The following is a 72,089-nucleotide window of genomic DNA, read 5'->3' on the forward strand; positions in this document are numbered from 1 at the left end:
CATATTTTGGATATTTTTCTATGTTAGTACATACAGTTTAAACTCCTCCTTAACTAGAATTTCACAGTAAGGCTATTTCACCATGTCCATTTTGATGGTCCATAAAGTGAGAGAAACTAAGGTCTTATTTGCATAAGCAAAGCAAGCAAAAAAACCCACCTCAACTCTGGACCTAACAAACAGACATCTTTTTTTTTCATATTTATTTATTTTTGTTGAAGTATAGTTGATTTGAAATGTGTTAATTTCTGGTGTACAGCACAGTGATTCAGTTTTATATATATATATATATATTTCCTTTTTCACTATAGTTTATCATAAAATATTGAACATAGCTCCCTGTGATATATGATCTTGTTTTTATCTACTTTATATATAGTAGTTTGTATCTGCTAATCCCAAACTTCTAATTTATCCCTCCGCCACACTTTTCCTCTTTGGTAACCATAAGTTTGTTTTCTATGTCTGTGAGTCTGTTTTTTAAATAAGTTCATTTGTATAATATCTTAGATATATAAGGGATATCATGTGATATTTATCTTTGTCTGATTTACTTCACTCAGTATGATAATCTCTAGGTCCAGCCATGTTGCTGTGAATGGCATTATTTCATTCTTTTTATGGCTGAGTAGTATTCTATTGTATACATAATATACTACATCTTCTTTATCCATGTCTCTCAAACAGATATCTTATTTTAAACTCTCACTTAAAGCTCCTCACCCAATTCCCTTGAACTCTACCCTGGAAAGAGAGACACAAACAATCTTTGCAACCTCCAAACCTGTCCAGAGTTCTGTCTGAAAACTGCAAACTTTCTTCTCTACTCCAAGAAATTTTACTCTTCGTGGGGGAAGTAGATCTTCCATCTCCTGAATCCACCCCAGTCTATGGACTTTGCTCTCCCACATGTCCAGTTTCCTTGATTTTTGATATCCAAAGCAAGTATATCCACTAAAATACAAACAAAACAAGTTTACAAAACAAAAATTTTTACCTGAACAGTAGCTCCTACAACTGTATTTTGACTTTCAATCTCAGCATGAATTGGTAAAAACTCAGGTCCTCTTTTAAGTCTCTGAGATTCTAGCTGGCCTTCTCTAAGGCAAGTGCATTGATATCTCAATGGTGGCATGAAAGGGAACAGGACAAGGAAGCCCAGATGATATCTCAAATATGATCTACTAGAACTTGAACATTTTCCCAAATTAAGTATATTTTATAAGCATCATTTTAATGGTTGCCAAGTATTCTAACCAACAAATATAATTTACTATTCTCTTATTTAAAAAAATATATTATAGATGATCTATTATGGTTATCTTATGACATATTTCCTCTCACCCTGAATTTGTGTAATTTACACAATCGTCAGTCAGTCAGTTCAGTTGCTCAGTCACGTCCAGCTCTTTGCGACCCCATGGACTCCAGCATGCCAGGCTTCCCTGTCCATCAACAACTCCCAAAGCTTGCTCAAACTCATGTCCATCGAGTTGGTGATGCCATCCAACCATCTCATTCTCTGTTGTCTCCTTCTCCTCCTGCCTTCAATCTTTCCAAGCATCAGGGTCTTTTCAAATGAGACTGTTCTTTGCATCAGGTGGCCAAAGAATTGGAGTTTCAGCTTCAATATCAGTCCTTCCAATGAATATTCAGGACTGATTTCCTTTAGAATGGACTGGTTGGATTTCCTTGAAGTCCAAGGGACTCTCAAGAGTCTTCTCCAACACCACAGTTGAAAAGCACCAATTCTTCAGCGCTTAGCTTTCTTTATAGTCCAACTCTCACATCCATACATGACTCCTGGAAAAACCATAGCTTTGACTAGATGGACCTTTGTTAGTGAAGTAATGTCTCTGCTTTTTAATACGCTCTCTAGGTTGGTCATAGCTTTTCTTCCAAGGAGCAAGCGTCATTTAACTTCATGGCTGCTGTCACCATTTGCAGTGATTTTGGAGTCCAAGGAAAGAAAGTCTGTCACTGTTTCCATTGTTTCCGTATCTATTTGCCATGAAGTGATGGGACTGGATGCCATGATCTTCGTTTTTTGAATGTTGAGTTTCAAGCCAGCGTTTTCACTTTCCTCTTTCACTTTCATCAAGAGGCTCTTTAGTTCTTCACTTTCTGCCATAAGGGTGCTGTCGTCTGCATGTCTGAGGTTATTGATATTTTTTCTCCCTGCAATCTTGATACCAGCTTGTTTCATCCAGCCTGGCATTTCGCATGATGTACTCTGCATATAAGTTAAATAAGCAGAGTGACAATATACAGCTTGACATACTCCTTCCCTGATTTGGAACCAGTCCATTGTTCCATGTCTGGTTCTAACTGTTGGTTCTTGACCTGCATACAGATTTCTCAGGAGGCAGTTAAGGTGGTCTGGTATTCTTATCTCTTCAAGAATCTCCACAGGCTGTTGTGATCCACACAGTCAAAGTCTTTGGCGTAGTCAATAAAGCAGAAGTAGATGTTTTTCTGGAACTCTCTTGCTTTTTCAGTGATCCAATGGATGTTGGCAATTTGATCTCTGGTTCCTCTGACTTTCCAAAACCAGCTTGAACATCTACAAGTTAACGGTTCATGTACTGTTGAAGCCTGCTGGGAGAATTTTGAGCACTGCTTTGCTGGCGTGTGAGATGAGTGCAATTGTGCAGTAGTTTGAGCATTCTTTGGCATTGCCTTTCTTTGGTATTGGAATGAAAACTGACCTTTTCCAGTCCTGTGGCCACAGCAGAGTTTTCCAAATTTGCTGGCATATTGAATGCACTTTCACAGCATCATCTTTTAGGATTTGAAATAGCTCCACTGGAATTCCATCACCTCCACTAGCTTTGTTCATAGTGATGCTTCCTCAGGCTCACTTGACTTGGCACTCCAGGATGTCTGGCTCTAGGTAAGTGATCACACCATCATGGTTATCTGGGTCACGAAGATCTTTTTTTACAGTTCTTCTTTGTATTCTTGCCACCTCTTCTTAATATCGTCAGCTTCTGTTAGGTCCATACCGTTTCTGTCCTTTATTGAGCCCACCTTTGCATGAAATGTTCCCTTGGTATCTCTCATTTTCTTGAAGGGATCTCTAGTCTTTCCCATTCTATCATTTTCTTCTATTTCTTTGCATTGATCACTGAGGAAGGCTTTCTTATCTCTCCTTGCTATTCTTTGGAACTCTGCATTCAAATAGGTTTATCTTTCCTTTTCTCCTTTGCCTTTAGCTTTAGCTTCACCTATCCTATTTGCTTCAAATGCCAAATGACAGTAGAATGATTGACATTGAGTTCTTTGACAACTTCTCCTGTAGCTATAAGAGGATTATCTTTGATGACTGCTCTCAACTGGTCAGTTGTTAACTTCAGGTGGCTGGCCACTATGCTTCCCCATTTTGACATTTCCGAGTTGTTGTAACGGCCAGGCTATTTGTCTGTCTTTCTACCAGTCACTTCCTTCTGCATAGCGACCTTGTTTTAGGCACAGCAAGTCCAGTTCCTGGAATAGGCAAAGGCCACCACACTCACCCTTTAAAGCCTCAATATTCCCCTGGGCATCAAGATTTTGCCCTGCCTTCCCCTGATGGAAACCCACTCCAGTATTCTTGCCTGGAAAATCCCATGAACGGAAGAGCCCGGTAGGCTACAGTCCATGAGGTCGCAAGGAGTCGGACACGACTGAGCGACTTCACTTCACTTCACTTCCCCTGATAAGGCCTTCCAAGGCTTAGCAACCATGTGTAGGAGGGCGGGGCCAGGCGCCGTGGCCCCACCCACTGTGTGCGGCGCTAATAGGGGGCGTGGCCACGGCCGTTCGCGATCCTCAACCCCGCCCCCCTCCCCAGGGCTTCTGCGCTTGCGTGCTGGTGACAACCGTTGCGGGGCGCCCGGGGCCCCGAGGAAGGACGGTCGTCCCGCCAACCCCCTCCCCTTTCGGACTGAGGTACCCGGCCTGGTGGCCCCAGGACGTTCCCAACGCATGGCGGAGTGCTGTGGATGATGCCCATGAAGTTCTTAGTCCTTCTAGTTGCGCTGCTGCTATGGCCTTCGTCCCTGCCAGCGTATCGAAGTGAGTGGCCAGAGGCGGCTGCCACTCCAGGGGACACTTGTGGGGGAACCTCCCAGGGTTCCCGGGCCCGCCTAAGACCCAGCTCTTCCTTTTCTGGGTCCTACATGCCTCCCAAACCCCATTCTCCAGGGGCTTGGCCTCAGGTGCCGAGTTGTGTCCCAGTTCTGGTCCGCCCCACCTGCGCGTGGTGAGGCAGTGATCCAGGCTTTGGGTCCCAAGCGTGGCTGGGGTGAGCCGGACTGGGCACCTGGGACACCTTGGGCAGAGACAACCCTTGTTCACCTGGCCTCGTTTACCGGAGAGTCGCTGCAGGTGTGGTAAAGCAGGGTGGGAGCACCTGCGGCCAGGAGGCCGGGGCGGCCGGGTTTTGGATGGCTGCCTGGCTGGCTGGGGGGCATGGTTTTTACATTGTTCACTACCTTTTTCGCTGTAAATGTAATCTTTCGTAACATATGCAAAAGTATGAAATTCCAGTTTCATTGTTCGTCAAGTTTTGTTGAAACGCAGCAGTCCAGGTTGCTTTCCCGCCTTTTAATAGCAGAGTTCAGTAGTTGCCCCGGAGACAGGATGGGCTGCAAAGCCTGAACTGTTCTCTTTCTGGCCCTTGACAGAAAGACTTTGAGCCCATGTTTAGACAGGGAGAGTGTGTGGATTGTGGACAGCTGTCTAGGACTCTCGCTGACCTATGCACGCCCACTGAGCATCCTCAGGTGCACAGAATTCAAAACCTTAGTAGAGCAGAATTATGACTTAACTACTTGTCCCTCCCCAGTGGCTGAAAACTAAGGTCATATTCAGGGGTGCTGAGACTGCTATATTAATATCACATGAACACCTTGAGGTATTTAAGTGTCTGATATCTGGTATTCCAGATAGACCATGAGGCCTATTCATCTAGACTAACTCTAGTTCACTGTAGTATCTAGTGATGTTGGGGTTTGGTTTAACTATCTAAATAAAATTTAACAGGTAGGTGTGAAAAAAGTACTAAAGTGCATGCTAGTTATGCAGAGCTATATTTCAGACTTGTTAAAAGCTCTTAGTTAACAATTAAATTTCAAAAATGAAAACACAGAACAACCAAAGTCATAAATAGTAGTGGTTAAAGTTCTGAATAAAGTGCCCTAGGTAACTAAAGTCAGCCCTTTCAGTACTAGCACTTAATGATTGTTAGTTGTTTTAAACAAAAGTCTTTGCAAAAATTTTTGCTGTAAAGAACTGAGCACTGAAGAATTGATGCTTTTGAACTGTGGTGTTGGAGAAGACTCTTGAGAGTCCCTTGGACTGCAAGGAGATCCAACCAGTCCATTCTAAAGATCAGTCCTGGGTATTCTTTGGAAGGAATGATGCTAAAGCTGAAACTCCAATACTTTGGCCACCTCATGCGAAGAGTTGACTCATTGGAAAAGACTGTGATGCTGGGAGGGATTGGGGGCAGGAGGAGAAGGGGATGACAGAGGATGAGATGGCTGGATGGCACCACCGACTCGATGGACCTGAGTGTGAGTGAACTCCGGGAGTTGGTGATGGACAGGGAGGCCTGGCGTGCTGCGATTCATGGGGTCGCAAAGAGTCGGACACGACTGAGCGACTGAACTGAACTGAGCAGAGCATACTGAAGATGATAATTGTCTTTTCTGGCTGTTACTAGTGGTCATTATTACTAACACCAGAGATTGAATTTTGGTAGTTGTAGAGCAGTAGGTCACAACTGACTAATATATATGCAGACTTCAGCTGAAGTGAAATACTGTCAGACAGTATTCTCTGAGACTGCTTGAAAGCAATACCTGGTTACTCAACTCAGTTCGATCTCTTGTCTAACTCCAAAACTCCATGGCCTGTGCTCTTCCTTTGTACCCTCTTAACCTAAATTTTCTTAAGTAGAAAATGAAAAGATACTTCTCAGAAAAAGGAATGATTTTGTGTTGAATATACAGATGGTACAAGAGAAAAGGAAATATATATACAGGTCATAGATCACGAAGATCTCTTAGAAAATGTAATTTACATCTTTTCCATAGAAGTAGATTAAGGGATATGAAGGGCAGTGCTAACATGGCTACTTTTCCTGTGAAACTTATCACTGTGTTCAATTTAAATCGGGTATGTATTCTTTGATTTGTATGTCTGCTCTTCCAACAGTATTGTCAAGAGAACCATATAAAACACTCCTCTCTCATGCCAAATAAAAGACACATTGGTTTTTTTAAGGAAAAGTGCATCTTTAACAATTTTTTTAGAATACTAGATAGCTTTGAGGTTATCTTAAGCAAACATCACAGGAATTATTATACTTGTTGAAAATATCAGTACTTCTTTGGCATCTGTCTTTGTCTTTAGGAAGACTTTAGTCTTAATGGACCACAAAAGGCAAGGGAAGTAGTAAGGCAATAAATATTCATATCTATTGGCAACTGATTGGAATTGAAAGGGAAAGCAGATTGCTTTTATTTCAAGAACACTGAGAAATTCATTTGGTTCTGGTGCTGCAAGTTCATTTTTCACTATTTCAAGGCTCAAGGCCATGGCATTTGGGAGAGTCTTTCAAACCTGTGAATGGAATGTTATGACACACTTCATTAATGTTTTGGATAATGAGGAGTGTGTCTTCTAATGCAGATGTCAAAGGGTGGCCTTTGGGGATATAGTAGTTTCATTAGCCTATTAATATTTTATGGGAAAAATTCTGTCTTTCTGTTCTTTGGAGCTCTTGTCCGTGTTCTTTTGATAGGGTTTCATGTTTTTTAAGACTTCTTATTTTCTGACAGTAACCAGTTGTACCAAGACCACTTTGTATATTCTGTGTTCTGAATGGGATTAGCCATCCTTCTGAGAAGACAAAATAGTACATGGTGTTAGAGAGCCGAGTACTTGGGATATATATCAATGCTGAGGTAATATTATTATTTAGGTCATTTTACTCAACAGAACTAGAAGAGATATATTTCATGGTCATGAATTTGTTTGGGTTCTGATTAAATTTTAACATTACTCATAAGATAACTTTCTGATTTTTGACTCTTCACCTTAACTAAATGTGTATTCCTTTTTCAAAATAAATTTAGTATAGTTATTTTGGTTTTCTGTTGCAGCATAAAAGACCACCCTCAAATGTTATCATTTCTCACGATTCTGTGGGTTGTCTGCACTCAGCTGAGCCGTTCTGCTTCATGTGGTGGAACTGAAGAATGAAGAAGCTCAGTTTGGATGAGAACATCCAGCATGGCTGCTCATCTTTCAGGGTCTTTCTCTACATCACTTCTCATTTCTCAGTAATCTAGCCCAAGTGTCTTTATATCATGGGAGCTTGCTTCCCAGACAGAACTTTATAAGCCCTCAATATGCAAGTTTTTATAAAGCCTATGCCACTTCAGATTTGCTAGTGTCCTGTAATAGGCCAAGACAGTCACACAAGGAGAAACTATATTCAGCGTGGGAAGAGACACATTAACCCAAAACATAAATACCAAGAAGAGTAAAGCCATAAAGTTATGTTTCTTCTTTTTTCAGCTTCATTGAGGCACAATTGATTAATAAAATTATAATATATTTAAAGTGTACAATATGATAATTTGACATATGTATTAATATATATATATTAACTCCCACCATGGAATTAATTAACACATGTCACCTCACATCTTTACCTTTTTGTGTGTATCATCAACTATTTTCACCATATTATACATTAGATCCTCAGACTTTATTTTTCTTATAACTGAAAGTTTGTATTTTTTTTTTTTACCAGACTTTCTCCCCATTTCCCCTATCCCTGACCCTGAAGTTGTTTCCTTAACATGAACGCTTAATTAATATAACATAATTACTTGTTTGTTTTACCTGCTAGCAAAAGTTAAAATTTGAATTAATAAATTCAAATTTTGAATTAACAAATTCAGGAAAACTGCTGCATGAATAACAAGATGCGACATTTTCTTTTCTGGTCATTCTTTGAGTATACCCTACTAATGAAGCATAGTTATTACAGCTTTGAATTGGAAGTACTTCAGCTCAGTTATTCAAGTTTCTTATAATTTGAAGGTGTTGGTGTTTTAGCTGGAAGTTCTTACATGCTGACAGCTTTCAGGTATTCTTACTTCCAACACTTCTGTAGAGTATGGGAAGTCTGTTCTTTATGAGCTCATTTCATGATTTGGATGGAAAATACAAGCAATTTGTTCTCTAGAGCTAAGACATTCAGGCAGAGTCTGGCCCATTTATAAATGATTCAGTGCGTGGGTATATGTTAAGCTTTATATACATGAATTCTTTGTTGACAAAGCCACTCACTCTTGTGGTAATACAAATCCTAGTTATATTTGAATCTTTTAAAAGATGAGCATCCACGATTCTTGTTTTAAATTGGGTGCAATCACCAAGTACTATGTTAAGATTACAGTAAAAACATATGAGTTCTAAAGCACAATGACCAATCATATTCTGTTGAACTTTAACTTCTTTTGTCTGTATCTGAAAAGTTTAAAAATTTATCTTTCCTTCTTTACCGAGCTACTATGTTTCCCCCAGTTATATTGAACATTTTGTTGTTACCTTTAACTTACCTGGTATTTATTGTTATGCCAATTTTTTTTGGTTTAAATCAATAATATTATTGGGCTTTAAGGCCTTAGTTTTTAAAAACATAAATTACATTTTAAGCACATGATCAGATAGCACTCATCTTATTTTGTTGTTCAGTCGCCAAGTCGTGTCTGACTCTTTGTGACCCTGTGGACTGCAGCACGCTAGGCCTCCCTGTCCCTCATCATCTCCCAGAGTTTGCCCAAGTTCATGTCCACTGAATCGGTGATACATCCAACCATCTCATCCTCTGTTGCCCTTTTCTCCTTCTGCCTTCAATCTTTCCCAGCATTGGGGTCTTTTCCAGTGCATCAGGTGGCCAAACTATTGGAGTTTCAACTTGAGCATTAGTCCTTCCAATGAATATACGGGGTTGATTTCCTTTAGGATTGACAGGTTTGATCTCCTTGCTGTCCAAAGGACTCTCAAGAGTCTTCTCTAGCACCATAGTTTGAAAGCATCAATTCTTCAGCACTCAGCCTTCTTTATGGTCCAACTCTCACATCCATATGTGACTACTGGAAAGACCATAGCTTTAACCATACGGACCTTTGTCAGCAAAGTGATGTCTTTGCTTTTTATACGCTGTCTAGGTTTGTCATAGCTTTCCTTCCAAGAAGTAGTCATCTTCGAATTTCATGGCTGAAGTTACCATCTGTAGTAATTTTAGAAGAGGCAGTCTGTCATTGCTTCCACCTTTTCCCCATCTGTTTGCCAGGAAGTGATGGGACCAGATGCCATGATCTTAGTTTTTTTAGTATTGAGTTTTAAGTCAGCTTTTTCACACTCTTGTTTTACCCTCATCAAGAAGCTCTTTAGTTCTCTGCTTTCTGCCATTGGAGTGGTGTTATCTGCATATCTGAGATTATTGATATTTCTCCTGGCTGTCTTGATTCCAGCTTATAACTCATCCAGCCCAGCATTTCACATGATGTACTCTGCATATAAGTTAAATAAATGAGGTGACAATATACAACCTTGTCATACTCCTTTCTCAATTGTGAACCAGTCAGCTTTTCCATATAAGGTTCTTGACCTGCATACAGGTGTGTCTTCTGCATACCTCAGAAGACAGGCAAGATGGTCAGATATTCCCATCTCTTTGAGAGTTTTCCACAGTTTGTTATGATCCACACACTCAAAAGCTTTAGCATCATCAATGAGATAGAAGTAGATGTTTTTCTGGAATTCCCTTGCTTTCTCTATGATCCAGCAAATGTTGGCAGTTTGGTCTCTAGTTCCTTTGCCTTTTCTAAACCCACTTTGTACATCTGGAAGTTCTTGATTCAAGTACTATGGAAGCCTGGCTTGAAGAATTTTGAGCATAACCTTACTAGCATGGCAAGTGAGCACAATTGTCTGATAGTTTGAACATTCTTTAGTACTGCCATTCTTGGGAATTGGGTGAAGAATGACCTTTTCTAGTCCTGTGGCCACTGCTGAGTTTTCCAAATTTGCTGACATTTAGAGTGCAGTACTTTAATAGCATCATCTTTTTTTTTTTTTTTTAAGATTTTAAGTAGCTCTGCTGGAATTTTATCACCTGCACTAGCTTTATTGGCAGCAGCGCTTCCTAAGGCCCACTTGACTTCACACTCCAGGATGTCTGGCTCTAAGTGAGTGATCACACCATCATCGTTATCTGGGTCATTAAGATCTTTTTCCATACAGTTCTTCTCTGTATTCTTGCCATCTCTTCTTGATCTCTTCTGCTTCAATTAGGTCTTTGCCCTTTCTGTCCTTTATTGTGCCCGTCTTTGCGTGAAATGTTACTTTGATGTCTCCAGTTTTCTTAAAGAGATCTCTAGTCTCTTCCCTTTTGTTGTTTCACTCTTTCTTTTCATTGTTCATTGAAGAAGGCCTTCTTGCCTCTCCTTGCTATTCTCTGGAACTCTGCATTGTTAGGTATACCTTTCTCTTTCTCCCTTGCTTTTTACTTCTCTTCTTTTCTCAGCTATTTGTAAGGCCTCCTCAGACAACCACTTTGCCTTCTTGCATTTCTTTTATCTTTGGGATGGTTTTGGTCAGTGCCTCCTGTACAGTATTACAAATCTCTGTCCATAGTTCTTCAGGCACTCTGTTTACCAAATCTAATCCCTTGAATCTATTCATCACATCCACTGTATAATCATAGGGGATTTGATTTAGGTCGTACCTGAACTGCCTAGTGGTTTTCCTAGTTTTCTTTAGTTAAGCCTGAATTTTGCTAAAAGAAGCTGATGTTCTGAGCCATAGTCAGCTTACAGTCTTGTTTTTGCTGACTGTATAGAGCTTCTCCATCTTCGGATGCAAAGAATGCATAATCAGTCTGATTTCAGTATTGACCACTTGGTGATATCCACGTGTAAAGTCATCCCTTGTGTTGTTGGAAAAGGGTGTTTGCTATGATCAGTGTGTTCTTTTGGCAGAATTTTGTTAGCCTTTGCCTTGCTTCATTTTGTACGTCAAGGCCAAACTTGCCTGTTACTCCAGGTATTTCTTGACTTCCTACATTTGAATTTCAATTCCCTATGATGAATAGAACATTTTTTGTTGATAGTAGTTCTATAAGGTCTTTTAGGTCCTCATAGAACTGGTTGACTTCAGCTTCTTTGGCATCAGTGGTGATGTTGATGTGATGTTGAATGGTTTGCCTTAGAAACGAACTGAGATCATTCTGTTTTTGAGATTGCATCCAAGTACTGCATTGGGGCTCTTTTGTTGATTATGAGGGCTACTCCATTTCTTCTATGGGGTTGCAGGGGAACTCATCTTACATTGATAGAGAGATGTTTTTTTAGGATTTAGGGTTTTTTAGGATTCTATCTTGTAGTGTTTTTGAGCATATTTCTTTGTACTGCCTGGGTATTACATTATGTATACATAACTTATTACAGTCTATTGGTATCAGCATTTTGCTAGTTTCAGTGAAATGTAGAAACCTAACCTCCCTTTATGTTCTTTTACCCTCTCTCATTCATACTGTTAATTGTCATATATATTTCTTTAGCATACATAGAGAACCACATCAGATAGTATTATAATTTTACTTCAGCTGTCAATCATAGTTTGAAAAACTCAAGAGGAAAAGAAAAGTTCACTGAATTTTCCCATATTTTTGCTCCTTCTGTTACTCTTTCTTCCTTGCCAATGTTCAGGATACCTTCTTTTATGATTTCCTTTTTTTTAATGTTGTTTTATCCCATGGATGGAGGAGCCTGGCAGGATAGTCCATGGGGTTGCAAAGAGTCGGACCCAACTGAGCCACTTCACTTGTTTAGTTACTAAGTTGTGTCTGACTGTTTTGTGATCCTCTGGACTATAGCCCACCAGGCTCTTCTGTCCATGGGATTTTCCAGGCAAGGATACTGGAGTGGATTGCCGTTTCCTTCTCCATGGAATCTTCCTGACCTAGGAACTGGACCTGCGTCTCCTGCATTGCAGGCAGATTCTTTACTGCTGACCCACTAAGGATGCCCTCCTTTCTGTTTAATGAGCTTAATTTAGTTATTCTTTTAGAATAGGTCTTATGGCAACAACTTATCTTAATTTCCCTTCATCTGAGAGGTATTGATTATCCTTTCATTGCTAAAGGATATTTTCCCTTGATAAAGAATTCTGGATTGATAGTCCTTTCCTTTTATCACTTGAAAAATATTATGCCTTTTACTTCTGACATTCATGATTTCTCTTGAGAATTCAAATTGTAACTTAACCTGCTTCTTTCAAGATTTTTTTCTTTATCTTTAGAGTTTTTCTTTGTCTAAGATGACCATGATACATCTTAACATGGATTTCTTTGGGTTTATTCTGTTTTGAGATTCAGATTCTTGAATCTGTAAATTCATGTCTTTTGCCACATTTGGGAAATTTTCAGTCATTATGTTTTTGAATACCTTTTCTGTTTATCCTTTTTCTTTTCTCTTTCCAAGGCTCAGGTGACATGAATGTTAGATCTTTTTGTTACAGTCTCACAAGACCCTGAGGCTCTTTTCATTTGTTTGCATTTCATTTTTTCTCTTTTATTCAGATTGGGTAATTGCTGTTATTCTATCTTCCAGTTCACTGCTTATTTCCTCTTTCCTCTCCATTCTGCTGTTGAATCTATCTACTGAGTTTTTCAGTTCAGTTATTGTGTTACTCAATTCTAAAACTTAATTAATCCTTATATATTCTATTTCTTTGCTGAGATTTTCTACTTATTTATTAAGACTTTTTATTTTTCATTTGTTTCAAGAAATCCATAATTGCTTGTTGAAGCATTTTTATGATGGCTACTTCTAAATCCCTGTCAGATAATTCTGACATCTGCATCATCTCAGTGTTGGCATCTGTTGGGTTTCTTTTCTTAATCAAATTGAGATTTTTCCTGGTTCTTGTAATGACCACTAGCCTTTGATTCAAACCTGGATATTTTGGGTATTATGTTGTAAGACTCTGGACCTCATTTAACTCTTTTGCTACAGATTTAAATAGGTCTTTGACACCACTTTAATGGTGGATGTGGGGTGTTGCCTTGTTACCACAGGAAGGAGCTGAAAGTCCTAGCTCCTTACTTGGCCTTCTCTACTTGAAAAGAGGAGGTATTCATATTTGTTGCAGCACTTCGTGGGATAAGGGCAGAGGAATTGGGGAAGCTTAATGAAACTTGATGAGGGTGAAAGTCTATGTTTTCCACTCAGCCTCTGCTGATGGGGGTAGGATTGCAAGGTTTTCTGTGCTTTTGGCTTTTTTTTTTTTTAATTAAAGGATAATTGCTTTACAGAATTTTGTTGTTTTCTGTCAAACCTCAACATGAATCAGCCATAAGTATACATATATCCCCTCCCTTTTCTGTCTTGCCAGTTTACTCTTTTCCTGGTCCTTTGGCCATGAAGAAAGCAGTCTTTCTCTTTGAGCCTTTTTGGTCTGTGTCCATTGGTGTTTTTGGATTGCCAGCATCTCCAGTTCCCAGTCTAGGATATATATGGCAAAAAGAAAACCCAGGGAACTCACTGCTGTGTCGTTACTCAGGTCCTGAAGTCCCTAGTTGGTCTACCTTCATCGCTCTGCCTTTCAGAGTCTTTTCATCTCATGCTTGTCTTACATATAATGTTGAAGATTTTTAACTGTTAGTAGGAAGGATAGAGGGAAAATACATATTGTCTATCTTTTTGGAAGTAGAAGTCCAAATACATTGTTTTAAAACATTTTATTTGGGGCTTATGGAAGAGGCATTATGTTTTACAAGTAAACAAGATTACCTAAGTAGAACACACATAGGAATTGTGTGATGACCTGTTTTTAATTTTGGTCAAAATATGTTGGAATTAAGTTTACAGTTGTCTATGTTATTTTCCAGTTTGTGTATAAGGTATGTCGACTTAAAAAAAATGCACAATGTGAGTGTTGTGAGTTAAGTTTTATTTGGGAAAAAATGAGTGTAGCCCAGGAGACAACACCTCAGATTTTGGAGGAATTGCTCCAAAGAGGCAGGGGGGAAGGTCAGTATATATGTGATTTTGGTTAAGGAGGAATACATGCAACCAGACACATATTTTTCCAGAAAGCTTCTGCTAGTCTTGTGAAGCTTTCTGCCTGTCATGAGGATCATTCATCACCATGCAGGATTTTAGTGCTTTTTAAAATATGAGTAGATACAAGAATTGGGCTCATAAAATCGGCTCCTGAAAACATCTAACTATCTGAAGACCTGTCCTGCCAGTTTTTCCCTGAGTAGGGTGCCTCATTTCTGTTCACCCTGAACTCTTTTTGAGGGGGGCAGGTATTGAAAATCAGCAGCTGCAGTAGCACATGATTTAATCCTTGTAGAGGTGGATGGCAAGTGCCAGTGGCAAATGCCAATTTGTAGTTGATAGGTACTAGTTATTGGAAAGAAGAGAGAAGTCTTAATTGACTATCAGATATCTAAGTTATATAGATACAATTTTATCTGAGTAGTGATTCATAGTACTCTAAATTAGAAAGAGACTATAAATAAACTCAGTATTTTGAGAGTTTATTTAAAATTGTCCTTTAATTTTTTATTATTATAAGCAATTAACCAGTATACTTTATTTTACTAGCAAAAGTAAAATTGTTTTTACTTTAAAATGTTTGATACCAAACCTCAAGTTTTTGTCTTTTAAAAGCCTTTAGATTAATACATATGCTATTAATTTAAAATTGTTTTAGTTTGCAGGTTCATATGTCAGGAATGTCAGGAATTATAACCAAGTTAATGTCAAAATAAAATGCAATTCATATTAAATGTTGTCAGAGAATTATAGCAGTTAAAGACTATACATAGAATATTTTAATGGAAAAATTTTATTGGTCCTTATGATTTTACAGTATTGTATAAGTTTTATAATAACCAGTTTTTGAGATTCCAAGTGTTTGGTTTGTAATACATTTCAAGTGAAATCCCATATTTACATTTTATGTATGTGTTGTTTGATACTGTTCTTGAAAAGTTTAGCTATATGGACTTCAAGTTCAAAAATCCAAATTCTGCATAGATTTGGATGTGTCCTTACTTTCCAGTTTTGTATTCTGCGATAACTACACAATCACCACATAAATAAAACACAGAAAAATACGTTTTTAAAAGTAAAATTTTTTAAAAGTCTTAAGATTTACCACTTTTCTTTTGAGATTTTAAATTGTTACATTAAATAAGGAACTTACCAAAGAAACATTAAAATTACCTAGTTTTCTTACAGTCCTACTTTTTATTACCCTTTGAAGTAAAGATTTCTCATATTAAAGCTTCCAAATTTGAGGGTATACATCTTTTAAAAATTGTAGCTCCTTTCCTTTTTTTTTAACCAAAAAGCTGGAGTTTTTAGTTTAGTTTTTCTTTTTATTCAGCTTAGAAGCTATTGGTTCTTTGATCAAGATTTAGGGTGACATTTTTTTTTTCTTTTTTTTTGTTGTTTATTTTTTTTTAATTTAATTTTATTTTTAAACCTTACAATATTGTATTAGTTTTGCCAAATATCAAAATGAATCTGCCACAGGTATACCCGCGTTCCCCATCCTGAACCCTCCACCCTCCTCCCTCCCCTACCCTCCCTCTGGGTCGTCCCAGTGCACCAGCCCCAAGCATCCAGTACTGTGCATCGAACCTGGACTGGTGACTCGTTTCATACATGATATTATACAGGTTTCAATGCTATTCTTAACACTTTAGTCTCAAAGGAACTAAGTAGGAATCTTTCTAATAAGCTTTTTAATGTTAGCATTAGTGTCATTGCTTTTTATTGTTATTTTTGGCATGTAGTCATCTCACACGCTAGTAAAGTAATGCTCAAAATTCTCCAGGCCAGGCTTCAGCAATACGTGAACCATGAACTTCCAGATGTTCAAGCTGGTTTTAGAAAAGGCAGAGGAACCAGAGATCAAATTGCCAGCATCCGCTGGACCATCAAAAAAGCAAGAGAGTTTCAGAAAAACATCTATTTCTGCTTTATTGACTATGCCAAAGCCTTTGACTGTGTAGATCACAATAAACTGTGGACAATTCTGAAAGAGATGGGATTGGCAGACCACCTGACCTGCCTCTTGAGAAACCTATATGCAGGTCAGGAAGCAACAGTTAGAACTGGACATGGAATAACAGACTGGTTCCAAATAGGGAAAGGAGTACGTCAAGGCTGTATACTGTCACCCTGTTTATTTAACTTATATGCAGAGTATATCTGGAGAAGGAAATGGCAACCCACTCCAGTGTTCTTGCCTGGAGAATCTCAGGGATGGGGGAGCCTGGTGGGCTGCCGTCTATGGAGTCACACAGAGTCCGACACAACTGAAGTGATTTAGCAGCAGCAGCAGCAGCAGAGTACATCATGAGAAACACTGGGCTGGAAGAAGCACAAGCTGGAATCAAGATTTCTGGGAGAAATATCAATAACCTCAGATATGCAGATGATACTACCCTTATGGCAGAAAGTGAAGAGGAACTAAATAGCCTCTTGAGGTTAAAGAGGAGTTAAAGAGGAGAGTGGAAAAAGTTGGCTTAAAGCTCAACATTCAGAAAACGAAGATCATGGCATCTGGTCCCATCACTTCATGGGAAATAGTTGGGAAAACAGTGGAAACAGTGTCAGACTTTATTTTTCTGGGCTCCAAAATCACTGCAGATGGTGATTGCAGCCATGAAATTAAAAGATGCTTACTCCTTGGAAGGAAAGTTATGACCAACCTAGATAGCATATTAAAAAGCAGAGACATTACTTTGCCAACAAAGGTCCATCTAGTCAAGGCTATGGTTTTTCCAGTGGTCATGTATGGATGTGAGAGTTGGACTGTGAAGAAAGCTGAACACCGAAGAATTGATGCTTTTGAACTGTGGTGTTGGAGAAGACTCTTGAGAGTCCCTTGGACTGCAAGGAGATCCAACCAGTCCATTCTAAAGGAGATGGGTCCTGGGTGTTCTTTGGAAGGAATGATACTAAGGCTGAAACTCCAGTACTTTGGCCACCTCGTGCGAAGAGTTGACTCATTGGAAAAGACTTTGATGCTGGGAGGGATTGGGGGCAGGAGGAGAAGGGGACAACAGAGGATGAGATGGCTGGATGGCATCACCGACTCGATGGACGTGAGTCTGGGTGAACTCCGGGAGTTGGTGATGGACAGGGAGGCCTGGCATGCAGCAGTTCATGGGGTCGCAAAGAGTTGAACACGACTGAACTGACTGAACTGAGTCACTTTTTAGTTGCATAGAAACTCATGCCCCACCCCACTTTTTAGTGTAAGTTTTCTGGAAAAAATTGTTAGTTAGAACAGTTAATGTACTTTGCTGCTGCTGCTAAGTTGCTTCAGTTGTGTCCGACTCCTAGTGACCCGATGGACTGCAGCCCACCAGGCTCCTCCGTCCATGGAATTTTCAAGGCAAGAGTACTGGAGTGGGGTGCCATTGCCTTCTCCATAATGTACTTTAGTTTTACTAATTAGAAAAATCTCTCCAGAAACAGATAAAGGTATAACTGTTGAGGTTTTTACAAAACAATACATTTATATATTTTCATTCTTTTAAATGGATATTGTGAAAGAAATTATTTTTACACCTATTACGAATTGAAGTTTTTATTCATGCAATTTTATATTAGCTTCCTCATGCTTTAAAATAGTAAAATTTGGCATATGTTATGGCATAATGATCCACTCCAGTGTTCTTGCCTGGAGAATGCCAGGGACGGGGGAGCCTGGTGGGCTGCCGTCTACGGGGTTCCACAGAGTCAGACACGACTGAAGTGACTTAGCAGCAGCAGCAGCAGCAGCAGCAGCATCGCATAATGGCATAATGAAAAGATATAGCATAATGAAACTGATAAATAAAACACTTGGTTTATGCATGACTTCAGTTAGAAAGATGGTAATGATAACCCTGTATGCGAGACAGCAAAAGAGACACAGATGTATAGAACAGTCTTTTGGTCTCTGTGGGAGAGGGAGAGGGTGGGATGATTTGGGAGAATGGCATTGAAATATGTATAATATCATATATGAAACAAATTGCCAGTCCAGGTTCGATGCATGATACTGGATGCTTGGGGCTGGTGCACTGGGACGACCCAGAGGGATGGTACGAGGAGGGAGGAAGGAGGGGGGTTCAGGATGGGGAACACATGTACACCTGTGGCAGATTCATGTTGATGTATGGCAAAACCAATACAATATTGTAAAGTAACCTCCAATTAAAATAAATAAATTTATATATAAAAAATGAAAATAACTTCTATTGATAAAATTAAATTTTATTAATTCTAGCTCTTTTAAAATGATTTTTAAAATCTTTGTGTTAATGTCCAGTAAGTGTAATGCAAACCAGTTACCAATATGAGATTTTAAATATATAATATACATAGAATAAGGTGCACAGTCTAATGTATAGTTTAATCAATTTTTATAGTTAATGCTTCTGGGTAACCAATGCATAAACAAAGAAACAAAATATTTCCAGCTAGTTTAGTTTGCAAGCATTATATTTTAATGTATAGAAATAGTTGAAATCTTACATAGAAATTTATTTTTTATTTTTTAAAATTTATTTTAATTGGAGGCTAATTGCTTTACATTACTGTAGTGGTTTTGTCATACATTGACATGAGTCAGCCATGGGTGTACATGTGTTCCCCATCCTGAACCCCCTCCTACTTCCCTCCCAATCCCATCCCTCTGGGTCATCCCAGTGCACCAGCCCTGAGAACCCTGTCTCATGCATCGAACCTGGACTGGCAATCTGTTTCACATATGATAATATACATGTTTCAATGCTATTCTCTCAAATCATTCCACCCTCGCCTTCTCCCACAGAGTCCAAAAAGACTGTTCTATACACCTGTGTCTCTTTTGCTGTCTTGCATGTAGGGTTATCGTTACCATTTTTCTAAATTCCATATATATTGCCAGGAGAAATATCAATAACCTCAGATATCCAGATGACACCACCCTTATGGCAGAAAGTGAAGAGGCACTAAAAAGCCTCTTAATGAAAGTGAAAGAGGAGAGTGAAAAAAGTTGGCTTAAAGCTCAACATTCAGAAAACTAAGATCATGGCATCCAGTCCCATCACTTCATGGCAAATAGATGGGGAAACAGTGGAAACAGAGGCTGACTTTATTTTTCTGGGCTCCAAAATCACTGCAGATGGTGATTGCAGCCATGAAATTAAAAGACACTTGCTCCTTGGAAGGAAAGTTATGACCAACCTAGACAGCATATTAAAAAGCAGAGACATTACTTTGCCAACGAAGGTCCATCTAGTCAAGGCTATGGTTTTTCCAGTGGTCATGTATGGATGTGAGTTGGACTATAAACAAAGCTGAGCTCAGAATTTATGCTTTTGAACTGTGGTGTTGGAGAAGACTCTGGAGAGTCCCTTGGACTGCAAGGAGATCTAACCAGTCCATCTTAAAGGAGATCAGTCCTGGGTGTTCATTGGAGGGACTGATATTGAAGCTGAAACTCCAATACTTTGGCCACCTGATGCAGAGAGCTGACTCATTTGAAAAGACCCTGATGCTGGGAAAGATTGAGGGGCAGGAGGAGAAGGGGACGACAGAAGATGAGATGGTTGGATGGCATCACCGACACAATGGACATGGGTTTGGGTGGACCCTGGGAGTTGGTGATGGACAGGGAGGCCTGGTGTACTGCGGTTCATGGGGTTACAAAGAGTCAGACACGACTGAGCGACTGAACTGCACTGAATTGATACTGTATTGGTGTTTTTCTTTCTGGCTTACTTCACTCTGTATAAAAGGCTCCAGTTTTATCCACCTCATTAGAACTGATTCCAATGTATTCTTTTTAATGGCTGAGTAATATTCCATTGTGTATATGTACCACAGCTTTCTCATCCATTCATCTGCTGATGGACATCTAGGTTGCTTCCATGTCCTGGCTATTATAAACAGTGCTGCGATGAACATTGGGGTACATGTGTCTCTTTCAATTCTGGTTTCCTCAGTGTGTATGCCCAGCAGTGGGATTGCTGGGTCATAAGGCAGTTCTATTTCCAGTTTTTTAAGGAATCTCCACACTGTTCTCCATAGTGGCTGTACTAGTTTGCATTCCCACCAACAGTGTAAGAGGGTTCCCTTTTCTCCACACCCTCTCCAGCATTTATTGCGTGTAGACTTTTGGATAGCAGCCATTCTGACTGGCATGAAATGGTACCTCATTTTGGTTTTGATTTGCATTTCTCTGATAATGAGTGATGTTGAGCATCTTTTCATGTGTTTGTTAGCCATCTGTATGTCTTCTTTGGAGAAATATCTGTTTAGTTCTTTGGCCCATTTTTTGATTGGGTCGTTTATTTTTCTGGAATTGAGCTGCAGGAGTTGCCTGTATATTTTTGAGATTAATTCTTTGTCAGTTGCTTCATTTGCTATTATTTTCTCCCATTCTGAAGGCTGTCTTTTCTCCTTGCTTATAGTTTCCTTCGTTGTGCAAAAGCTTTTAAGTTTAATTAGGTCCCATTTGTTTATTTTTGCTTTTATTTCCAATATTCTGGGAGGTGGGTCATAGAGGATCCTGCTGTGATGTATGTCAGAGAGTGTTTTGCCTATGTTTTCCTCTAGGAGTTTTATAGTTTCTGGTCTTACGTTTAGAGCTTTAATCCCTTTTGAGTTTATTTTTGTGTATGGTGTTAGAAGTGTTCTAGTTTCATTCTTTTACAAGTGGTTGACCAGTTTCCCCTGCACCACTTGTTAAAGAGATTGTCTTTTCTCCATTGTATATTCTTGCCTCCTTTGTCAAAGATAAGATGTCCATAGGTGCGTGGATTTATCTCTGGGCTTTCTATTTTGTTCCATTGATATATATTTCTTTGTGCCAGTACCATAGTGTCTTGATGACTGTATCTTTGTAGTATAGCTTGAAGGTTGATTCCTCCAATTCCATTCTTCTTTCTCAAGATTGCTTTGGCTATTTGAGTTTTTTTGTATTTCCATACAAATTGTGAGTGGAATTTGATTCCTCCAATTCCATTCTTCTTTCTCAAGATTGCTTTGGCTATTTGAGTTTTTTTTGTATTTCCATACAAATTGTGAAATTATTTGTTCTAGCTCTGTGAAAAATACTGTTGGTAGCTTAATAGGGATTGCATTGAATCTATAGATTGCTTTGTGTAGTATACTCATTTTCACTATATTGATTCTTCCAGTCCATGCACATGGTATATTTCTCCATCTATTTGTGTCCTCTTTGATTTCTTTCATCAGTGTTTTATAGTTTTCTATATATAGGTCTTTTGTTTCTTTAGGTACATATATTTCTAAGTATTTTATTCTTTTTGTTGCAATGGTGAATGGAATTGTTTTCTTAATTTCTGTTTCTGATTTCTCAGTGTATAGGAATGCAAGGGATTTCTGTGTGTTAATTTTATATCCTGCAACTTTACTATATTCATTGATTAGCTCTAGTAATTTTCTGGTGGAGTCTTTAGGGTTTTCTATGTAGAGGATCATGTCATCTGCAAACAGAGTTTTACTTCTTTTCCAATCTAGGTTCCTTTTATTTCTTTTTATGCTCTGATTGCTGTGGCCAAAAATTCCAAAACTATGTTGAATAGTAGTGGTGAAAGTGTGCACCCTTGTCTTGTTCCTGACTTTGGGGGAAATGCTTACAATTTTTCACCATTGAGGATAATGTTTGCTGTGGGTTTGTCATATATAGCTTTTATTATGTTGAGGTATGTTCCTTCTATTCCTGCTTTCTGGAGGGTTTTTTTTTTTATCATAAATGGATGTTGAATTTTGTCAAAGGCTTTCTCTGTATCTATTGAGATAATCATATGGTTTTTATCTTTCAATTTGTTAATGTGGTGTATTACCTTGATTGATTTGTGAATATTGAAGAATCCTTGCATCCCTGGGATAAAGCCCACTTGGTTATGGTGTATGATCTTTTTAATGTGTTGTTGGATTCTGTTTGCTATAATTTTGTTAAGGATTTTTGCATCTATGTTCATTAGTGATATTGGCCTATAGTTTTCTTTTTTGTGTGGCATCTTTGTCTGGTTTTGGTATTAGGATAATGGTGGCCTCATAGAATGAGTTTGGAAGTTTACCTTCTTCTGCAATTTTCTGGAAGAGTTTGAGTAAGATAGGTGTTAGCACTTCTCTAAATTTTTGGTAGAATTCAGCTGTGAAGCCATCTGGACCTGGGCTTTTGTTTGCTGGAAGATTTCTGATTACAGTTTCAATTTCCATGCTTGTGATGGGTCTGTTAAGATTTTCTATTTCTTCCTGGTTCAGTTTTGGAAAGTTGTACTTTTCTAAGAATTTGTCCATTTCTTCCACGTTGCCCATTTTATTGGCATATAGTTGCTGATAGTAGTCTCTTATGATCCTTTGTATTTCTGTTGTCTGTTGTGATCTCTCCATTTACATTTCTAATTTTGTTGATTTGATTCTTCTCCCTTTGTTTCTTGATGAGTCTGGCTAATGGTTTGTCAATTTTATTTATCTTCTCAACGAACAGCTTTTGGCTTTGTTAATTTTTGCTATGGTCTCTTTTGTTTCTTTTGCATTTATTTCTGCCCTAATTTTTAAGAATTCCTTCCTTCTACTAACCCTTGGGTTTTTCATTTCTTCCTTTTCTATTTGCTTTAGGTGTAGAGTTAGGTTATTTATTTGACTTTTTCTTGTTTCTTGAAGTACCGCCTGTATTGCAATGAACCTTCCCCTTAGCACTGCTTTTACAGTGTCCCATAGGTTTTGGGTTGTTGTGTTTTCATTTTCATTTGTTACTAAGCATATTTTGATTTCTTTTTAAATTTCTTCTGTGATTTGTTGGTTATTCAGCAGCGTGTTGTTCAGCCTCCATATGTTGGAATTTTTAATAGTTTTTCTCCTGTAATTGATATCTAATCTTACTGCATTGTGGTCAGAAAAGATGCTTGAAATGATTTCAATTTTTTTGAATTTACGAAGGCTAGATTTATGGCCCAGGATGTGGTCTATTCTGAAGAAGGTTCCATGTGCACTTGAGAAAAAGGTGAAATTCATTGTTTTGGGGTGAAATGTACTATAGATATCAATTAGGTCTAACTGGTCTATTGTATCATTTAAAGTTTGTGTTTCCTTGTTAATTTTCTCTTTAGTTGATCTATCCATTGGTATGAGTTGGGTATTAAAGTCTCCCACTATTATTGTGTTATTGTTAATTTCCCCTTTCATACTTGTTAGCATTTGTCTTACATATTGCGGTGCTCCTATGTTGGGTGCATATATATTTATAATTGTTATATCTTCTTCTTGGATTGATCCTCTGATCATGATATAGTGTCCTTCTTTGTCTCTTTTTATAGCCTTTATTTTAAAGTCTGTTTTCTGATATAAGTATTGCTACTCCTGCTTTCTTTTGGTCTCTATTTGTGTGGAATATCTTTTTCTAGCCCTTCACTTTCAGTCTGTATGTGTCCCTTGTTTCGAGGTGGGTCTTTTGTGGATAACATATACAGGGGTCTTGTTTTTGTATCCATTCAGCCAGTCTTTGTCTTTTGGTTGAGCCATTCAACCCATTTACATTTAAGGTAATTATTGATATGTATGATCCCATTGCCATTTACTTTGTGGTCTTGGGTTCGAGTTTATACACCCTTTCTGTGTTTCCTGTCTAGAGAAGATCCTTTAGCATTTGTTGGAGAGCTGGTTTGGTGGTGCTGAATTCTCTCAGCTTTTGCTTGTCTGTAAAGCTTTGATTTCTCCTTCATATTTGAATGAGATCCTTGCTGAGTACAGTAATCTGGGATGTAGGTTTTTCTCTTTCATCACTTTAAGTATGACCTGCCATTCCCTTCTGGCCTGAAGAGTTTCTATTGAAAGATCAGCCATTATCCTTATGGAAATCCCCTTGTGTGTTATTTGTTGTTTTTTCCCTTGCTGCTTTTAATATTTGTTCTTTGTGTTTGATCTTTGTTAATTTGATTAATATGTGTCTTGGGGTGTTTTGCCTTGGGTTTATCCTGTTTTGGACTCTCTGGGTTTCTTGGACTTGGATGACTATTTCCTTCCCCATTTTAGGGAAGTTTTCAGCTATTATCTCCTCAAGTATTTTCTCTTGGTCTTTCTTTTTGTCTTCTTCTTCTGGGACTCATATGATTCGAATGTTGGGGCATTTAACATTGTCCCAGAGGTCTCTGAGGTTGTCCTCATTTCTTTTCATTCTTTTTTCCTCTTTGCTTCTTTTATTTCTACCATCCTGTCTTCTACCTCACTTATCCTATCTTCTGCTTCCATTATTCTACTGTTGGTTCCCTCCAGAGTGTTTTTGATCTCATTTATTGCATTATTCATTATATATTGACTCTTTTTTTATTTCATCTAGGTCCTTGTTAAACATTTCTTGCATCTTCTCAATCCTTGTCTCCAGGCTATTTATCTGTAACTCTATTTTGTTTTCAAGATTTTGGATCATTTTCACTATCGTTATTCTGAATTCTTTTTCAGGTAGATTCCCTATCTCTTCCTCTTTGGTTTGGTTTGGTGGGCATTTATCCTGTTCCTTTATTGCTGAGTATTTCTCTGCCTTTTCATCTTGTTTATATTGCTGTGTTTGGGGTGGCCTTTCCATATTCTGGCAGTTTGTAGTTCTTCTTTATTGTGGAGGTTCCTCACTGTAGGTGGGGTTGGACATGTGGCTTGTCAAGGTTTCCTGGTTAGAGAAGCTTGTGTCAGTGTTCTGGTGTGTGGAGCTGGATTTCTTCTCTCTGGAGTGCAATGAAGTGTGCAGTAGTGAGTTTTGAGATGTCAGTGGGTTTGGTGTGACTTTGGGCAGCCTGTATATTGAAGCTCGGGGTTATGTTCCTGTGTTGATGGAGAATTTGCATGGTATGTCTTGCTCTGGAACTTGTTGGCCCTTGGGTGGTGCTTGGTTTCAGTGTAGGTATGGAGGCTTTTGATGAGCTCTTATCAATTAATGTTCCCTGGAGTCAGGAGTTCTCTGGTGTTCTCAGGTTTTGGACTTAAGCCTCCTACCTCTGGTTTTCAGTCTTACTCTTACAGTAGCCTCAAGACTTCTCCATCTCCTTTAGAAGACAATGGGCTGCCTTTCTGGGTGCCTGATGTCTTCTGCCAACATTCAGATGTTGTTTTGTGGAATTTGCTCAGCGTTCAAATGTTCTTTCGATGAATTTGTAGGGGAGAAAGTGGTCTCCCCGTCCCATTTCTCCACCATCTTAGGACCGCCTCCTAAAGTGTTTTCAAATAACCAGTATTTTTAAGTCTATGAGATAAAGGGCAGATTTAGTATCTTAATTTTATAGTTAAGTAAATATTCAGAGAAATTTAGTAGGTAGTAATTTAATAGTAGAGAAATTTAGTAGTAGAGAAATAAGGTCATGATGCTAGAAAGTGGTAGAACCAGAACCAGAATGAAAGATATTTTTTCACTGCACTAGGTCACAAGTTAATTTTCCTTAGTATTTTCCTTCAGAAAAACCTCTAGATTCAGGACAATGCATTTTATAAATATTTGCTTTTGTTTAGTCACCAGGTCGGGTTCGACTTTGCTACCCCATGGACTGCGGCACACTAGGCTCCTCTGTCCTACACTGTCTCCTGGAATTTGCTCAAACTCATGACAATTGAGTTAGTGATGCGTTTCAACCGTCTCATCCTCTGTCATCCTCTTCTCCTCCTACCCTCAATCTTTCCCAGCATCAGGGTCTTTCCCATTGCGTCAGCTGTTTGCATCAGGTGGTCTAGGTATTGGAGCTTCAGCTTTAGCATCAGTCCTTCCAATAAATACTCAGAGTTGATTTTCTTTAGGATTGATGACTAGTTTGATCTCCCTGCAGTCCAAGGGACTCTCAAGAGTCTTCTCCAGCACCACAATTTGAAAACATCAATTCTTCACCACTCAGCCTGCTTTATGGTCCAACTCTCACATCCATCCATGACTACTGGGAAAACTATAGCTTTGACTAGATGGACCTTTGTCTGCAAAGTGAGGTCTTTGATTTTTAATATACTGTCTAGATTTTTCTTAGCTTGCCTTCCAAGAAACAAGTATCTTTTAATTTCATGGTGCAGTCACCATGCAGTGATTTCATCCCCAAGAAATTAAAATCTGTTAGTGCTTCCACTTCCCCCTTCTATTTGACATAAAGTGATGGGATCCGCAGCTATGATCTTAGGTTTTTGAATGTCAAGTTTCAAGCCAGCTTTTTCACTCTCCTCTTTCACCCTTATCAAGATACTCTCTAATTCCTCTTTACTTTCTGCCATTAGAGTGATATCATCTACATGTATGAAGTTTTTGATATTTCTATGGGCAGTCTTGATTACAGCTTGTGATTCATCCAGTCTGGCATTTCACATGATGTATTTTGCATTTAAGTTAGATAAGCAGGATGATAATATACAGCCTTGTCATACTCCTTTCCCAATTTTGAACCAGTCAATTGTTCCGTGTCCAGTTCTAACTGTTTGCTTCTTGACCTACAAACAGGTCTCTCAGGAGTCAGGTAAGGTGGTCTGGTATTACTCTTTAAGAATTTTCCACAGTTTGTTGTGATTCACAATGTCAAAGGCTTTACCCTAGTCAGTGAAGCACAGGTAGATTTTTTTTTGCCTGGAATCCCCTTGCTTTCTCTGATACAATGAATGTTGGCAGTTTGATCTCTGATTCCTCTGCCTTTTCTAAACCCAGAAATTTTCCAGTTATTTCCAGTTGTATATCTGGAAATTCTTGGTTCACACACTGCTCCAGCCTGACTTGAAGAATTTTGAATATAACCTTACTAGCATGTGAAATGAGCACAATTGTATGGTAGTTTGAACATTCTTTGCTATTGCTCTTCTTTGGGATTGGAATGAAAACTGATCTTTTCCAGTCCTGGGGCCATGGCTCAGTTTTCCAAATTTGCTGGCATATTGAGTGCAGTACTTTAACAGCATCATCTTTTAGGATTTTAAAATAGCTTAGCTGGAATTCCATCACCTCTGCCAGCTTTGTTGGTAGTAATACTTCCTAAGGCCCATTTGACTTCACACTTCAGGATGTCTGGCTCTAGGTGAGTGTCCATACCATTGTGGTTATCTGAGTCATTAAGGTCTTTTTTTTTTTTTTTTTTTGTATAATTCTTCTATGTATTCTTGCCACCTCTTCTTAATCTCTTCTTTTTCTGTTAGATCCTTACCGTTTCTGTCCTTTATTGTGCCCATCCTTGCATGAAATATTCCCTTGATAGCTCCAGTTTTCTTGAAGAGTTCTTTAGTCTTTCCTATTCTGTTGTTTTCCTCTATTTCTTTTCATTGTTCATTGAAAAAGCCCTTGTTATCTCTCCTTGCTATTCTTTGGAACTCTGCATTCAGTTGGATATATCTTTCCCTTTGTCCTTTGCCTTTTGCTTCTCTTCTTTCCTTAGCTATTTGTAAAGGTTCCTCAGACAACCACTTTGCCTTCTTGCATTTCTTTTTCTTTGGAATGATTTTGGTCACTGCCTCCTGTATAATGTTACTAACCTCCATCCATAGTTCTTCTGGCATTCTGTCTACTGGACCTAATTTAATTTATACACATAAGAATATGTAAATAAGTATTTTCTTTTTAAAATATGGCCTTTAATTGTTTACTGTGTTAAATGATTGGGTGTGTGTGCTTAGAGAGTAAAAGTTAAGACCCCTTTAATGTCCAACTTCAGTCCCATTCTCTCTCCTCAAGGGCAAATGCTCACATAAATTTGATAATGATATCCTTCTAATCAGTAAAAAAAAAAATCTCAATTCCCAGACAAATGTATGATGCTATATCATTTATTCATAAAAAATTATGAGGATAATATACAAATAAATCTACATTCTCTGTCTTTTTTCACATATCATCAAATGGATCTTGAAGTATGCCAGACTTTTCTAAACATGACATAAAATGCAGAGTCTGCTTTTAGAATCTAGATCTCTAGTAGACATGTCTAGTATCTTTCTACTATCACATTGCCTATTAAACTTCTGATTAAGACTTTTTTATTTTTTTTTTTTTTTTTTTTTTTTTTTTTTAATTCTTCCAATTTTATTTTATTTTTAAACTTTACATAATTGTATTAGTTTTGCCAAATATCAAAATGAATCCACCACAGGTATACATGTGTTCCCCATCCCGAACCCTCCTCCCTCCTCCCTCCCCATACCATCCCTCTGGGCCGTCCCAGTGCACCAGCCCCAAGCATCCAGCATCGTGCATCGAACCTGGACTGGCAACTCGTTTCCTACATGATATTTTACATGTTTCATTGCCATTCTCCCAAATCTTCCCACCCTCTCCCCCTCCCACAGAGTCCATAAGACTGTTCTATACATCAGTGTCTCTTTTGCTGTCTCGTACACCGGGTTATTGTTACCATCTTTCTAAATTCCATATATATGCGTTAGTATACTGTATTTATGTTTTTCCTTCTGGCTTACTTCACTCTGTATAATAGGCTCCAGTTTCATCCACCTCATTAGAACTGATTCAAATGTATTCTTTTTAATGGCTGAGTAATACTCCATTGTGTATATGTACCACAGCTTTCTTATCCATTCATCTGCTGATGGACATCTAGGTTGCTTCCATGTCTTGGCTATTATAAACAGTGCTGCACACCAGTCAGAATGGCTGCGATCCAAAAGTCTACAAGCAATAAATGCTGGAGAGGGTGTGGAGAAAAGGGAACCCTCTTACACTGTTGGTGGGAATGCAAACTAGTACAGCCACTATGGAGAACAGTGTGGAGATTCCTTAAAAAACTGGAAATAGAACTGCCTTATGATCCAGCAACCCCACTGCTGGGCATACACACTGAGGAAACCAGAAGGGAAAGAGACACGTGTACCCCAATGTTCATCGCAGCACTGTTTATAATAGCCAAGACATGATTAAGACTTTTTTAAAATTTAGAAATGTGCTTTCAAGTTTGATTAAAATTCCATCTGGTCTAAATTTAACAGATGAGTTAAGAAAGAGAGGAGGAAAAGCATTTGGGGACTTCTTTGTGCTTGCTAAAGAGCTGAATAAAAGTGCCTCCTGGGCAGAAAGTTTGTTATTCCATTTTGCCTGCAGAGGGAATGTTCAGTTAGAACTTATTCACTAGTGTTTGGGGAAAAGTAACTTACCTCCTTGAATTAAATCAATTTCTATCCATCAGAGTAGGGGAGTTGAATAGAATTTCAGAGTATATTATTCAGTAATCTTTTCTGTTTTCCACATTGGAAATGAGAAGATGCAACAAAATACCAGTATAAATAGAACTGCCATTTTATTGTAAGAGTTAAGTGTTGATGATTTAAACGAGAAATCAGTAAACTTTTTCTGTAAAGGCCCAGATAGTTTTCTAGGCCATAAAGTCTCTGTTCCAACTATTCAGCTCTACTGAACAGCCAAAAGTAGCCCTATACAATACATAAACAAAGGAGCAAGACTGAGTGGGAAAAAAAAAAAAAAAACCACTTTATTTATAAAAACATTTGGGTGGATATGACCCACAGGCTGTAGTTAGATCTTTTCTGGGTTGAAAGGAGTGGTGATGGTCTAGTTGCTAAGTTGTGTCTGACTGATATACTGATAAATATTTAACAACTGGCTTTTCTGAGAGATGAGTACACCCTGACTTATAGCATTTGCCCATTTACATGGTATAAATACTCTCACCATGGTCGATTTCAAACTACCTACTTGACATCACTCAACAGGGAGGTGAAAGAGATAAACAGAGGCATACCATTATATAGGATTTATAATGTACTAGAAGGCAATGGCAACCCACTCCAGTACTCTTGCCTGGAAAACCCCATGGACGGAGGAGCATGATAGGCTGCAGTCCATGGGGTTGCGAAGAGTTGGACACGACTGAGCGACTTCACTTTCACTTTCACGCATTGGAGAAGGAAATGGCAACCCACTCCAGTGTTCTTGCCTGGAGAATCCCAGGGACGGGGGAGCCTGGTGGGCTGCTGTCTATGGGGTCTCGCAGAGTTGGACACAACTGAAGCGACTTAGCAGCAGCAGCATAATGTACTAGATACAAATTTTCCAGACAAGAATACTGGAGCAGGTTGCTATTTCCTACTCCAGGGTATCTTCCTGATCCACGGATTGAACCCACGTTTCCTACGTTGGCAAGCAAATTCTTTACCACTAAGTGACCTGGGAAGCCAACCACTACATAGCATTTATAACATACTAGATATAAATAACCTCAAGAGCAGAAATAATAATAAGATGAAATAAAATAATAAGAAAGGGTGAGTTTTGAGTATTTATTACCTTGTTTTGAATATATTTACTTAATTGTAAATACAGAATTTAATTTTTAATGTCTGTGTTTACCATCTGGCTCATGATGTTCATTAAAATTTAATAGTTGGCTTTAATGAGCCACTATGAGTCTACTATAGCACACCCCTGTGTTAGAGAACATAACCAAGAATTTTGTTTTAATAAGCTACCTGCTGAATCATAGGTTATATGGGAAAGTAAAAGCAAAGAGAAATAGAGAATTGTGTTAATATGCAACTTTTACAGTAATCTTGCTCATGTATTTTAATAAGAATCTGAAAAAATAATTTTGTTTATTTAGGTGAGAGTTGACTGTGTCAGGTGCTTTATTTCTTGGTTCTTTATCGCAACTTTTAAGTGATAGCATGTGAAGTAAACTTAGGCGAGTAAATACTGTCAATATGTCATATATAATAATAAATTTACTTTTTCTTTTTTCCTTAAGGAGTAACTGTGACGCCTGATGAAGAACAAAACTTGAATCATTACGTACAAGTTTTACAGAACCTAATACTAAGTGTTCCCACTAAGGAGCCAGGTCGTCAGAAAAAATCAAAGTCTCCAAATAATGCTAATTTCATAGGACCGAGAGTATCAAGAGTTAAGGAGCTAAAATATACACATGATGTAGGTCCGGGTGACAATGATGTTTTAATCAATCCTGTCAGTGAAGAAACTACAACTTTCCCTACTAGGGGCTTCACACTGGAAATAGACAAGAAAAAACGTACTAAAAGCACAGCATTCTGGTCGATTAAACCAAGTAATGTTTCTGTTGTTTTACATGCAAAAGAACCTTTTATTGAGAAAGACGAGCCAGAGCCAGAGCCAGAGCCAGAGCCAGAGCCAGAGCCAGTTGAACATCGCACTGGGGCACCAACGCAAGTGCCAAGTGTTACTGAACCGAGTCAAGATGTCACCTCTTTAAGTGGGAGCACTGACTTGGGTACCGCCACGGAAGAAGAAGATGTTCCTCAGCTCTCAGGTGACAATGAAATGGATTATCTTGAATCACATGACATGTATAATGAAGACGTTTTGAAAAGAATTGCAGATATTAATTCACAGTTGCATCACGTCCCTCTTCCTGAGAGCTACAAGCCAGAATATAGAGCGGACATTCGAGCTTCTAAAGAACACCTAAAACGAAGCCTTGCTCTAGCCATAGCAGCAGAACATAAATTAGAAAAAATGTATAAATCCCAGATGTTACCACAAGGACGAAGCAGTGGTGGAGTTTATGACATTATAACTGTTATTAACATGCTGTATAATTCTAGATATAAATTATCTGAATATTTAGATATAAAATATGTTCCATTAGAGATGAGAGGAAAAGCTACTGTAGTAGTCCATACATTGAAAAGAATACTATGTGTTGGTCATGGAGAAGAAACTCACAACCTCCTTAAGCAGTTATTAAATAATAATATAAGAATTTTACACATACTTGATACTCATGACAAAGATGATTCAAGCTAACTGCATTCATTCATGGGAGAAATATGCATACTAGTGATTCAAAAATTGTATGAAAATATTTTCTATTGTAGTTCACTGTGTTAACATCTTTATATGTCACATGTTATGAAAAATTTTCATATGCACTGAAACCTAACAATTTAAAATAAAATTTTGGTTCAGGAGTTTGTATTTTCTCTCATTAATTTTAAAAGTTATGAATATCTAATCTTTAAATCTTTAAATCTTTAAAGTTTAAGCTTTGATTTTACTTGATAGGTTAGTAAATTCTCCCATTTTATAAGACTTAAGAGACTGTGCAGTCCACTATATATGTAGTAGTGGTAGTGGTAGTCGCTCAGTCATGTCCAACTCTTTGCAACCCCTTGCGCTGTAGCCCACCAGGTATCTGTCCATGGGATTCTCCAGGCATGAAAACTGGAGTGGGTTGCCATTCCCTTCTCCAGAGTAGCTGGTTTTAAATAATTGCATATAAATGTAAAATTTTAGGATATGTTATCTTATTACTCTTTTAGAGGATCTGAGTATTCTATCCAAATAACATAATTGGAGCTTGTATCAAAACTTTTATCTGAATATATATGTGCCACCTTTGAAAGGTAGATGATATATTAAGATACATCCCTATTCCTTTGTTGTTAAATACTTCTGGAGTATCAGTGAAGGACTGTAACCTGGATTTGTAATGAGATCATTCTCACTTATTGTCTCTTTTTGTTTGTTTATACACATATACATGGAAGCCTTCCAAATTTTGTATTTGGGAGTATGAGTAACATGGTCTTCCCTGGTGGCTCAATGGTAAAGAATCCAACCAGCAGTTCAGGAGTTTCAGGAGATGCAGTTCCGATCCCTGGGTCAGGAAGATCCCCTGGAGGAGGGCATGGCAATCCACTCAAGTATTCTTGCCTGGAGAATATCATGGACAGAGGAGTCTGGCAGGCTGTATAGTTCATAGAGTTGCACAGAGTCAGACACAGCTGAAGTGACTTCACATGCACACAGACACGACTAACACCATTAAGGTTAACTGTAATTTTGTAATTATGGTACAGGTAATTCTGTTTCACGATTTGTGGTGGTTTTGTCATTAAGTCATGTCTGACTCTTGTGACCTCGTGGATTGTAGCCTGCTAGGTTCCTCTGTCCATGGGATTCTCCAGACAAGAATACTGGAGTGGGTTGCCATTTCCTTCTCCAGGTGATCTTCCTGACCCAAGAACCGAACTCAGGTCTCCTGCATTGCAGGAAGATTCTTTACCGACTGAGCTATGAAGTATTTATTTATTCATTTATCAGGCCAGTCATTTATAGTTTAATAAACATTTATTGACCTTGTGCAGGACAAAATGCTAGATTTTGGGAATGCAATAGTAGGGTTTAGTTCCTTCTCTCTTTGAAATTATAGCATCAAAGAGACATAACTTCAACAGTTTTAAACTTCAATTTTGATAAGTTGTTACAAAAGTTTGAGAAATTTGACCTCACCAAGACCAAGAATAATGGGAAAGCTACCCGGAGAAAGTAGCATTTAAAGTGAGATCTGTAGGATAAGGTTGTATGTAAGGAAGAGGGCATTCCAGGTAGAGGGAAGAGCACGTGTAAATGCTGTGAGGTGAGAATGAGTAATGGCAAGTTCAAGAAGCAGCCGGAGTATAGAAAGGTAGGGGAGAGTTAAATAAATGAAATAAAAAAAAAGAAAGGTAAGGGAGAGCACCTCCAGATGGAGCTGGTAAGGTACACAGGGCTGGACTAGATCTTGCAAATCCTCAAATTGCACAGTGAATAATTTTAGCCTTCATCTGATAGTTAAGTGTGAAGTTGTCAGTAGATTCTAAGCAAAGGCTAGATATGATCAAATTTGTGTTCTTAAAAAACCCCAGTCTGGTTACAGTTTTGAAAGTAGGCAGAAGTAGAAGTGTACTGTGCACAGGTCAAATTTAGCTTGGACTAGATGGGAGGAAGTGACAGTTCAGAGGTAGAATCAACAGGATTTGGTGATTGAATGGATACGGTGACTGAGGGAGTAGCAGGGATCAAAAATAACTCCCACACAGGTAGCTGTATTATAAAAAGGAGTATAAAAGTTTTGTTTCAAAACACTTTTACTGTTTACTACTGTTGCTTATTTTATTTTATAAAATCATTGATTTATTTATTACTCTGGACTATGCTGGCTTTTCGTTGCTGGGTGAGGGCTTTCTCGAGTAGTGACTGGCCGGGACTACTCTCGTTGCAGGGCACGAGCTTCTCGTTGCAGTGGCTTCTCTTGCTGTGGAGGACAGGCTCCGGAGTGGGTTTCAGTAGTTGCAGCATGTGGGCTTAGTAGTCGTGGTGTGTGAGCCCTGGAGTGCAAGGGCTTTGTTTCTCCATGGCCTGTGGGGTCTGCCTGGACCAGGGATTGAACCTGTGTCCTCTGCACTGGCAGGTGATTTCTTTACCACTGGACCACCACGGAAGTCCACTGTTGCTTATTTTTAAAAAATAATTTTGCTATGGAAAATTTTAAACATGTGCAAAAGTAAACAGATTAATAAACCCATGTACCCAGCATCCAGTGTCAACAATTATCTACTAATGACAAATTTTATTTCACCTAACCCCCTTTTCTCTTTCCTATTTTTGTGTTGGATTAAGTACTAGGTACTTTTTCATTTTATTTGTAAATATGATAGTGTGAAGCTCTATTAGCTTAAAAAAAAAAAAAAAAAACACTACCAAAAATGCCACACATAAAAGTTTAATAATTCTTTAAATCATCAAATCTACTCAATGTTCAAATTTCTGACTGTGGAATAATTTTAAAATTTTATCAGCCTGGACTTTGGTGGTGCAGTGGATAAGAATCCGCCTGCCAATGCAGGGGACATGGATTTGATCCTTGGTCCGGGAAAATCCCACATGCCCCTGAGCAACTAAGCCTGTGTGCCCCAACTGCTGAGCCCCTGCTGTAGTGCCCATGAGCTGCACATACTGAGCCTGTGTGCCCCAGCTACTAAAGCAAAGCCCTCGTGCCTTAGAGCCCCGTGCCACAGCTGTTGAGCCTGTGTGCTGCACTAGTGAAACCTGCGTGCCTAGAGCCCATTGGCAGCAAGAGAAGCCGGCACAGTGAGAAGTCCAGCACGACAACCAGAGAGTAGCCCCTGCTTGTCACAAATAGAGAACCCCTGTGCAAAGCAACGAAGATCAAGCACAGCCAAAAATAAATAATAAATAAAATTATAATAAAAAATTTAGTTTGAATGAAACTAAATAGATCCAAATAACATTTACATATTGAGGTTAGTTTATTTAAATCTCGTTTAATCTATACCTCTTCTTTTTCCCCTTTTTGAAATTTGTCAAAGAAATTGGTCATTGGACCTATGGTTTTACACAGCATGGATTTTGCTGATTATATCACCCCATAGTACCATTTAGTATGGTTTTGGTAAGTTGGTAGTTAGATCTAGAGAGGCTTTGTCAGACTCAGGTGGATTGTTTTGTTTTTTGTCAAGATGTGCTGTCAATCTGGTATGTCTGTTTTTATATTGTTAGCAGCCTTTGATGATTATTACATGGGTAGATTAATTGATCAGGTGTTAAAAAAGGGGATGTCATTCCTTCCTTTATTAGCTGAGATATGTCTTATAAAGAGAAAGTGCCTCCCATATGTTGTTTGAGTCCCCAGTGGTCCAGTGTGTTGGAAAGGCATCGCGTGCTTGAATCTTTCTCTATGTTTAATAATTTTCAGAACAGCTAGTTCATAGAATCCTCCAATGGGACCAGTTTTTAAAAATCAGATCTTTATTCTGTTAGAGCACTCGTAGGCATGCAAAAAAATTTAAAAGGAATACAAAGTTCGAACGTACCTTGCTCTCCTCCCCCAAAATCTCCCCTGTTATTTATAGCTTATGTTAGTTTGGTACATTTGTTACAACTGATGAACCACTGTTGATACATTATTATTACTGAAGTCCATAGTACCTTAAGCTTCACTCTTTGTGTTGTACATTCTTTCAGTTTTGCCAAATGTAAAATGCCATGTATTCACCATTACAATATCATACACAATGGTTTCACTATCTTAAAAAATGCCTTGTGCATCACCTACTCATCTCTCCTTCTCCCAACCTTCCATCTGTTGTTCGGTAGCATTGGAGAAGGAAATGGCAACCCACTCCAGTGTTCTTGCCTGGAGAATCCCAGGGACAGGGGAGCCTGATGGGCTGCCGTCTATGGGGTTGCACAGAGTCGGACACGACTGAAGTGACTCAGCAGCAGCAGCAGCAGCTAAGTTGTGTCTGACTCTTAGCAACACTATGGACTACAGCATGCCAGACTCCTCTGTCCTTCACTATTCCAGAGTTTGCTCAGATTCATGTGGGTGATACTATCTGACTATCTCATCCTCTGCCTCCCTCTTCTCCTTTTGCCTTCAATCTTTCCCAGCTTCAGGGTCTTTTTCAATGAGTTGGCTCTTCGCATCAAGTGGCCAAAATATTGGAGCTTAGCATTGGTCCTTCCAATGAATATTCATGGTTGATTTCCTTTAGGATTGAGTAATCTGATCTCCTTGCAGTCCAAGGGACTCTCAAGAGTCTTCTTCAGCACCACAATTCGAAAGCATCAATTCTTGAGTGTTCAACTTTCTCTGTGGTCCAGCTCTCACATCCCTACATGACTACATAGCTTTGACTACACGGACCTTTGCTGGCAAAGTGATATCTCTGATCCAGCCCATGGAAGTACTGGTATCTTTATTGTATATTTTAGCCTCTTCCAGAATATCATATAATTAGAATCATATAGTACATAACCATTTCAGATTGGCTTTTTTCACTTAGCAATATGCATTTAAGTCCCCTCCATGTCTTTGTGGCTTGACAGCTCATTTCTTCCAGTACTGTATAGTATTCCATTGTACGGATGTACCACAGTTTATCCATTCACCTATTGAAGGGATATCTTGGCTGTTTCCAAGATGTGGCAGTTATGAATAAAGCTGCTGTAAACATCTGTGTGCATGTTTTTGTGTAGACATGCACTTTCAGTTGTGCCAGTTTTTTCACACCTTTGAAAGTGAGATACTTGATCAAACTTTTACATTTGTCCAATCTGATAAGTGAAAAAAATGCCAGCTAGTAATTATTATAATGTATATTTCTTAGTTATGAGTTGAACATTTTTTCATATTTATATTTTATCTGTGGAAATAGTCTGTTCATGTCTATTTCTCTATGGTTTGCTCTTTCTTAGTGATGCATACAACCTTTTATATAATAAGGAAAATAGAATTTTGTGTCATAGTTTTACAAATATTTTTTCAGGCGTATTGTTTGTATTTTGATTTTTCCATGTAGAAATTTAAAACACTTATAAAACCAATTTATACATTTTTTTCTTTGAGAGTCTTTATGCTTTGTGTCTTGCCCTTCCCACTCTGAGATTTGGAATATCAAAAGTAGAAACAAAAAAATGTAACTCTGTAAACCCGTGACCCAAAGAGAATCACTTAGTGACAAATTAGTATGTTTTTTACTTAATATATCTTGAACATTTTCTTGTCAGTAAGTGTTCTTAAAAGCATAATTTTTAGATAATTCCATTGTATGTATGTACTATATGTAAATTGTAAAATCATTCCCAATTGTTAAACGTGGGCTTGTTTCCAAGTTTTTCTATTGCAAACAAAGCTGGGGTGAGCATTACTGGTTGTACATCTTTGACGACATTTTTATTTTTCTTCAGATGGATACTTGAATTTGGGTTACTAGGTCAAAATTTAGAAACGTTTTTTACAGTTAACACTAGCAAATATACGTACTCCAAGGAATATACAAGAGCAATTTTTCATGCAACTTAGTCATCTTTGGATATAATTTTTTTAATTTAGGGTTTTTTTTGCCAATTTCATAGAAAGACGATTATACCTTATTAAAGTTTTAATTTGTATTCCTTTGAATGCTGATAAAATTTTTTTTTCCAAATTCTAATAGCAATTTTATTTTTTTTTTTAATTATATATACACATCTATTTCCCTATCATACTGGAAGAATTTTACTATTTTAATTATTAATTTACTAAAGCTTTTAAAAAAGATTTTTACTAAAACTTTTAAAAATGTTTATTTTAAAGCTTTTTGTAAAATGATTTTGTTATCCTATGCCATATATGCTTGCTACAGATATTTTCCCCAGTTTATTACTTCTCTTTTTTTTTAACTGCAATTTTTAGTTTGAGATACTTGTATATTCACAGTAGTTGTAAGAAATAGTGCAGAGAAATTCTGTACAGCCTACACCAGTTCCCACAATGGTAAGATCTTACAAAATTATAGTAAAATATCATAACTAGGATATTAACATTGGTACAGTTGATATACAGAACATTTCTATCAGCACAAAGATCCTTCATGTTGGCTTTTTTATAGCCACACTTTTCTCCAGCCCCCAGTCCTTCATTAACCCCTGACACAATGATTGTGTTCTACATTTCTATAATTTTGTCTTTTAAGAATTTTGTATAAGTGGAATTGTGTAATTGTAAATGTTTGACATTGCCTAATTTCACTAAGCACAATTATCTGTAGACTCACCCCAGTTGCTGTATCAATACCTCCCTCCTTTTCATTGCTGGGTAGTATTTCACGAAACAGGTGTACCAGGGTTTAACCATTCCACCCATTCTAGGACATGGGAGTTATTCCCAGTTTTTGGCTATCACAAATAAAGCTGTATAAGAATTCTTATATAGCTTTCTATGTAAACATAAGTCTTAATTTCTCTGGGATAAATACTCAGGAGTGCAATAACTAGATTGTATGGAAACTGTGTGTTTAGTTTTCAAAGAAACTGTCTTAACTCTTTTCCATAGAGGTCATACCATCTAACATTCCCACCAGGAATATGTAAATGATTGTTATGATTGTTTCTCTTTATCCTTGTCAGCATTGGTGCTGTTATCCTTTTTTTTTTTAAAGAAATTCTAATGTGTATGTATTGTAGATTATGGTGGGTTTAATTTGCATTTTCATAATGGTTATTCATAGTATTCGTGTGCCTATCTGCCATCACTATGTTCTCTTTGGTGAAATGTCACTTCGTGTATTTTGTCTTCTCATTGGATTCTTTCTTATTTCCTTTTCCTTTTGTTTCCCTGTTGAATTTTGAGAGCTCTTTATGCATACCAGTTGCTAGTCTTTTGTTACATATGTGGTTTGCAAATACTTTGTCCCCATCTGTAGCTTGTCGTTTCATAGTTTTAACATAGTCTTTTGTAGGGCACAAGTTTTATTTTGATGAAGTCGGTTAATCCTTTTATGAGTAATGACTTTGGTGTCAAGACTAAGAGCTCTGGTTAGCCTTGTACCTGGAAGATTTTCTCCTATGTTTTTATCTTAAAGTTTTATAGTTTTAAATTTTACTTATAAGTCTATGATCCATTTTGAGTTAATTTTTACATAAGCTGTGAAGCTAAGCTTGAGGGTTTGTTTGTTTTTAATCTATGAATGTTCAGTTGCACAAGCACCATATTTTGAGAAGTCTATCTTTCTGCCATTGAATTGCTTTTGTATCTTTTAAAAAAATCAATTAGGCATGTATGCGGAGATCTATTTATTTCTGAATACTTTATTCTATTGGTTTAGTGTTTATCCCTTTACCAATAGCACACAGTCTTGATTACTGTCTTTAATAAATCTTGGAATTTCTCTTATTTCTTCCTTTTTTTCCTGCACTGTGGGGTGTGCAGGATCTTAGTTATTCAACTAGGAACCAACCCAGTGCCCCCTCCATTGGGAGCATAGAGTCTTAACCACTAGACCACCAGGGAAGTCCCTCTCCCATTTTTTCTCTTATTTTAAATAGTTATTCTAGCTTTGTGGCCTTTCCATGTAAATTTTATAAAAAAACTTGCCTATGTCTACAAAAAAAAAAATCTTTGTGGGATTTTGATAGAAACTGCATCAAACTTAGATATCAGTTTAGAGATGAGTAACATCTTGACTGAATCTTCCAATCCATTCACACAGTCTGTCTCTCCATTTATTTAGATCTTTAATTTCTTTCATTAGTACTTTGAATTTTCTGTAGACAAGCCTTCTTACGTTTTGCTAGGTTTATACTTATTTCAGGGAAGGCAATGGCACCCCACTCCAGTACTCTTGCCTGGAAAATCCCATGGACGGAGGAGCCTGGTAGGCTGCAGTCCATGGAGTCGCTAAGAATAGGACATGACTGAGCGACTTCACTTTCACTTTTCACTTTCATGCATTGGAGAAGGAAATGGCAACCCACTCCAGTGTTCTTGCCTGGAGAATCCCAGGGACGGCGGAGCCTGGTGGGCTGCTGTCTATGGGGTCGCACAGAGTCGGACACGACTAAAGCGACTTAGCAGCAGCAGCATACTTATTTCATTTTTGAACCACTTAGAATGGTATTTTAATTTCAGTGTTCACATGGTCATTACTAAAATACAGAAGTATAACTGATGAGAAATCCACTGCCATTTGTTTTGTCTTTTCTTGGAGGTAAGATGTCACTTCTTTCTCACTGCTTTCGAGGATTTTTCTTTGACTTTAATTTTGAGACATTTGCTACAATATGTCTTGGTGTGGATTATTTTAGATTTATCCTATTTGGAATTTGTTCAGATTCTTTTATCTATAGGCTTATGGGTTTTGCCAAATTTGCGAACTTTTCATTCATTATTTCTTTGAGTACTTTTTCAACTCTACCTTAATCTCTCTTCCTAGGACTCTAGTGACAGGCATGTCATTTTATTACAGTACTATGGATTCTGGGGCTCTCTTCATTTATCTTTTTGGTTTGCTTTCTCATTCAGATTTGTGTAATTTCTTTTACTCTGTCTTCAAGTTTACTTATTCTTTCCTATGTTCCCTGACTCCTGCCCCCTATTCTTCTGTTGAGACTGTTCACTTAGCTTTTTGTTTTAGCTATTTTATTTTTCAATTCTAAAATTTTCATTTGGTACTCCTTTATATCTTCTGTTTCTTTGGGGAGATTTTATACTTTTTCATTTATATTGATTATATTTATAATGTTCACTGAAGCATTTAATGATGGCTACATTAACATTTTTGTCATATAATTCTAACATCTCTGTCATCTTGGTGTTGACATCAGTTGATTATCATTCCTGCTAAGTTAGTGGTGAACATTCTGAGTCTCCACTAGGCCTCCTTTTTCACCACTGTAGTGGTGAGCAGGAAGGATGACTTACTACTGCTGAATAGAGGTAGAAAAGTCCAGGCTGTCCCCATGGTCTCCACTATTTAGTACACCCATCAGGGATGAAATTTCTGGCTTCCTACTCCCCTTTCTCTGGCACCACACTGGTGAGGGCAGCATCCCTACTTGGGTTTTGCTGGTAGAGATGGTTGGACTGGAGGTCAAAGTTTTTCTGTATTATTTTGCGGGAATAGAGTGGTTACTATCTGCATTGTTAGCCTGCCCCTTCCCAGATCCTTTGACTAAAGGGAATGGCTTTTATGGGGTTTTTATGTATGTGCTGCCTCCTTTTGCAGAGTTGTCAACTTCTTCAGCTCCAAGTCTGGGGTATATGAGGCAAAGAAGGAAATCTGGAGAATGCACTGCAAGTGAAGTTGCTCAGTTGTGTCCAACTCTTTGTGACCCCATGGACTGTAGCCTGCCAGGCTCCTCTGTCTGTGGGGTTTTCCAGGCAAGAATACTAGAGTGAGTTTCCATTTCCTTCTCCAGGAGATCTTCCCACCCCAGAGTCAGAACGCAGGTGTCCTGCATTGTAGGCAGACACTTTACCGACTGAGCCACCAGGGAAGTCCATGGAGAATGCACTACCATGTCATTTCTTGGGTTTAGAGGTCTTCAGCCAGTATACCTTTTTTTGTTCACCTTTAAGAGTCTGTATCTTATATCTAGTTTATGTGTAATGTCCAGGGATTTTAGTTGTATTTAGGAGTTTGTTGGAGAAGGAAATGGCAACCCATTCCAGTGTTCTTGCCTGGAGAATCCCAGGGACAGGGGAACCTGGTGGGCCTCCGTCTATGGGGTTGCAGAGTCGGACACGACTGAAGCGACTTAGCAGCAGCAGGAGTTTGTACTTTGTCCTAAAGACCATAAGAATATTTTAAATGATTTTAAACATTTTGAACAAGTCATTCTAGTTGGCTGCAGGGTACATAAAGGAGGGAACAAGATTGGGAGTAGAGGTCAGTTAGGAGACTACAGGAATCTGGTGAAAGACGATGTTCTGGATCTGGAAGGTAACAGAGGGAATAGAAATAAGTAGTTGAGTTTAAGAGATATTTAGGATTTAAGAATCAATAGAACTTGGTGACTGATGTCTAAGACAAAGGAATGCTCAATAATATTAACACATTCAGTTCAGATCAGTAGCTCAGTTGTATCCAAAGCTTTGCAACCCCATGGACTGCCCCACACCAGTCTTCCCTGTCCATCACCAACTCCAAGAACTCGCTTAAACTCATGTCCACTGAGTCAGTGATGCCATCCAACTATCTCATCCTCTGTCATCCCCTTCTCCTCCTGCCTTTAATCTTTCCCAGCATCAGGGCCTTTTCCTATGAATCAGTTCTTTGCATCAGGTGGCCAAAGTTGGAGCTTCAGCTTCAGCATCAGTCCTTCCAATGAATATTCAGTTTATTTTCTTTAGGATTGACTGGTTTGATCTCCTTGCAGTCCAAGAGACTCTCAAGAGTCTTCTCCAACACCACAGTTTAAAAGCATCAATTTTTCAGTGCTCAGCTTTCTTTATGGTCCAACTCTCACATCTATACATGACTACTGGAAAAACCATAACTTTGACCAGATGGACCTTTGTCAGCGAGGTAATGTCTCTGCTTTTTAATATGCTGTCTAGGTTGGTCATAGCTTTTCTCCCAAGGAGCAAGCATCTTTTAATTTCATGGCTGCAGTCACCATCTGTAGTGATTTTGGAGCCCAAAAAGATAAAGTCTGTCACTGTTTCCATTGTTTTCCCATCTATTTGCCATGAAATGATGGGACTGGATGCCATGATCTTCATTTTTTGAATGCTGAATTTTAAGCCACCTTTTTTACTCTTTTCTCTCACCTTCATCTAGATGCTCTTTAGTTCCTCTTTGCTTTCTGCCATAAGGGTGGTGTCATCTGCATATCTGAGGTTATTGATATTTCTCCCTGAAGTCTTGATTCCAGCCTGTGCTCCATCCAGCCTGGCATTTCTCATGATGTACTCTGCATGTAGGTTAAATAAGCGGGTGACAGTATACAGCCTTGACGGACTCCTTTCCCAATCTGGAACTGGTCTGTTTTTCCATGTCAGTTCTAATAGTTGCTTCTTGACCTGCACACAGATTTCTCAGGAGGCAGGTAAGATGGTCTGGTATTCCCTTCTCTTTAAGAATTTTCCACAATTTGTTGTGATGCACATAGTCAAAGGCTTTGGCGTAATCAATAAAGCAGAAATAGATGTTTTTCCGGAACTCTCTTGCTTTTTCTATGATTCAACAGATTTTGCCAATTTGATCTCTGGTTCCTCTGCCTTTTCCAAATGCAGCTTGAACATCTGGAAGTTCTCAGTTTAAGAGTAAGCAAATTTACGGATGAGATTATTTTGGAAATGCTATTTTTTAATATATTTAAGATGCCTATGAGACATGTACCAGTTAGATATGTTGGTCTAAAGCTTAAGAAATAGCTGGGAATATAAGTATTTAGGAGCTATCTGCGTATAAATGGAAATATAAACCATTGAAATAGCAAGATTCTCTATGTAATATATAGAGAAGAGAAGAAGGCTTAGAACTAAGGCTTAAGGAACTCCAATTTAAAAAGACAAATAACAATATTGTAAAGTAATTAGCCTCCAATTAAAATAAATAAATTAAAAAAAAAGACAAGTAAGGAAAAGAAGCTCCTAAAGCAACTGGGGGCAAGAATAGAGAAGTAAGAGGCATACTAGGGAAAGTGTAGTTAAATAGAAGTCAAGTGAAGTGAAGGGGAAGTCGCTCAGTCATGTCCAGCTCTTTGTGACCCCCTGGACTGTAGCCCACCAGGCTCCTATATCCGTGGGATTTCCCAGGTAAGAATACTAGAGGGGGTTGCCATTTTCTTCTCCAAAATAGAAGCCAAGGGAAAAGTATTTCAAGAAAGAAGAATTTGCCATCTTTGGGATCTTCCTCTTCATGCTCATCTTCCCTGGTGGATATTTGCCACCGGTACTTTGGGCTTTGTGCTTCCTTTCCTTTTTTATCCCTCTCGTTTACTTATTTAACTAAAACACTGTCTTGGTTTTCTTCTGCTTCACAGCAGTATTCAAAGCGTCTATTCTTTTCAGCTATTCTTCCTTCATGATGAAATGGGCAAATGTGGAGCCTGGAAGAACCCTGCTCCTGTGTCATTTCAAGAACATACTCACTGATGGGGTGCCCCTCGCGGGGGAGGTGGTCCATTCCTCCCTGCTTCTTTTCTTTCACTGCCTTTCTCCACTGCCCTCACTTCTCCCGCAAAGCTCAGCATCTTATCCCAAGCCATTTGCTCAATAATATCCCTGTGCAGCCTTAGTAACAATATCTGCCTCCTGTACTTTCAGTTGGAACTAAAGTCTTTATGTGAAATATATAACTTGGGAGGAATTGACACTGTTGTAATTGAGAAATCGAGATAAAGACCGAAGATCTTGTTCTCAATTAGTGCAAAAATGGTTGTGGTAGAGGTGTTGATGAGGAAGGCATACTGGACAAATAAGAAAATAGAGATATAAAATAGAGACAATTCTTTTTTTAATTTAAATTTATTTTAATTGGAGGCTAATTACTTTACAATATTGTATTGGTTTTGCCATGCATCAACATGAATCCTCCACGGGTGTACACATGTTCCCAATCCTGAACCCCCCTCCCACCTCCCTCCCTATACCATCCCTCTGGGTCATCCCAGTGCACCAGCCCCGAGCATCCTGTATCATGCATCACACCTGGACTGGTGATTCGTTTCTTGAGATACTTAATTGACTAGAATGAGAGGAAAAGATGATTATCTGGAGGGGAAAGTAAAGATGATTATCTGGAGGGAAAATATTAGTTTGTTATATTGAGATAGGTGAGACTCATGTTTAGGAGCTGATGAGAAGGAGCCAGAAGAAAAGGAGAGATTGAAGATGGGTAGGGTGAAATGGAGCAAATGAGATACAGAGTTCTGGTAGAGGAATTTTTTTTCTATAGATGAAAAGATTAACACCTCTTTTATTGCAATAGGAGGGAAGGAGAAAGAATGGGCTCAGATAAAGGTGAGCTTATAGGTTCTGTAGCAAAAATTTGAGGGAATTCCAGATTGTAGCTTCTATTTTTTTTTTCAATGATGTAGAATACCTGTCGATATTGAGTGAATTAAAAAGTTTAAAAAGAATAGCATATGTGAAGGGACTGGTACATACTAAATGCTTAATAAATGATAGCTTTGTGTTACTTGCAGCTTTAAAGAGGTTTTCTATGCTTATACAGGGTCAAAGCTGTATAGCATGATTTGAGAATATTCAAAATATCTCCTCTATAGTCTGGCAAAGTTCTTGAAACGTTCATTTGAAAATTCTTTCTTTAGTCCTTGCTTTCCAAGATACATATGATAGTGTATATTTTATTATGAGTTTTGTAGTATGAACTCTTATATTAATACTTAGGTCATTGATCCATTTTGAGTTAATTTTTGTATGTGATGTGGATAGGAGTTGAACTTTACTCTTTTGTATTTGAATATCCAGTTGTCCCAGCACCATTTGTTGAAGAGGTTAGTTTTTCCCAATGAATGGTCTTGCACCAGTGTTGAAAGTCAACTGGCAATAGATAAGTGAGTTTATTTCTGAACTCTGAATTCTACGCCATTGATCTACATGTTTGCTGCTGCTGCTGCTGCTAAGTCACTTCAGTCGTGTCCGTGCGACCTCATAGACGGCAGCCCACGAGGCTCTCCCGTCCCTGGGATTCTCCAGGCAAGAACACTAGAGGGGGTTGCCATTTCCTTCTCCAATGCATGAAAGTGAAAAGTGAAAGTGAAGTCGCCCAGTCATGTCTGACTCTTAGCAACCCCATGGACTGCAGCCTACCAAGCTCCTTCATCCATGGGATTTTCCAGGCAAGAGCACTGGAGTGGGGTGCCATTGCCTTCTCCGGATCTACATGTTTATCCCTGTGCTATTATGACACTATTTTGGTTACTGTAGATTTGTAATAAGTTTTGAAATGGGGAAGTGTGAGTTCCCCAACTTTGTTTTTCTTTTTTAAGATTGTTTTTGCTCATTCAGGGCAACTTGCAATTCCATATGAATTTGAGAACTAGCTTTTCCATTCCTTAAAAAAAAATAAAAAAGACTGCTTGAATTTTAAAAGGGATTGCATTAAACCTGTAGATATCCTTGGGCCTTAAAATAGAAATATTCCATCAACAAAGGATTTTTGTTTGTTTGTTTATTTAGGTCTTCTTTAGTGCCTTTTAACAATGTTTTATATTTTTAGTGTAAAAATCACCTCTTTGGGGAAATTTATTCTCAGGTACTTGATCATTTTGAATGCTGCTGTAAATGGAATTGTTTTCAGCTTGGTCATTGTTGATGTATAGAAACATAACTGATTTTGTCTACTGTGCAACTTTTCTGAATTTATTATAGTGTGTAGTTACTATATAATACTATATAGTTATTGTAGCTATGTGGATTATTTGGAATTTCTCTATATAGGATCATGTCATCTGCAAATAGAGATAGATACACTTCTTTTCCTTTTGGGTGCATTTAATTTCTTTTTCTTGCCTTATTGCCCTGATTAGAACTTCCAATAAATGTTGAATAGCAGGGGAGAAAGTGATCATCTTTATCTAGTTCCTGTTCTTAGGGGGAAAGCTTTTGGTCTTTCACCACTGAGTATGATGCTAGTTGTGGGTTCTTTTTTTATAAATGCCCTTATCATGTTGAGAAAGTGCCAATCAATTCTAGTTTTCTTAATTTTTTTTTTAACATGGAAGGGTGTTGAGTTTTGTCAAATGATTTTTCTGCATCAGTTGGGAAGATAATATGATTTTTTCATTTCTTTTATTAATGTGGTGGATCATGCTGATTGATTTTCTTATACTGATTCACATTCACATTCTTGAGATAAATCCTACTTGGACATAGTGTCTATTCTTTTTAATATGCCAATGGATTCTGTTTGCTAGTATTTTCTTAAAGAATTTTGTATCTATATTCATAAAGGATATTGAGCTATAATTTTTCTTGGAATGTGTTTATCTGACCTCATAGAATGAATTAGGAGGTATTCCCTCCTCTTCTGTCCTTTGGAAGAATTGTGAAGGATTGATGTTAATTTTTCTTTAAATGTTTGGTAGATTCACTGGTGACACCATCTAGCTCTGAGCTTTTCTTTCTTGGGAAGGAGGTTTTTGATTACGGACTCAATCTTTACTGACTATAAGTCTATCAAGATTTTCTATTTCTTCTTGAGTCTGTTTTTAAGATCTGTGTTTCTGGGAACTTGTACATTTCATATAGATCTAATTTTTTGGCATACAATGGTTTATAGTATTCTCTTATAGTTATTTTTATTACTGTAAAGTAGGTAGTAATGTTCTCATTTTCATTTCTGATTTTAGTTATTTGGGTCTCCTCTTTCTCTTCCTGTGTTATTCTAGCTAAAAATTTGTCAATTTTGTTGGTCTTTTCAAAGAACTAACTTTATTTTCACTTATTCTGTTTTCCTATGCTCTAACTTTGTTATCTTCATTCTAATATTTATTATTTTCTTCCACCTTCTAGCTTTGTGTTTATTGTGTTCTTTTTCTAGTTCTTTAAGGTGTAAAGCTAAATTATTATTATTTTATTTTTTGGCTGTGCAGCACATGGGACCCTAGTTCCCTGACCAGAGATGGAATCTGTGTTGCCTGCACTGGAAGCACAGAGTTTTAACCACTGGTCTACTAGGGAAGTCCCTAAATTATTCGTTTAAAATATTTCTTTGTTTTAACATAGGCATTTACTGCTATAAGTTTCCCTCTGAGTACTGCTTTCATGGCATTCAACACATTTTTGTATATTTTTTATTTTAATTCATTTATTTTTTTAATTGAAGGATAATTGCCTTACAAAATTTTGTTGTTTACTATCAAACCTCAACATGAATCAGCCATCAGTTCAGTTCAGTTGCTCAGTCATGTCCAACTCCTTGCGACCCCATGAATTGCAGCACGCCAGGCCTCCCTGTCTATCACCAACTCACGGAGTTCACCCAGACTCACGTCCATCAAGTCAGTGATGCCATCCAGCCAACTCATCCTCTGCCATCCCCTTCTCCTCCTGCCCCCAATCCCTCCCAGCATCCGAGTCTTTTCCAATGAGTCAACTCTTCACTTGAGGTGGCCAAAGTACTGGAGTTTCAGCTTTAGTATCATTCCTTCCAAAGAAATCCCAGGGCTGATCTCCTTCAGAATGGACTGGTTGGATTTCCTTGCAGTCCAAAGGACTCTCAAGAGTGTTCTCCAACACCACAGTTCAAAAGCATCAATTCTTCTGCGCTCAGCCTTCTTCACAGTCCAACTCTCACATCCATACATGACCACAGGAAAAACCATAGCCTTGACCAGACGAACTTTTGTTGGCAATGTCTCTGCTTTTGAATATTCCATCTAGGTTGGTCATAACTTTCCTTCCAAGGAGTAAGCACCTTTTAATTTCATGGCTGCAGTCACCATCTGCAGTGATTTTGGAGCCCAGAAAAATAAAGTCTGACACTGTTTCCACTGTTTCCCAATCTATTTCCCATGAAGTGATGGGACTGGATGCCATGATCTTCATTTTCTGAATGTTGAGCTTTAAGCCAACTTTTTCACTCTCCTCTTTCACTTTCATCAAGAGGCTTTTTAGTTCCTTTTCACTTTCTGCCATAAGGGTGGTGTCACCTGCATATCTGAGGTTATTGATATTTCTCCTGGCAATCTTGATTCCAGCTTGTGTTTCTTTCAGTCCAGCGTTTCTCATGATGTACTCTGCATATAAGTTAAATAAGCAGGGTGACAATATACAGCCTTGACGTATACTCCTTTTCCTATTTGGAACCAGTCTGTTGTTCCATGTCCAGTTCTAATTGTTGCTTCCAGACCCACATACAAATTTCTCAAGAGGCAGATCAGGTGGTCTGGTATTCCCATCTCTTTCAGAATTTTCCACAGTTTATTGTGATCCACACAGTCAAAGGCTTTGGCATAGTCAATAAAGCAGAAATAGATGCTTTTATGGAAATTTCTTGCTTTTTCCATGATCCAGCGGATGTTGGCAATTTGATCTCTGGTTCCTCTCTGCCTTTTCTAAAACCAGCTTGAACATCAGGAAGTTCATAGTCAACATATTGCTGAAGCCTGGCTTGGAGAATTTTGAGCATTACTTTACTAGCATGTGAGATGAGTGCAATTGTGCGGTAGTTTGAGCATTCTTTGGCATTGCCTTTCTTTGGGATTGGAATGAAAACTGACCTTTTCCAGTCCTGTGGCCACTGCTGAGGTTTCCAAATTTGCTGGCATATTGAGTGCAGCACTTTCACAGCATCATCTTTCAGGACTTGAAATAGCTCAACTGGAATTCCACCACCCCCACTAGCTTTGTTCGTAGTGATGCTTTCTAAGGCCCACTTGACTTCACATTCCAGGATGTCTGGCTCTAGGTCAGTGATCACACCATCGTGATTTTCTGAGTCATGAAGATCTTTTTTGTACAGTTCTTCTGTGTATTCTTGCCATCTCTTCTTAATATCTTCTGCTTCTGTTAGGTCCATACCATTTCTGTCCTTTATTGAGCTCATCTTTGCATGAAATGTTCCCTTGGTATTTCTAATTTTCTTGAAGAGATCTCTAGTCTTTCCCATTCTGTCTTTTCCTCTATTACTTTGCATTGATCGCTGCATTAACTTTCTTATCTCTTCTTGCTATTCTTTGGAACTCTGCATTCAGACAGCCATAGGTATACATATATCCTCTCCCTTTTAAACCTCCCTCCCATCTCCCTTCCCATCCCATTCCTGAGCCATACAGCAAATTCCTGTTGGCTATCTATTTTACATATGGTAATGTAAGTTTCCATGTTACTCTTTCCATACTTCTCACTCTCTCCTCCCCTCTCACCATGTCCATCAGTCTATTCTCTATGTCCATTTATCCATTGCTGCCCTGTAAACAAATTCTTCAGTACCATTTTTCTAGATTCCAAATACATGTGTTAGAATACGATATTTATCATTCTGTAACTTACTTCACTTTGTATAATAGGCTCTAGGTTCATCCACCTCATTAGAACTGACTCAAATGCATTCCTTTTTATGGCTGAGTAATACAGTATTGTGTATATGTTACCACTACTTCTTTATTCTGGACATCCAGGTTGCTTCCATGTTCTAGCTATTGTAAATAGTGCTGCAATGAACAATGGGATACATGTGTTTTTTTCAATTTTGGTTTCCTCAGGGTATATGCCTAGGAGTGGGATTGCTGGGTCGTATGATGGTCTTATTCCTGGTTTTTTAAGGAATTGCCATAATGTCATCCATAGTGGCTGTATTGATTTACATTCCCATCAACAGTGTAAGAGCGTTCCTTTTCTCCACAGACTCTCTGGCATTTATTGTTTGTAGACTTTTTGATGATGGCCATTCTGACCAGTGTGAGGTGATATCTCATTGTGGTTTTGATTTGCATTTTTCTAATAATGAGTGATGTCGAGCATCTTTTCACGTGTTTGCTAGTCATTTGTATGTCTTCTTTGGAGAAATGTCTGTTTAAGTCTTTTTCCCACTTTTTGATTGGGTTGTTTGTTTTTCTGGTATTGAGTTATCTGACCTGCTTGTATATTTTGAAAATTAATCCTTTGTCAGTTGTTTCATTTGCTATTATTTTCTCCCATTCTGAGGGTTGTCTTTTCACCTTGCTTATAGTTTCTTTTGCTGTGCAAAAGCCTTTAAGTTTAATCAGGTCCCACTTGGTTTACTTTTGGTTTTATTTCTATTACCCTAGGTAGTGGGTCATAGAGGATCTTGCTTTGATTTATGTCATTGAATGTTCTTTCTGCCTATGTTTTCCTCTAAGAGATTTATAGTTTCTGGTCTTACATTTAGGTCTGTAATCCATTTTGAGTTTATCTTTGTGTATGGTGTTAGGAAGTGTTCTAATTTCATTCTTTTACATGTAGCTGTCCAGTTTTCCCAGCACCATTTATTGAAGAGGCTGTCTTAGCCACATTTTATATTCTTGCCACCTTTGTAAAAAATAAGGTACCCTCAGGTGCATGGGTTTATTTCTGGGCTTTCTATCTTGTTCCATTGGTCTATATTTCTGTTTTTGTGTCAGTACCATACTATCTTGATGACTGTAGCCTTGTAATATAACCTGAAGTCAGGAAGGTTGATTCCTCCAGCTGCATTCTTCTTTCTCAAGACTCCTTTGGCTATTCAGGGTCTTTTGTGTTTCCATATGAGCTGTGAAATTTTTTGTTCTGGTACTGTGAAAAAAATGCCATTGGTAATTTGGTAATCACATTTAAACTGTAGATTGCATTTGGTAGTATAGTCATTTTCACAATATTGATTCTTCCTACCCAGGAACATGGAATATCTCTCCATCTGTTTATGTCATCTTTGATTTCTTTCATTAGTGTCTTATAATTTTCTGTGTACAGTTCTTCTGTCTCCTTAGGTAAGTTTATTCCTAGATATTTAATTCTTTTCATTGCAGTGGTGAATGGTATTGATTCCTTAGTTTCTCTTTCTGATTTTTCACTGTTAGTATATAGAAATGCAAGTGATTTCCATGTTTTGATTTTGTATCCTGCAACCTTGCTAAATTCACTGATAGCTCTAGTAATTTTCTGATACTATCTTTAGGGTTTGCTATGTACAGTATCATGTCATCTGCAAACAATGAGAGCTTTACTTCTTCTTTTCCAATCTGGATTCCTTTTATTTCTTTTTCTTTTCTGATTGCTGTAGCTAGGACTTCCAGAACTATGTTGAATAATAGTGGTGAAACTGGACACCCTTGTCTTGTTCCTATCTTAGGGGGAATGCTTTCAGTTTTTCACCTTTGAGAATGATGTTTGCTGTAGGCTTATCATATATGGCCTTTACTATGTTGAGGTAGGTTCCTTCTATGCCCATTTTTTGAAGAGTTTTAATCATAAATGGGTGCTGAATTTTGTCAAAGGCTTTTTCTGCGTCTATTTAGATTATCATCTGGCTTTTATCTTTCAATTTGTTAATATGGTATATCTCATTGATTGATTTGCATATATTTAAGAATCCTAGTTTCCTAGAATAAACCCAACTTGATCATGGTGTGAGATGAGTGCGTTGTGTGTAGTTTGAGCATTCTTTGGCACTGCCCATCACTTTATGGGAAATAGATGGGGAAACAGTGGAAACAGTGTCAGACTTTATTTTGGGGGGCTCCAAAATCACTGCAGATAGTGATTGCAGCCATGAAATTAAAAGACACTTACTCCTTGGAAGGAAAGTTATGACCAACCTAGGTAGCACATTAAAAGGCAGAGATATTACTTTGCCAACAAAGGTCCGTCTAGTCAAGGCTATGGGTTTTCCAGTAGTCATGTATGGATGTGAGAGTTGGACTGTGAAGAAAGCTGAGCGCCAAAGAATTGATGCTTTTGAACTGTGGTGTTAGAGAAGACTCTTGAGAGTCCCTTGGACTGCAAAGAGATTCAACCAGTCCATCCTAAAGGAGACCAGTCCTGGGTGTTCATTGGAAGGACTGATGCTGAGGCTGAAACTCCAATACTTGGGCCACCTCATGAGAAGAGTTGACTCAATGGAAAAGACCCTGACTGGGAGGGATTGGGGGCAGGATGAGAAGTGGACGACAGAGGATGAGATGTCTGGATGGCATCACCAACTTGAAACACATGAGTTTGGGTGAACTCTGTGAGTTGGTGATGGACAGGGAGGCCTGGTGTGCTGCGATTCATGGGATTGCAAAGAGTCGGACACGACTGAGCTGAACTGATCATGGTGTATGAGCTTTTTGATGTGTTACTGAATTCTATTTGCTAAAATTTTGTTGAGGATTTTTGCATCTATGTTCATCAGTGATATTGGCCTATAGTTTTCTTTTTTGTGTTGTCTTCATCTGGTTTTGGTATCAGGGTGATGGTGGCCTCATAGAATGAGTTTGGAAGTGTTCCTTCCTCTGCAATTTTTGGAAAGAGTTTTAGAAGGATAGGCATTAGCTCTTCTCTAAATGTTTGATAGAATTCTCCTGTGAAGTCATCTGGTCCTGGGCTTTTGTTTTTTGGGGAGATTTTTCATCACAGCTACAATTTCAGTGCTTGTAATTGGATTGTTCATAATTTCTATTTCTTCCTGGTTCAGTCTTGGAAGATTGAACTTCTCTAAGAACATGTCCATTTGTTCCAGGTTATCCATTTTATTGCCATATAGTTGTTCATAACAGTCTCTTATACTCCTTCGTATTTCTGCATTGTCTGTTGTAACCTCTCCTTTTTCATTCCTGATTTTGTTGATTTGATTCTTCTCTCTCTTTTTCTTGATGAGTCTGGCTAAAGGTTTGTCAATTTTGTTTATCTTCTCAAAGAACCAGTTTTTAGTTTTATTAATCTTTACTATTTTTTATTTCTTTTTCATTTATTTTTGCTTGGATCTTTATGATTTCTTTCTTTCTACTAATTTTGCGGTTTTTTGTTCTTTTTTTCCAGTTGTTTTAAGTGTAAAGTTAGGTTGTCTATTCAATGTTTTCTTGTTTCTTAAGGTAGGATTATATTTCTACGAACTTACCTCTTAGGACTGCTTTTGCTGCATCCCATAGGTTTTGAGTTGTTGTGTTTTCATTGTCATTTGTTTCTAGAAATTTTTTGACTTCCCTTTTGATTTCTTCAGTAACCTGTTGGTTATTTAGAAATGTGTTGTTTCATCTCTATGTTTTTGTGTTTCTTATACTCTTTTTCTAGTAGTTGATATCTAGTCTCATAGCAGTGTGGTCAGAGAAGTTGCTTGATGTGATTTCAATTTTCTTAAATTTACTGAGGTTTGATTTGTGACCCAAGATGTGGTCTATCCTGGAGAATGTTCCATGTGCACTTGAGAAGAAGGTGTATTGTTCTGCATTCAGATGGAATGTCCTGAAGATATCAATGAGATCCATGTCATCTAATATCTAATGTATTACTTAAGACTTGTGTTTCCCTATTAACTTTCTGTTTTGATGATCTGTCCATTGGTGTGAGTGGGGTGTTAAAGTCTACTATTATTGTGTTACTGTCAATTTCTCCTTTTATGTTTGTTAGTGTTTGTCCTATGTATTGATGTGCTCCTATGTTGGGTGCATAGATATTTACAATTGTTATGTCTTCCTCTTGGATTGATCCCTTGATCATTATGTAGTGTCCTTCTTTATCTTTTGTAATCTTTATTTTAAGGTCTATTTTGTCTAATATGAGGATTGCTACTCCAGCTTTCTTTTGGTTCCCATTTGCATGGAATATATTTTTCCATCCTCTCACTTTCAGTCTATATGTGTCTTTAGGTCTGAAGTGGGTTTCTTGTAGATAGCATATATATGGGTCTTGTTTTTGTATCCATTCAGCCAGTCTGTTTCTTTTGGTTGGAGCATTTAATCCATTTACATTTAAAGTAATTATTGATATATTTGTTCCTATTGCCATTTTTTTTAGTTGTTTGGGGTTGATTTTGTAAATATTTTTCTTCTCTTGTATTTCTTGACTATATAAGTCCCTTTAACATTTGTTGTAAAGCTGGTTTGGTGGTACTGAATTCTCTTAACTTTTGCTTCTCTGAGAAGCTTTTGATTTCTCCATCGATTTTGAATAAGATCCTTGCTGGGTACAGTAATAATCTTGGTTGTAGATTTTTCCCTTTCAGTACTTTAAATATATCCTGCCATTCCTTTCTGGGCTGCAGAGTTTCTGCTGAAAGATCGGCTGTTAAACATATGGGATTTCCCTTGTATGTTACTTGTTGCTTTTTCCTTGCTGCTTTTTAATATTCTTTCTTTGTGTTTAGTCTTTGTTAGTTTGATTAGTATGTGTCTTGGCATATTTCTCCTTGGGTTTATCCTGTATGGGACTCTTTGCTCCTCTTGGACTTGATTGACTATTTCCTTTTCAATGTTGGGGAAATTTTTGACTATAATCTCTTCAAAAATTTTCTCATACCCTTTCTTTTTCTCTTCTTCTTCTGGGACCCCTAGAATTCAAATGCTGGTGCACTTGATGTTGTCCCAGAGGTCTCTGAGAGTATCCTCAATTCTTTTCATTCTTTTTACTTTATTCTGCTCTTCAGAAGTTATTTCCACCATTTTATCTTCCAGCTCACTGATTCATTCTTCTGCTCCAGATTTTCTGCTATTGATTCCTTCTGCTGCTGCTGCTGCTGCTAAGTCACTTCAGTCATGTCCGACTCTTCGTGACCCCACGGACTGCAGCCTACCAGGCTCCTCCGTCCATGGGATTTTCCAGGCAAGAGTACTGGAGTGGGGTGCCATTGCCTTCTCTGATTGATTCCTTCTAGAGTGTTTTTAATTTCAATAATTGTGTTGTTTGTCTCTGTATGTTTATTCTTTAATTCTTCTGCTGCTGCTTCTTCTAAGTAGCTTCAGTTGTGTCCAACTCTTTGCGACCCTATGGATGGCAGCCCACCAGGCTCCTCTGTCCATGGGATTCTCCAGGCAAGAATACTGGAGTTGCCATTTCCTTCTCCTTAATTCTTCTAGGTCTTTGTTAATTGATTCTTGCATTTTCTCCATTCTGTTTTCAAGGTTTTTTTTTTTTTTTTTTTTATCATCTTTACTATCATTATTCTGAATTCTTTTTCAGGTAGTTTGCCTATTTCCTCTTCATTTATTTGGATTTCTGTATTTCTAGTTTGTTCCTTCATTTGTGTAGTATTTCTCTGCCTTTTCATTATTATTTTTTTTTTCTTTACTTATCGTGTTTGAGGTCTCCTTTTCCCAGATGTCAAGGTTGAATTATTTCTTCCTTTTGGTTTCTGCCCTCCTAAGTTTGGTCCAGTGGTTTGTGTAAGCTTCATATAGGGTGAGATTTGTAGTGAGTTTTTGTTTTGTTTTGTTTTTTTCCTCTGATGGGCAAGGCTGAGTGAGATGGTAATCCTGTCTGCTTCTGACTGGGTTTGTTTTTTGCTTTATTTGTTGTTTAGATGAGGCATCCTGCACAGAGTGCTACTGGTGGTTGTGTGATGCCAGGTCTTGTATTCAAGTGGTTTCCTTTGTGTGAGTTCTCACTATTTGATACTCCCTAGGGTTAGTTCTCTGGTAATCTAGGGTCTTGGAGTCAGTGCTCCCACTCCAAAGGCTCAGGACTTCATCTCTGGTCAGGAATGAAGATTCCACGAGTGGTTTGTTATAGCATTAAATCAGATTAAAACAAATACTCCAAAATGAGAAACCAAAGATCAACCCCAGACAAATGGCAGCTACAAAATTAGGCAAATAATAATTAAATTAATGGAATATACACATATACATATACATCCATAAGCAAAATCAAAACAGTCCAACTAAAGTACAGTAGATTGACCCAGCAAGCAAAGGAAATCAAAAATTATATCTACCAGTTAAGAAACAAACTAAAGCACAAACTAAAACAAAACTAAAGCAAGGTGCTAAGTGGTGAATACAGCAATGAAAACAAAGCTAACAAATATGTTGAGAGGAAAGGAAAGGAAGAAAGAAAATAGATATGCAAAGTTAAATAGAGGTAGATAAAGAAGATTTATATAAATTAAATATTAACTGCAAGGGGAAAAGAACACTAGGAAAAGCAAACAAAGAAATAAATGTAGACAAAATATAGTAGGTTTTAAAAAATTAAAGAGAAAAAAAGAAGAAAGAAAAAAAAAAAAAAAAAAAGAAAACTCCACAGAACTGCAAAAGCCCAACATAGAGGCAGAGGTTTATAACAACAATAAAGAGTGTGACTGAATATATACACATACACCCATAAGCAAAATCACAACAGTCCGGCTAAAATAAAGTACAATAGATTAGCCCAGCAAACAAAGGAAACCAAAAATTATATCTACCAGTTAAGGAAAAAATAACTAAAACACAAACTGTAAAATGAAACTAAAGCAAGGTGCCAAGTGGGGAAAAAGCAATGAAATCAGAAGTAACAAATATGTTGAGAGGAAAGGAAAGAAAGAAAGAATAGACATGCAAAGTTAAATAGAGGTAGATGAAGATTTATATGCATTAAAGATTAACTGCAAGGGGAAAAGAACATTAGGAAAAGCAAACAAAGGAATAAATGTAGAAAAAATATTTATAGGTTTAAAAAAATAAAATTGAGAAAAGAAAAATAAATGGGAAGAAGAAAGAAAAAAAAAAGAAAAGAAAAACTCCACAGAACTGCAAAACCCCAATGTAGAGGCAGAGGTTTATAGCGACAATATAAAATGTTACTGAGGAAAAGACAAAGAAAATCTCAAAAGCTTAATTAGATTTCATAGTGCCAATAAAATTGACAACTATAACAGAGGGGGCGGGGAGAAAAAAAAGTAAAAAAAATCCAAAAGAATCTACAGAACAAGTCAAAATATAAGAATAATAAATGTTTTTCTTGAGTCACTGCTGTCAGAGTCCTTTCCCAGACTGGGAGTCACAGTCTACCTTACCTCCCTAGGATGCCCTCCAACACTGTGCTGGTCTCTGGACCTGCTGTGGAGGCAGCTCAGATTCTAACCTGGTCATACTCCTATGTGTTCTTGCCTCCAATGTCCACAGCTATCAGAACTAGTGTGTTTTCTTTTGTAGGGGCTCTCAATGACCTTTTATATATTCCATAGGCACAGAGTCTGCCTAGTTGATCATGTGGATTTAATTTGCAGCTTGTACATCTGGTGGGAGGGTTTTGGGTCTTCTTCCTTAGTCACACTGCCCCTGGGTTTCAACTGTGGTTTTATTTCCACCTCTGCATATCTGTCGTCCACTGGGGTTTGCTCCTGAGGCTGCCCTGGAGGACTTGGGTTTACCCCTGTAAGGGTCAGGTGTGGAGGTGGTGCAGCTGCTTGGGTCACTGTGGTTCTGGCAGTACCAGGTACTCAGGAGAGTTGGTGGCTAGGGCGGCAAGAAATACAGTGCTCTAGAAGGGTATGGCACCCAGTATTGGCCATTACACTCCAGTATTCTTGCCTGGAGAACCCCCCTGACAGAGAAACCTGGCAGGCCACAGTCCACAGGATTGCAAAGGGTCGGACATGACCCAAGTGACCTTGCATGCATAGATGCAAGACTTTTTTGCCTGTGGCAGCTCTGCTCCATGAGGGTTGAGCATGAAGGTGGTGCAGCTGCTTGGCTTGTGGGGACCCTGGCAGTGCCAGTTGTGCAGGGACACAGTTGCCTCTGCCCGAGGAGTTGTGGCCCTATCAGAGTCTTTTTTTTTTTTTTTTTTTGAGCCTCTTGTAGCTGGTGATCAGAAGGCCTCTTTGGCCAGTCTTTCTCTGTAGCTCTGCTCATTCAGGCACTTAGAAGGCACCCTTGCCTGGGATCCTTCTCTGTTGTTTGGAGTCAGGCACATAGAGGGGCCCCCCTGACTGGGGTCCTACTCTGTAGTTCCACACATCAGTCACTTAAAAGAGCACCCTTGGTGGGGTCCTACTCTGTAGTTCAGTACGTCAGGTGTTTGGTGGACCAGCCTCTCCGTTGTTCAGCTGCCAGTGGTGGCGTGTGGGGAGAGAGAGGCTATGGCGATGGCTCTACTGCTACTTGTGACTCAGCAGTATCGCCTTGCTTCATGGCTGCCTGGCTTTCTTCCACAGGCATATCCTACTTCAGTCTCCTCCCTCATATCCCCTCAATCTGTCTTTCCTCAGTCAAGAGCAGTGCTTGCCTTGGGATTGCTCCACAATCCCTAAACTCCAGCTCCCAGCTGCTGCACCTTCCAGGGGACCTGTGTCCCTGTCCAGGGTGTGAATGACTGCGGCAAGGACTGTCTGATTCTCATTCCATTTAGGCTGCCACAGATCAGCTGTTTCACTCTCAGCCTTAAATGTTTCTCCTCTGGCCCAGACAATTGCCGCATGTGGGGATCAGACCCCTGCTTCAGTTCCCCCACCTGCTGAAGGCACATCCAGTCCTGCCAAGGTCCAGCCCCGGCTGATCCAGGGAGTTTGAAGCAGGGACGGCGTCGGTGAGGATCAGGATACAATAGCTTCAATTAGATATTAATTAGAGATGTAAAGAGTAATAGAATGAGGATAGCTCAGTAGGAAAATTCAGTGGAGAAAAGAGACTGAGTAGCTTGGTTTATGCGGGAGACCAATAAAACTTCAAGACAAGAAGTTTGCACCACTTACGTAGGCCGCAGGCGTCCTTCTGTTCTCCCGAAGGAGAGGAGACACTGAGGCCTCCCCGGTCAGATCTTAGAAGCCCAGGCAAAATTAGTAAGCTTGGTGGGTTCCACGCTCCAGATGGAGACTCAGCCAGAGTTTGAGAGAGAGCGCGACATGGGGAGACCAGTATTTCGAGAAACTGATCCCAATTCTTTATTTTCCATGGTCTACTTTTATACACTGAGATGTTATGCAAAAGTCACGTGGGGTCAGCAGTCCTGACTTTTATCAAAGTCAGGTGCTTCATACAAATGTATACAGAGGTCTTAGGGGTGTTACATCATCTTCTGGCCAGGGGGCCTGCTGACAATTTATGACAATCTCATGACAGCGGTCAGTCAACCAGAACACTTATTTCTCCAGGGGTGATTATTCTTAAAAAAGACTCCATCTTCCGAAGGTATCAGATAAAGTTACATTCCTATAGGGTGAGGGTGTAGTGGGTTTTAATTAAGGAAAGAATTTACTTAGCCTAAGGTCTAACGTGATTTATATCAAAGGTTAATACTTATTTCTTCTATATATTCATTAATGTGTGTAAGGGCAGGGGATGTGGAGACTTAGCAACAACATTGGCTCAACAAATGAAAAACCCTTCACCAATACAATTTCTAATCAGCCCACTATACTTATACTAATGGTTTTCTAACTTTTCTAAGGAACCTGTTTTTAGAAGGTTTAAAGCATCTCGTGCCTCTCACGGTTGGGAGGCTGTGAGAATCACATGTGGCTGGACAAGCCTGTCAGGCAGGCTAGAGAACCTTCAGAGGAGTTTGTAAGTTAAAACACTCTTGTCACGCCCAGGAGCTTTTATTAACTGGAGCTCTAAGTTAACTCCTTCTCTGAAAGAGGTGGTGGGGGACAGCCCCCCGTAAAGTCAGAGGTGTAGGTGAGAGCACAAAGTAGTAAAGTAGGCAGGCTCTGGTTATGGGGGTAGATGCTCGAGGATTTCCAGGGGGACTCCTGAGGCTCGATCCCGCCTTTGCGTATGTTGAGCCCCCTTCCTCATGACCTTTGCCACGGGTGGAGTGCCTCACGCTGGCCCCCAACACAGTCCTACTAACACTCCTGTTTTTCCCCCTAGTTCCTTCATCCTACCGAGTTTTGCGTGGGTATATATATTCTTTCCACTGGTCAGGTACTCCTGTCCGGTCTCAGCTGGTATTGTGCATGCACTTCTGTGTCTGAAGGTGTATTCCTGGTGTATCCATGGAGAGAGATGTACTCCACGTCCACCTACTCCTCCTCCATCTTGTTTCCATTTTTGTATGTTTTCATTTTCATTTGTCTCTAAGTACTTTTAATTTCCCTTGTAATTTCTTCTTTGATCCATTGGTTGTTTGATAGTGCATAGTATTAATTTCCTCATATTTGTAAATTTTCCAGTTTTACTCCTGTTATTGATTTCTTGTGTTTTTTTTTTTTTTTCTATTATGTTTGGAGATAATACTTTGAATGATCTCAATCTTTTAAAATTTACTGAGACTTTTTTGTGAACTGATATATTGTCTAATTTAGTGAGTGTTCTCTGTGTACTTGAGAAGAACAGGTATTTATATGTGTGTATATATATATACACACATACATGCAGAGTATCTCTGCCGCTGTGGAAAGACTCCTCTGTGGAGCATGTTCTATGAGTCTTGGGGAGGGCTTGGTCTCCCATTTGTATCACTAACTTTAGCAGGAGTGAGAGACTTCACCATTTCAACATCAGCTGGACTTCCCTGGTGGCTCAGACAGTAAAGTGTCTGTCTACAATGCCAGAGACCTGGGTTCGATCCCTGGGTCGGGAAGATTCCCTGGAGAAGGAAATGGCAACCCACTCCAGTACTCTTGCCTAGAAAATCCCATGGACGGAGGAGACTGGTGTCCATGGGGTCGCAAAGAGTTGAACATGACAGAGCGACTTCACTTCACTTTGGAAATCTAATACTAAATTAACCCACTCAGGGGCAAAGGAAGAGGTTATTGCCAAATATCCTGGCTGCTATGGATATCTCTGCTCTTGCTTTGAAGGAATGGCTAGGAGTCTGGAGGTAGGCTTTTGGATTTGTCTCTGCTAGAGCGGGTTGGGGTTCCTCCCATCCTTACTTTGCAGGAGTGAGCTGAGCAGGCAACTAACCTTGGATGGCCAGTTCCCACTGACTGGGATTCCTCAATCCTCAGTACTTTATCCCCATGTAGGTGGCAGGAGATGAGGATAGGGCCATATTTCTTACATACTTCCCCAGAGGTCACTGGTGTTTCTTAAAGAAGGCAGGGGTTGTCAGATGAGCTTTCTGGTCTGGGTCACCTAGATGGGACGTGGGGGATGTGTCAACCAGTAGCCTCTGGGCTTCACTTTCGGGCACAAAACAGCTTTCCCTGGCCAAGCTTCATAGATCTGTGCCCATGTAGTGCTGAAAATCAACCTTCAGAAGGCCTAAAATATGACAACTTGGGAACATACAAGGATACCCTAACCCACCAGCCCACAAAGTTGTTTTTAAAAAACATCAGCATGAAATCTCCTAGACTCTCAATGTGTTAAAATTGGAGGAGATCTGCAAGCTAGGCTGACTGCAGCCCCTCATTTTACAGATGATAAGACAAGACATCATGAGAGGGGAGGCCTTGCTCAGGATCACCCTGCGAGCCAGTGGCATGACCAGGACTGCCCCAAGTCCACCCACTGCCCCACCACCAGTTTGGGAATGAAGGTCAGCACATTCTGCTTTTCTTATTCTTGCTGCTCCTTGAAGCTCATCTTTTGAATTCTGTGCCCATGATCTTTCTTATCTAGTCCTACTACCACTGCCTTAATTAAAGTCTCTTTCCTCTTGCCAGGATGGTGATGATGGTGAAAACAGTATTAATGATAGCAGCAGCTTACACTGGTTGAGTCCTTCCTTCTCACCTGGCCCTGTTCTAAACTTTACAAGTATGAATGCTTTAAAACTGAACAGCCCCTTGAAGGAGATAATATCACTCTCATCTCGTAGATGAAGAAACTGAGGCACAGAAAAGCACAAGGTGGGCTTCCCTGGTGGCTCAGTGGTAAAGAATCTGCCTGCCAATGCAGGAGATGTGGGTTCAATCCTTGGGTTGGAAAGATCCCCTGGAGAAGGCAATGGCAACCCACTCCAGTATTCTTGCCTGGGAAATCCCATGGACAGAGGAGCCTGGTGGGCTACAGTCCATGGTGTTGCAGAAGAATCAGACACAACTTAGTGACTAAACAACAGAGATGGCAAGTGGTGAAGCCAGATTTGAATTTGAGCAGTTTGACTCTGGAGTTTATGCTCTCAACCATTTTATTAAAGTGCCTTGAATGTATATTAGCATAATGGATAACATTACAGACTCCTGTATTACAGACCCCATTTTTTTTTTTTTTTTTGCTATTTTTTTTTTCTCTAATTTTATTTTATTTTTAAACTTTACATAATTGTATTAGTTTTGCCAAATATCAAAATGAATCCGCCACAGGTATACATGTGCTCCCCATCCCGAACCCTCCTCCCTCCTCCCTCCCCATACCATCCCTCTGGGCCGTCCCAGTGCACCAGCCCCCAGCATCCAGCATCATGCATCGAACCTGGACTGGCAACTCGTTTCCTACATGATATTTTACATGTTTCATTGCCATTCTCCCAAATCTTCCCACCCTCTCCCTCTCCCACAGAGTCCATAAGACTGTTCTATACATCAGTGTCTCTTTTGCTGTCTCGTACACCGGGTTATTGTTACCATCTTTCTAAATTCCATATATATGCGTTAGTATACTGTATTTATGTTTTTCCTTCTGGCTTACTTCACTCTGTATAATAGGCTCCAGTTTCATCCACCTAATTAGAACTGATTCAAATGTATTCTTTTTAATGGCTGAGTAATACTCCATTGTGTATATGTACCACAGCTTTCTTATCCATTCATCTGCTGATGGACATCTAGGTTGCTTCCATGTCTTGGCTATTATAAACAGTGCTGCGATGAACATTGGGGTACACGTGTCTCTTTCCCTTCTGGTTTCCTCAGTGTGTATGCCCAGCAGTGGGGTTGCTGGATCATAAGGCAGTTCTATTTCCAGTTTTTTAAGGAATCTCCACACTGTTCTCCATAGTGGCTGTACTAGTTTGCATTCCCACCAACAGTGTAAAAGGGTTCCCTTTTCTCCACACCCTCTCCAGCATTTATTATTTGTAGACTTTTGGATCGCAGCCATTCTGACTGGTGTGAAATGGTACCTCATAGTGGTTTTGATTTGCATTTCTCTGATAATGAGTGATGTTGAGCATCTTTTCATGTGTTTGTTAGCCATCTGTATGTCTTTTTTGGAGAAATGTCTATTTAGTTCTTTGGCCCATTTTTTGATTGGGTCGTTTATTTTTCTGGAGTTGAGCTGTAGGAGTTGCTTGTATATTTTTGAGATTAGTTGTTTGTCGGTTGCTTCATTTGCTATTATTTTCTCCCATTCTGAAGGCTGTCTTTTCACCTTGCTAATAGTTTCCTTTGATGTGCAGAAGCTTTTAAGGTTAATTAGGTCCCATTTGTTTATTTTTGCTTTTATTTCCAATATTCTGGGAGGTGGGTACAGACCCCATTTTATAGACCAAGAAACTGAGTCTTGGTGAGATTAAGCAAGGTCATAAGGCTAGTAAGGAGCAGAGTTTGTTCTCAGACCAGAGCTCTGGCTCTTAAACACCAGGTATACTTCCTTCTTGTCATCATGACCTCCCTGCCACCATCAACCTGACAAAATCTAAACCTCCAACATGCGGGCCCCAGAAGCTGTGTTTTTAACAAGCAAACTTAAGAATCACTGATATCAGGACTGCTATATTTAAAAATAGATAACCAACAGGGACCTACTGTATAGCAGGTCTCTGCTCAGTATCATGTAACAATCTAAATGGGGAAAGAATTTGAAAAAGAATAGATACATGTATATGCCTAACTGAATCACTTTGCTGTCCGCCTGAAACTAACACACTGTTAATAACTGTATTCCAATATAAAATAAAAAGTTTTCAAAAAGGAACTACTGGGATCAATGGTCAAGATTAAGGAATCAAACAACACAGAGTGGGATCCTGGGCCTATCACTTTAACCCCTTTAAGCCTCATTTATCTCTCCTCTAAAACAGGGGCATTAGTTATTTTAAACCACAGCTAGCATTTATCATCTGCTCACTGTTGTCCAGGCCCAGCGTCTCACATGCATAGTTTGATCTGCTCACACTGCTATCCCACCAGGTTGCAGAGGCAGGTAAGTAGACGACACCAAGCATTGAGCCAGTGTGGGTTCACACTCAGCAGACAATAGATACCACCTTAGCCACGATTATTGCTCTTCATCTGTTTTGGGTCTGCCTCCCCTCTGAACAGGAAGATTCTCAGAGTTATGACATGTGTCTCACTCATTTCTGTGTCTGAACAGGATCTGTCTCATAGTCAGCTTCCAGATTGTAGATATCTGTTGACATGAAGGCTGAGAGCATGTCCTCTGCTTGGCTTCCAGACCCTTATTGATTTTTTTGGCTGAAGTGAGCCTCTTGCTTTCCATTTTCTTCCAACTATTCCCTATTCTTCTACAAACTCAAGCTATGCATGCTTCAAGTGATTTACGTTTTTACTTTAGGGATAAGGACAGCACAGGGTGGATTTTTGAGACTTGCAGAAGAGGATGGAAAATCTGGGCAGTTGGGACCAGCCGTCATCACAGTGTAATGTAAGATGTGAGCTGACATGCTGGTAGCCAAGGTGACTGGTGATCTCACCACCTCATCTGTCTGCATTTGAGTTCTCAGAAGGCTCATTGCTGCTGCTATGGGAGTACATCTCTTGATCCCATAAAGTGGGGTGACCACTGCTTTGATGCATCACAGGGTCACTGTGAAGATCAGATCAAATAACCACATGCTAGTGGAGGATTTTGCTAACTGTAAAGTTTTATACTGGGGCTATGCTTCAATCAGGTGGGCATGTGGTTCTTGGTGAGTCGCCCCTCCCCTTGGTGGGGACGTCCCTCTCCAAGACTCGGGGCCTTACCTTCTCATTGTTCTCTCTTCCTGCTCCTCTGCTTGCTTAGATCAAACCAGGCTGGGCTTTCCTCACTTGCTTCTGAATCCCTTTCAGACCCATCTTCCTTATCCTTGTCCCCTTGCTTTCAGATTCTTAACTGACATTTTCATTTTTCTACAGGAACCAGAGTCTTTCCAGCATTCCCATCTTACTTTAGCAGTGCCCTGTGTCTGCTGGTAAGTGTTATTTGGCAGTCTTGGCTCATGGACCACTGCCTGAGCATGCAGCTGTCTGATGAGCTCCTAGCCATTGGGAGGAGGGAGTCTGTTCCTGTCTTCCTTTACCACACACATACAAGCCTCCTGTGTCCTGGAGCATCCTGTCACATTGCTTGTCTCAAGCCAAGATCTCGCCTTTCAATAGAACCTCATTCAGTTTGTTTCCTTACTGACATCATGTCGTTCCACCCGGATGATCTTCTGGTCTCTTGGTGGCCCTTTCAGTCTCTCCAGCTGGTGGGATCTAACCCAGACTTCTGAGAAAACAAACCTGCTGTTGTAACCAAGAGCTAACAGACAGGGTGCTGTGAGTAGGCCTTGTGCCTGCAACACCTGGTACAGTCCCTGCAGGCCCCACAGGAGGCTCTGCTCCCTGCCAGTCACCCTCAGAAGCCCCGTGCAGAAGGTTGGAGGGCAAGCACCACCAGTATCCAGGTAAGGGGACCAACTGACCCAGGTTGCTTGGGGCCAGGGATTTTGCAGGGCACAAAACGTTCAGTGCTAAACTGAGAAAGTCCTGGTCTCCTTATAGCCAGGACAGTTCAGCCTCAAGAGGCCAAAAGGGGGTCCTTCACTTCTGTTAAATTAAAAAAAATACAGAACATGAGAGCGGTGAATTAAGTTTTATCTGGGGCAAAATGACGACTGTACCCCAAGAGACAGTGTTTCAGATAGATCTGAGAAGCTGCTCCAAGGAGGTGAGGGAAGGAGTCAGGATATAAAGGAGTTTTACAACAAAGGGCAGGTGGTCAGAACATCAAAAGATTACTGTTAATTAAAGAAAACGAGATATCCCAAGTTAAGGAATTTAGCACTTTTCGAATGTGTGGGAAGATGCAAGAGTCTGGGCTCACTGAAACTGTTCCTTTGATTTTTCAGCTATCTGGGGCCAGGATCCTGTGTTCTCACATCTTGATTTTTCTCAGGGCTCACCAGCTCATGGTGGAGGACTGGAATCACCAATGACTGTAACATTCTTGTTTACTGATACGCAGGAAATATTTCACTTTTCACTTCTTATTTGGCTTCAAGACCCCTTCATTGATTTTGCTCAGTTGATGAGGATGTAAGCAGTGGTTTTACCTGAGCTTGAAAGCTCTGTCCCAGTCCAGATGAATGGTGATAAAAGACAGGTCCAGGCAAGCCCATGTTGGCCCTCAGCAGCCTGCTTGATGATGTGGGGAAGTGAGGCTCACACACAGGAGGAACAGAGAAAGAGCACATCTATTTTAGTTAAGGTGGCAAGCCTCCATCAATACAAGAGAAACCCCAGGAAACAATGATGCAGATCATTATCAGGTAAGTTTGCTGTTGACCAACAATGCCCATGTGTGGGGTTCTGCAGAATGTACAAATCAGACATTTTCTTCAGGCAAATACAGCGGGGGAAGGATTTAAAAATGTGTTCTTGACAATATAATTCAACTGCTTCCAAAGCTACCTGCCCACCTACCACCTCTCAACACACAGAGGCATATGCACACACACACACATATGTACACACACACGGCCAGCTTCTTTTTCCCTCTTACACATCCTTGCAGGTCCTTTGACCTATGCTGCTTCTGTATCTAGACCGTGGCCCCCACTGTGCTTCCAGATCCTCAGAGAGAGCTGAGACTCTTGGGCGATGACTTTCAGTGCTAACAGCCTCCCTGGCCTCACAGATGTCCTCATGTTGCCCTTTGGTGCCTGAGGGATTGCTGCCTCTATTCTCCTGCCCTAATCATTCCAGGGTCAGGTACCAGACAGCTCAGGATAGCCCCTGTGCCCCAGAGCCGCTAGGATTATTTTAAAAACCAGTCATAAGCCTGCATACCCTGCCTTACCCATCTTTCCCATGGAAGCTGCGATAAAGGCTCTTACCTGTTGGGAGCCACCACAGGAGATCCCACCCATGACAAAGGTCGTGTGGAGAAGACCTGACAGGTAAAGGCGGATCAGGACTCAAGGGATTTCCTGGACCTGTTTAGACATCTACCCCAAAACCAAAATCTGTCTGTCTACTGTTTACTATATTATGTCTTTCAACCACTCTTCTGATATTAGCAGGGGGCTATCCCCGACCACCTTTTTCTGGAGAAAATCAACTTAGGGCTCTAAGTTGATAAGTCTCCTGGGCATGAAAGGAATATTTTTATTCTAACCCCTCTGTTGGCATTCTAGCTTGCTTGACAGGTTTTTCCTTCCTCTTACAACTAACGCACATGATTGTTCACAACTTCCCAACCAAGAAAGGCACAGGAAGCCTAAACATTTTAAAAGTCTTTATGGGAATAGAGCCCTTTAAGGGGTGAAAAATTATTAGACTAGTACTGGTTAAGGGCTTCATTGTTGGGCCAGTGCTTGCTGCCAAGTTCCCATATCCCTTTTCCAACTAATGCACTCCCAGGTGCGCAATGTGGTTGGAATGTAAGAAATGTAGTTGGAATGTAAGAAAAACAAGTAGTAGTCTTGGTATTAACCACATCAGACCTTTGAGCTAATAAGCTCTTTCTTTGTTGTGACCCACTGCACCTTCGCTCCGTGAGAATGTCAATCTGTTTATTACTTTCTGAGGCTGACACAGATTAGAAATATAAAGAAAAAAAAACACTTCAGGGAACACTTGTGTGTTCACTTGAAGTGAAAGAACATTTCAAGGGAAAACAAGTTTCCTGGTTTATCAACCTTTATCAAAAAAAGGATCATAAAATGTCAACAGGCCTCCAGGCCAGAAGATAATGTACGTAACATAAGACCCTTGTTTACGGAAAGGCATACAGAAAAAAATCCTGGTTTCAATAAGGGCAAAACTGCTGGAGTGTTTGGGCTGACTCTGCATGACCTTGCATCTTTCATCTCCCTCTATGTACAAGTCAGGGTATAAAAGCTCCTTTTGAAAATAAAGTTGCAGGCCTCGCTCACTGAAGCTTGGCCTCCCTGTGTCATTCATTTGCCGACGCTGTCCATCCTGAGGGTACCTTTGGATCCTGCTGGGGCTGGACCCCGACATTACCCAGTTTCCTCTGCCATCTCTGCCTTCTGACTGGGCCCTGGTATTTCCCCGTGTAGACCTGCAAGGTTTCCATGCCTCCTGTTTCTAGGGATCTGTGAGTATAACACGCTTCTTCCCTTGTGAAAGTTGTTTCTGTTTCTGCATGTCTTACCCTACCTGCCAAAGCAACAGGTACTTTTGTTACAATCAGGCACACATCCAAACACTCACTGTGCATGGATCATCTCATTAAACCTCAGCACAGTCTGTGTGTGTGTGAGTTAGTCACTCAGACGTGTCCGACTCTGCGACCCCATGGACTGGCTTCCTCTGTCCATGGAATTCTCCAGGCAGTTGAGGTGGGTTTTTTGTTTTTGTTTTTGTTTTGAGGTGGGTTTTATTATATTTTGCAGATGAGGAAATGGAGGCCTGAGTACATACAATTAAAATAACAGAGCCAGGATTAAGAAATCAGGCATGCCAATCTGAAAGGCTGTACTCCCAACTTCCCCTCTGATCTGCCTCAATCATTATTGAGTAGCTGTCTTAATATTACATTAGCAGGCAGGGGCAGGGTAGTATGTTGTCTCCAGAAGCTCCCATGTGAGAGCAGAGGTCAGTTGGGAGAACTGAGCTGTGTATCTGGTTCTGGTCCTAAGTGGCCCCTCTTGAGAGCTTTAAAGGGCCCATAGAGGAGCTGGGTACGAGGTGGGAGGCAACCTCCTGGAGCATCCTGTCTTGATGGATTTGAAGGGCCCTAGGGCAGCCCCTGCCTAGAACTCTCGTTCAGTGATCTGTTTACAATCACCCTCTACCCCAAGCATCTGTCAATCAAGGAGGTTTTAAGTTATGAGCAACAGATACCAGCTCTGGGTAACTTCAGTGACACTGATCAGAAGACTATTGGTACGTTAACAGAATCAATAGAGAAGTTAGAAAACTGGTGTAAGAATCATCACACACCAAAAGGAAACTGGTGGCTAGAACACAGCAAATTCACCCTCAGGAACAGTGTGATCAGGATGCCACCTGGGGCCCGTGTCCCTGCACACGCACTGTGGCTACTCCCACATTGCTGTGTCTTCCTGACACTGATTTAAGTATCACCATCAGTGGGCACTTTGAGGGGTGATGGTTATGTTCACTGTCTTCATTGTGGTGACAGTTTCATGGATCTATATATAGGTCAAAACATATCAAATTGCCCATTTGAAATATTTGTAGTTTATTGTATGTACTCTTGCCTTAATAGCACTTTTTAAATCATGGAGTCTGAAGACAGCCCTGGTGCCTAGAGCTGAGGGGTGACAGAGGGAAGTGGAAGATAAAACGGAAAACGGGGGGCAAAGGTCAACAGGCCAGCTTCGTGAAGAGGGGCAAACTGGTTCCTCTTCCTAGGTCTTCTAGAGGGTTCCAGATCTCTTACTGGGTCATAGTTTGTCAATAGCAAGTTAAATTTGCAATTGATGTCAGCTTTGATAGACTAACTACTACTTCTTCCTTCTTAGGCCTTGTTTTCAGCTCCTCTAACCATCTTTTCCTCACCAAACTTCAGCCTGGGAGGGACAACCTCTATTCCTTTAGGAGCAGCACTGAGAAGGTCTCAATGGCTAGACTGTTGAGGGATGGCATTGCTCAGATGGGTTGTCCCAAAGCAGATAGTGAGGCATGAATTTGTATTAAGTTCCCAGGGGACACAGGTAAGAGGATGGGGAAGCAGGACAAAGCCTGGGGACCCTCAGACAAAGGCCTATGAGGGCAGCTTCTGCCAATCCCACAGGGTAGCCTGGAGTATGAACACTTCAAATGTCCTAGGCTGGGCTGGGCTCTCATGCTGCCGCCTACCACCCACTGGGAGAAGAGGAGGAGGACACCTACTTCCAGGAATGCCCTGAATTCTTCACTTTAGCATGGGGCCACTCCAGCAGCCGAGGGCAGTTTCCCCCAGGAGAGGTGAGGGTCTACCGTGGGAGGAGGGCAGGGGCCCGGGAATGATGCCAGGTGGTCAGAGTGCAGCACCAACACTGTCCACGACATGCCGGCGTCTCCTTTAAATCCCAGCAAGTCCAGCTCGGTTGATAGAGGTGGTGGAAAGGCAACCTCATTTGGAGGAAGGTGAGCCAGAGACCCTAGACTTAATTATCTCACAATTCTTTTACTTGGCTGTGTGTTTTCAGCCGATAGAGCAAAGCAGGCTTAGCTACACACACCTGACACATTCTTCCACTGCTCATGTCAGAGGTATTCAGGATTATCAGTATTCAAGAAGTGCTACACCTTCTGTTTTAGCCACTCTGCATTATGTTGGAGATGTACGGGGTCTCTGCCCAAGGGGGCTGTGGGGTGAGAGGGAGAGCAGGGGGAGTGTGGGGGCAAGTGCTTAAAAAGGCTCTGTTGACTGATCCCAAGGCAGGACTATTCGCTGCCTGCACAGAACAGGACATGGAGACTGGAAATGTGAAGATCATTTAGTTCAGGGGCCTCACTGTACAGAGGCCCAGAAAGGAGAGACTGTCTACTCCTTCAGTGCCTCTCTGTGCCAGGGCTTGTATCAGAACCTGGGAATAGAATGCCAGGATGTCACAGACCCCAGCCTTTTAGCTTTTCACCTTGAAATAATTATAGATTCATGGGAAGTTGCAAATATGGTACAGAAAGGCCCCACATGCCCTTCACACAGCTTTCCCCAGTGGCAATGTCTGGACTAAAACCACAGTGTAATATTAAATCCAGGAAACTGACATGGGCACAGCCACACAGTGTTCACATGTACATGTTCATCTGTGTGGGTTCATGGTGTGTATGTAGGGGTGTGTGTGTGTGTGTGTGCACGTGTAGTTCTGCGTATCACACGTATAGATTTGTGCCCATCATGACAATCGCGATACAGAGCTTTTGTATCACTGCAAAGGAGCTCTCTCTGAGTCTGCTTTATAGTTGTCCCTACCCACCCCCACCCCACATTCCTGGGCCTCTGCTAAACCACTTTCCATCTCAGCCCTTGCTATTGGTAGGCTCACTTCTTAGGAGGGATAGAGATGCAGATACAAATCTTGGTAATGCATGGAATATTAAATACCTACATAAGTATAGGAATGAAGTTATACCATGACACTCAGCTGCAATTAATGTCGCACTCCTGATGGTGTCTAAGTCAGGTTGAATCCATTGAAAGGGGACCAGAAGTTTCAGTCATTAAAGAGAACAAGTGGCACTGAGTGAGCTGACGTAGAACAATCTTCAGAGCAGATGACATTCTGGTGCACAGGTGTGTGTGTGTGTGTGTGTGTGTGTGTGTGGCAGCTATGTAATCAGATGTCATGTGTATACCACCAACAGTACTCATAGCATCACCTGTGGGAAGTGAGGCCAGCAGGGAGGGAGGTGGGAGGGATGTTCCTCTCCTTGCCTGTTCTCTTGTGCTTTCGCAGTTTTCACTACATAATAAAAGCATGGCTTGCTTTTATTGAAAGGAAATGGAATTATTTTGGACCCTCCTTAACTAGGAGGAGTGTATCCTGTATAGTCATATCCTTCATATCCTTATATAGTCATATCGTTGCTTTTTCCTCT

General features: G+C 39.6%; 1 protein-coding gene across 1 annotated transcript; it reads left to right on the forward strand.

The window, feature by feature from the left end:
- Positions 1–3,821: 3,821 nt before the first annotated feature.
- SPESP1 (sperm equatorial segment protein 1) lies at positions 3,822–32,015 on the forward strand. Its single transcript, NM_001079773.2, has 2 exons — positions 3,822–4,056; positions 30,815–32,015. The coding sequence occupies exons 1-2, from the start codon at positions 3,993–3,995 to the stop codon at positions 31,849–31,851; spliced, it is 1,101 nt and encodes a 366-aa protein (NP_001073241.1). The 5' UTR covers positions 3,822–3,992; the 3' UTR covers positions 31,852–32,015.
- Positions 32,016–72,089: the final 40,074 nt, after the last annotated feature.

The sequence above is a fragment of the Bos taurus genome, chromosome 10, assembly GCF_002263795.3.
Source record: "Bos taurus isolate L1 Dominette 01449 registration number 42190680 breed Hereford chromosome 10, ARS-UCD2.0, whole genome shotgun sequence".
NCBI lineage: Eukaryota > Metazoa > Chordata > Mammalia > Artiodactyla > Bovidae > Bos > Bos taurus.

Bases quoted from the DNA above. Each gene is read 5' to 3' on its own strand.
- SPESP1 (NM_001079773.2), top strand. From the start codon at position 3,993: ATGAAGTTCTTAGTCCTTCTAGTTGCGCTGCTGCTATGGCCTTCGTCC. The intron at 4,057-30,814 runs GTGAGTGGCCAG...TTTTTCCTTAAG, and splicing joins GTCCCTGCCAGCGTATCGAA to GAGTAACTGTGACGCCTGAT.